The sequence below is a fragment of the Cibotium barometz genome, chromosome 36 (assembly GCF_041138505.1).
Source record: "Cibotium barometz isolate CiBa-2024 chromosome 36, ASM4113850v1, whole genome shotgun sequence".
NCBI classification, from domain to species: Eukaryota; Viridiplantae; Streptophyta; class Polypodiopsida; order Cyatheales; family Cibotiaceae; genus Cibotium; species Cibotium barometz.
This window is the reverse complement of record NC_141081.1, coordinates 41,695,881-41,767,969: the sequence shown is the minus strand read 5'-3', so window position 1 is coordinate 41,767,969 and position 72,089 is coordinate 41,695,881.

The window sequence follows — 72,089 nt, the reverse complement described above, 5'->3', positions numbered from 1 at the left end:
AACACATGGAAAATTATGCAAGCCTTATAAGCTAAAATGTACTAAGTTGTCTTTAAGAACAAGAAACAAAAACTCTTAGTTCTATCATATATTTATGTGATGCACAACAAACTCCTAAAATGGAGTATGCATGTTATAGAAATCGATCAACGTGGTTAAGTATTCTCTATACGTGAAAGCACGGGCCTTGAAACTATTAACATGACCTATAAATACCTATAAATAAGCAAGAGTGCATTGTTGCTTATGCATAAACTTCCAATGATAAACCTAATCTAAACATATTACTCCAACACCCAAGAACTAGGCTTAGTATGCAAAATGTTTTTTAGTCCCTAGTGAAGGGACTTCAACATCAACTTGATCACAAAAACAACCATCTATATTGTATTCCTTGACATCATGGAATGAGTCATGTCATGTTCACAACACACACACGTGGATGACTATTGATCTCGTACACACAAACATGAATGAGTCAAGCATGAATATCATGTTCACAACACACACACACACACACATACACACCTGGATGACTATTATCTCGTACAAACAAATGTGAATGAAGGCCATTTAAGCACTAGTAGAAATTATTGTTATTGGTTAGATGAATCAAGCATTATATGATGCTTCACAAAGACCACTTTCAACTTTTAAAACCTAGACAGATTATGGTGATTCTTCACTTGTTTTAGAAATGTATGGGGCATTGAGTGTGCACCAACTCTTCATCCCTACGCATGTGGTTTGATGTTGATAAATTAACCAGTCTCCCTATCATGCCCATAACCCTCTGTCCAGCCTTGGGGAATTTCCTGTCTAGTCTCTCAATCTTCAAGATGCTGCGAGCGCTGTGAAATGTGTACCAAACTCTCCATGGGATTGGATTGGATTGACATCAGAGTTAGGAGTTACAAGTGTAGATGGATCGATAATTGAACCTTATAACAAGGGTTGAGGTCACATGCATGAACATTGAAGACTTTTGTGGAGCCCCCAAGGTGGTGCAGAGCACCAGATGACTTCATAGCATCCTAAATATCAAACAACAGCGCGTGAAAGGGCCGAATGTTATGAATGGTTGCATTTTATTTTGTTTTTGGTGGGAAGCTTACACACTTAGAGGTGGTGGAGTGCCGGACGGTTGTATCGGTTACTGAATGGCGAGGGATTTCATTGAATGCGTGGATCAACGTTAGAGACGGGGTCCAAACACAATCCAATTATTTAACCCTTCTCCTATGTCTTGTGTGTTGGCGGATCCAACACAGGGACAAAAGCCTGCTTCTGAATGTATACCTTGGCGGGCTGTCTGGTTGTGTGCATGATTGTAAGCTATTATGAGGTGCAGGTGGTAATGGGTTCCCTCTTGAATCACAATATTGATCTTCTTTTCCACACATTTCTGTGCTAATTCTTTATGATAGTTCATGGGTTCCTGAAGCTCTCTCTCTCTCTCTCTCGCCCATGAGCAGGGAAGAAGCCACGGTGGAATCATCCTGCCAATCAGGCGGCTGAGATCAGCTGAGCTGGAAGATTATCCGCCAATCACGAGGCCTCCTTCCACAACGCTTCCTCCGGTGCATGGGGGCCCAGTGCCAAGCAGCAACTACAAGGAGATGAAGCAGCAACTCTGCAATATGGCTCGCCCTCCACATACACAAATCACCACCCATTCTCCTCCTCCTGTGACCTCGCCCCAAGGATTTCCATGTAACACTCCTCTTATTTCACTAGACCCATAGCATAGCTACACTCTTACAAGTGGTATAGACTGCGTTTACGCGGTGAAATTAGACATGACAATTGCTTTGTATTAATGTTGTGTGCATGTGCACTACTCATGTGTAAGCTTTTCATCTTACCAAACTAGGGAGTACATAAGCATTGTATGCTCCAAAATTTATATTGGGCATGATTCAAAGTACGAGTGAAGTTCAATGCAACCTATAATCCAAGGATAGTTGAAGGATATTTACATCTCAATTGAAGAATTGAGATGGGATTGTAGGAATCCAAAGCAGTTCTTCTTATTAGGAGCTTATTTCAATAAGAAATGAACACGCTTATTTCAAGAGCTCTTGTAGGTATCCAAACCAGTTCTTCTTAAGAGCTTATGATGCATAGTTCTTGCCTAATGATAAAATAGCTCTTGTTTTATGTTTTGCCTAGTAACTTAATGATATTTTCTAAAGAAAGTGTTTTCTAGGGCATATCTATTTACAAGTAAAGATAGTGTTTTCTAGGGCATATGATGCATAGTTCTTGCTTGATGATAAAATAATTATTGTACTCTTTCATTTGATGATGTTTTCTACGGATAGTGTTTTATAGGGCATATCTATTTGTAGGGCTATGAACCAAATCAAAAAGCACAATTTGATGATAGATCTCAAAGTGCAGCCAATGATCTTCCCAAAGCAATTTCTCATGGTCCCCTAAGTCCCCACTCAAAGGTCATGTCATCCCAAGAAACACTTTGATGCCTACTAATGTGCTTCAATAATATAGTGCAATAAAATTTTCATGTGTACCATGTCTATATCTTGCCATATATCCTTCATTCAAACAATGAATTTGTTGATGAAAAGTGTCCAAACTTGCCTAGATAAATGGTTCCACTTGAAAGGTGTGTCAGACAAGGATGTCCTTTCTCACCATTGATGTTTAACTTAGCTATGAAATTAGAATGTTCTTGGTGGTGATTGGAAGCATTCAAACTCCATGATGGAAATAGTTCTTAGAACAATTTACTAATGACACTACTTTAACCCTAGGAGAGCAAATATGGAAAAGTTTTTAGAATATTGACTTCTATCACTAATTTTTACACCATCTTAAGTTTGATGGTCAAAACAACTAAAACTACTATCTGAGAACTAGTAACTACCAAATCGAAGAGTAGTGTTAGGCCAAGGGCATTTAACATAGCCGAATTGTTAGAACCTTGTTGGCTAGCTAATGTGGTAATTGTTTCTCCAAAAAGTATCAGGAAGTGTAGTAAAAGGTATGTCTCTCATTTGAACCTAGTAGGAAAAGTCATTCTCCTTAACTAGATTTTAATGGCTAGTGTGGTCTATGTTTTGAGTTGTTGTTGAAGGTCACATGACTCACATCACATGACTAGTGTGGTCTGTGTGTTGAGTTGTTTTTGAAGGTCACATGACTCACATCTTAGAAACTTGGAAAGGGTGGTGTTAAGGGATGTATTTTGAAGGCAAGAAAAGAGTAGCCAAGATCAAAAGGAGACGTGTTGTTTTCCCAACGAAGCAATTGGTCTTGGTCATTTGGATATTAGAGCGTTAGCCAACTATTTGAGTGTTTATACCAATTAAAAGAGGCTTTAATGCTTAAAGATTTAGCCTATAAGCATGTAAGGATTAAAAAGGCTCTTCCACTTTTGAAGCTCATGTAAAGGGTTTGAACTTTGGAAATGTATTTAGAAGGTATGGGAAGGATGTATAGCTACAATACCCTAAATATTGATCGAGAAAACGAAGGCAATGCAAAACCCCAGCTGGGAATTTGAAATTTCACATAGAAAAATTACACTACAAAATACATATTATCGAGGATTAAATAAATATATATAGGACATACTAAAATGCTAAATAGCTCCTTGTGAATAAGCTAGCCTATGGGAATGATGCTAGTTTGATAGGACGAGGTTGATCAAGTATGAAGGCAACATCCCTAATGGAGAAAGTTTGTTGATGAATAATCATGTGTTGATTGTGTTACAAACCTAAGACATGTATGTAAACATAGTACATATGCGTGCATGAAAGAAATGGTTTGTGCTCCATCTCTCTTCTTTCAAAAACTTGACATGTGCAGTAAGGTTTAGCCTTGATGTGAACATCATAGCAATCCTCTGTTTTCTCTGAACCACTAGTGTTGCAGTCATAGTACTAGCTGCAGCAAGCCTTTTCTTGGATTCTTTTAATACCTTGTGCCTCCACTTTTTGCTTCTATTGCTAGAAGATGGAAGGGAATGGTCTACATGACACTTTGTTGTCTTAGTTCTACTAAAAACAGTGATAATGACATAGTTTTCAAGTTAAACCCTGCTTGATTAAGACTTTCCAGCTCCTTTTTTTTAACATTAATACCAAGATCAACAAGCCATTTGGATGGCGTCTCAGGTGGATGCTTGAAAAGTTTGTCCACACCCCATGTATGTTCTACATCGTGGTGATTACAAAACCACATCCATTAAGCTATTTGCTTTCCATCATATGTTCTTTTTGACAAAAAAAAAAGGGGCCACTAGTCCTGGAGACCTACTCTCCATCATGTTTGTGCACCTTCTTCTTTGTATCAACCTAGAACACTTTCTTTTGCAATGAGGCGGCATTCTCCTAATGGCCCACAATGTCATGTGCACATCTTCCTCGATAATTGTCTTTAGGTCTCTAGATTCGAGTGTCATTTGCACATCTGATTCTCTTCTAGCCTTTGTATTATCCTCATTGGATTCATCCAAACACACAACTATATCGTTTGGATGCAGGGATGGCTGGTTTGACAAGTTTGTGTCAAACCTAATTTTTCATGGACGTCTGCATGGCTTGCATTGCCTCGATTTCCTTACATACCCTCACCTGTGTGAGCTATTGTATGTGTTTGATCTCTTCTTTCTTTACACCGTTTCTTTATCACCATGACTAATGGCTCCTAAAACATAGGGGTACTTGCAACTACTCCTTGCACCGCACGAGCAACACAAGCAAGACTTGTTGTGCTTACCAAAACCAACTCTCTTTGAGAAAAGTATCCATAGGTGGTTGCAGGATCAGGGTGTCCAGTTTTGTCCACTCAGGCACCTTGTAAAGAGTAAAAAAACAGGCATTTATGTACCTTTAGTGGCCAATCTCTCCTAGCTAACGAAGGAATTTCCTTTCAAGTTCTTTTGTTGGAATGTCACATACAAAGTTGGGAATATAGTTGCATAATCTAATTAAGAATTAGATAGTTAAAAGTCCTCATTTCCTTAGGTACAAGCTCAATGTATACACCATGTCCCAAATTTGGGCTGGTTCCATAAAATGCTAATATCTTTCACATATAAACTCATATGAGATTTCCACTTTGCATCTTAGATCTTTACATAATATAGAGCTTAACTTGATTTTTTGAGAAATTTTTAAGCTATTTGTCTATTTTCTTTAAATATTTCAAGGTCTTTAAAGAGTTATAGTATATGCCACTTTTTGCACCCACAATAACTACCACTTAAAAATGCATAATCTTGTAGATCAAAAGAGTGGTAGATAGTGAGACATTGGTAGAATGTGGTGGTTAGTCAAAATTGCAAATCCAATGGTTTGATTTTTAATGATCTCTTTTCTAAAATTCTTCCAGGCTATCAGAAGGCCTGCAAATACTAATAATCTAATTAGTAAAATTACATTTTTGATGTAAATCACATAAAACCTATAGAGAGTAGTGTACTTGTATTGGTGCATCTATGGAAAAAAAATTAGATCACTCTAAGTATGGAAAGATCATTTTTTTATTATTTTATCATATTTTTGGTTAATTTTGATAAATTGGACTAGTTTATATTAATTTAAGTTATATTGGGGGTAAATTTGAGTGTATGTGTATTTTCTATTAGTTTCTTGATCTCATTTGAAGTACCTTTTTTCCCCAAATTTGTTGTCCAAGAATTGTCCCAGTCCAGCATAAACTGGACAAAACTGGACACCCTGATCTTGCAACAACCCCCATATCGGGTCCAATCCCATTATAGCGACTAGTCAAATATCCTAGTTATTTTGCACTTCAATATATGAATTGATCACATCAGAGATGCAAGCATCATACAATGAAATCTTCCTCTTTCCACCTTCTAGCTAGCCAACTAGCATGCACACTTTCAGAAAGATTTGTATTTGTAATGGCTGCCCACTCCCATGGACTTCTATTATCCTACAAGGAACAAAGATTAGTAATACTTTCTAAATTCCTTGAACATCTACCTAAGGAATTAATACCAAGGATGACATTATACATACATCCATGTGTAGGTAGCCCTAATGAGATATTATATCTTCCCACCATTTAAACCATTCTTCTAATGCTTTAATATTTTCCTTCTTCCTTTGTCTCACAAATAGCAATAACCATCAATCCCTTCAAGATATAGCAAAAGTATATGCATTAGTTACATTAAAACATGTTTAGAGAGAACATGAATTGTACCTCGTGTCATATACAAAACATGACATTGTTTCCCACCCATCAATTCTATGTGTATGATCGAAGTGCACCCATGCATTACACAAGTCCCCTTGTCCTGTTCAACGCATGCGATTCACAAGGTCTACCCCTGACCCTGGGCCTTTTGTGGAAATTTTGAAAAGAAAGCATTTCTCATGAGGGCCACCTTGACTAAGAAATCGATTGCCATGGAAAAACGGGAACATACACTTTCTTTTTTATTGGAGAATGTCATCAAATCCATATCCTATAATAAATGCCTCTTTATGTTTCTCACAGGCCACAATGCTCTTGAACCTACAATTAAGAGAAAAACAATGCATATGACATCCATTGTAATTTTATGTCACATTAGTCTTTTCTAATTAAGTTAAGAACAAAATGAAATTGCCTTTGATTTTGCACCAGTGGCATCATCTCTTCCAAGAGATTGCTAAGCTCGGTGTCTCCCATAGCACCATTGTTATCCAAAATAAGGGAGTCCAAAACTATTCAACGGGCCACAATCATTTGATTTTTTTTTTGGACCATTCCCTCTATCCACCCTCAAAAATGTCTGAACAAGTTTCCTTACCGTTTCAATAGGTGCTCTTGATGTCCCACTTTGGATCCCATGTTTGTGCTCTCCCACGTGCACCACCAAGCGTGTCATGCCTTCATCTTCAGGTAGCACATCGTAGATCATACATCTGCATGTTGCAATACAAGAAACAACTTTCTTACAATAATGACATGTTATTCTTATCCTCTCCTCTTCTGTCGGATGTCCTTTTCTTACTTTCTTGTTCAAATATCCATGAAAGTAGGAATCATTAAACTCCTTATTGTTCAAATAGTATTGACATGTCACCCTATGACTCTCTAGTGATCCTAAGCAATAGCTTAGACGAACAATACAATTTATAGACATGTTTGTTCTTTGTGGCCTTGTCCATTTAGTACCATCAAATCTTTTCTCCATGCCATCCATTGTTTTACATTGGTTGTATGGGAGCTCAAACAAAATGTCTCCATTATGCTCCCTTGGTAACTCAAAAATAGGATATGGTCCTTGTGATTTGTCAATCAATTTCCTTAAGTGGTGGGCACTTATAAACCCCAATATCCATGGCAAAACACTTTTGACCTGCTTGTTCTTTAGGTCATCTACCCTAATGTCTATATTCACATGTCTATCTTTATCCATCTTCTCAAAGCCCAAAACATCACCGTCTAACCCCTCAAGGAGGTCTCCTATTAGATCATCACTAGCATCAATGTCTGGTGTGCTCTCAAGGTTAACTATCTCTGTGTCCTCATTATCATTAAAACTCCCTCTGTCATTGCATAGGTCAACATCCTCTTCACACTATCAGCAACATATAGAGAGGTAATAGTGTGTACCATGACATAACTACTTAACAATGAAGCATCCAACAAGAAATATTGTAGGACCTCAATATCCCATTGAGAGGGTTTTTCCACTTTTGTAGTTTCACTACCAAATTGAATCATTGCATTCAATGTCACAAGCTTGTAATTTTGAGGTAATGGACTTTGCAAGAAATAGGCACTCAATAGGAGCTTATCCCCTCTCATCTAAACTTGCCAACTAAGGTTTTGTGCTCCAATAGTCCATGAGATTATAACCTCTACATTTTCCATTTCCACAGTTGCTTGTGAAATAATTCTTTTCTTAGGTTGCAAAAAGCAAGTAGACGTTAAATGAGGGGAAAGGTAACAGTAGGGGCCATGCTTGTTTCATTAAACAAGACACAACTACTTTACAAAAATCCGGGCATGTCTAATGATTTTCATGAGATCCTCTTGTTAGGAAGAATAAAACACTATGTCCAACTCCCGTCATTCTTTAAAAGAATTACTCTCTAGATGCAAATTTATTATTCACATCTCCATAAGTTTAAAGACATGCTACAAGCCAGGCCCAGAACCAATCAAATAAGGGCAGCTTTAAATGCAAGCCATTCAATCAAAATGATTTTATTAATCAAAAGATTTGTTTTTTTTGGAAAAAAGTTAATACTACTATTAGGTTTTAATATTATTGACATTGAAATTAGAAAATACTTACTTTGCTGTATAAATTTAATTAAATTAAATGAGAAATTATCTTCAGACTAAGGTTGTAAAGCCATGGTTTATGCTAAATGGTAAATGAAAAACAAGTGTTGTGCTCTCTCTTCTATTAGTTCATTTTGTAATTATTTGCATGTATAAGATTAAGCCTTATTTGAGCCACCAAAAATATAGTTTTGGTCTACAAATAACTAGACAACAACACCACAATAGTACATTGCACCATCATTTCTAATTCCACGATAAAGATTTTACAAGTTTTAAGTCCTCCAATAAAAATCATGTGAACAATTAAATATTCTATTTATTAGATATCATTGCAAGCCTAACCACCGTGGATTCTCTCATAGTTATCGTAGAAAATAGCTTTGAAATTTCAATGTCTATATTCCACTTTCTTACATGAAGAGTAAAGATAACTCTTAACACATGTTATTCTTTCCTCCTCAAGGTAATTTTCATACACCACACTCTTTGTTGTGGTATTCTCAAACAACCCCCCCACTCTCCAACTTTCGTGACTTAAAATACATTGTTAAGAGGAGGTCAAAGATTGTATTTTACACTTGTTGTTCAAGTCCCTTTCTACACCAAAAATCAGTTTGACATCTTTTAGACTTGTTCAATGCCATGGTAAAAATTCCAAGCATCATCTCCTTAAGAATTTAAACCCCTTAGACATTGTATTTTTGTTCAAGTCCACATAATGATGCCCATCCTTCTCAACCACGGTTTTGCATAAAGTCTCTTTTAGATTTTATACAAGGTACCACATCCCCTCTCTATGAGCTTTAAAAGATCTCGAATGAATCAAACACCATGAACTCGAATGAATTGTCTAGCTCTATGAGCTTTAATGAAAGCTCAAAGAGCACCCACGTGCGTGGGTGCTCAATGAGCTCATTTTCTATTGTGAAAATTTTCACTTATCTAAGGTTTGCCTAAAGTTTATTTTCCCCCATGTATTTTCAATATTGTTTATTTTCCCAATCTTCTCTACCTCTCAATGTGATTTTCAAGCTTTAATGAGTTCAAAGAGCACCTGCGCACATGCAAGTGCTCAATAAGCTCAAATTCATAAAGATCCATCTCTACACTGGTGGAAGAGGTGATCCCTCAAAGCAAGGTGGCTAGTGCTTGTTTACTAAACGAATATGGAGTGCTTTTTTTTACTAACTGGTGTTGGCCTCAGAAAAGGTCTTTGAATTAATAGCCCTTGTTCTAAAACAATTCAAAACACCCCACATGTAATTCAAAATGCCCCACATCTCTTTGAGCATTAATGAGCTTAAAGAGCACCGCCCAATGAGCTCATATTCATGCATTTCATTTTTGTGTAATCAAGTGCAGAATGTTGTTATTAAGATTAAGAATGCTCTATGGACTAGGGGTCTTGAATGAAAATCAAAAGGGATGTGGCTAATTGTATTTACTCACTCCTATAGGGGCAAGATTTTAGGGTGGGAAGTATTGTACATCCCTAGCATAAACATAGGCTTATGCTCTATGGAGGAAGAGCTAGAGAATTATGCTCAATGGGTTTATCCTTGGTATGGACATGGGTTTATGCTCTACGGGGGAGAGCTAGAGAATAATCTTGTATGTGTATGGATAAAAATATCTTCAAGTCCTATATAAGCAAGGGTTGGTCTCATAACTCAATGTGTATGGATAAAAATAGCACCAAGTGCTATATAAGCAAGGGGTGGATCATAAGTATTTGTGTATGTCTTGTGAGAGGCTTTTTTTATGTTCAACGATTGAAGCATTTTCTTCGTTCTTGAAAATTACTCTCAAAATTCTACAAGGTGCACAGTAAATTGCTTTGTTTAATTTTTTTGAATCATGTACATTTTATTCTTTGATACACGAGTGCATTCTTGGTATGATAATTTTTTGATGGAAAAGGTAGATAAGACAAGCATGGAAAATAATTAGCACCCACAAGACAAGACAACCTCTCTATGCTTTTTGAGAAGGGTTGTTTCCACTTATCCTTTTATTGATGAACCTGAGTAAAAAGCATTGGGTGACCTTTGCATTGATGTAATATGTAACTATAAGAATCGGTGTAATTGGTTTCTCATTGGTGACTACAAGAATTTATGTACATTTCTAAATTCTATGAAAATATTGTCTCTATTACACATGGGAATGTAAATGTCATCCACAATGTTATAAGTCTCTAAAGAATGTATGTATTCAATATTGAAGATAGGACACTTTGTCCTTGGTCGTGAGATTGGTATCACTTGTGAAGTTAGGTTGAGAAATGGTTTTGACAAGATGTGTGGGTAACATAAGAGGTTGCATTGAATGCCAATGCGATAGTAAGTCTAGTGGATGTATAAGATTTCAAGTTTAGGATGGTGCTTATTATTGGTCTAAGGTTATGTCATGAAATTGTTTGTGATTTTGTTTGAAATTGGCCTTATGCAGCATACATTGTTTGTTAATTTGGCTGGCAACAAGCGTGGAGCCAATAATACCAGTCAATCTAAGCATGTAAGAGGTCAGTGGTTTTGCTATATTAAATGATTGTTGAGTGTAAATTAGTAGGCATATGTTTATAGCAAAATTTTTAAATGGTTTCATGTTTTGATTACATGTGTAGGATGCGGCATGCAACTTAGATCTGGTCCCTCGAGTCATAGACATGCCTGTGACCAGGAGGCCTCCTCTAAGAGTAGTGTGGGTAGTCCATTTAAGAAGCAAAGGATGCCCTTAAGACGTGTGTTTGTTGATGATGAGGCATTTGAGGAAGCTTTAAATGTCCTTAACTATTGGGACTACTAGCTAGACACTGGTGGAAGGTAATCAAGATGGTGGGCACACAGGGACTCAAATTGAGGACAACATTGAGGCGCAACATGAGTGCATGACTAACAAACAAATATGGCATATCTAAACTTTTATAGATAGCTTTGCAAATTTATGGCAAATAAACAAATTTTGGTCATGCCTCCTATCACAATAGAGTGTACGGATCTTGGGGATGCAAACACAATGTTATATCCCACTCTACAAGAGAGGAGAATCACTCAATGGGAGTGTTTGGAGTGTCCATGGTGGATAGAGTATCCCCATAGGAGTGATTCCTAAAAAAGAACATGACTTACATATACAAGTGAGTATTGTTTAGCAAATATGTCTTTTTGATATGTATATCATTGTGACTAAGTAAAATTATATGTTTTGTGTAATTTACATAGATTTGTAAGGGTTTCTTGAGGAAATTTCTCCTACGACAGATGGAAGGGAGAAATACCCAATGCCAAAGAAGAGCAATGCAGAGGAGAGGGGGAGTGCAAGGAAGGGGAAGGAGAAGACCACAGTCAGAGAGGAGATGAAAATCCCACATTCATAGCTCTCGCCTCTCAAGAGGTGGATGCTATTAAAGAGGAGACAATAACAAAGAACAAGAGAGGAGGGATGCCGTCCAAGGGAGAGGCACACGATAGTCACCCACAATGCCATCAATGAATGCAAAAAACCCAAGGAAGAGTAGATTGTCTTCTTTTGTAGGAGAGTCATCCGTGGATCTAGCATTATCTAAGAGGCGACCGTCTACACGACAAAGAGGTATAGTTCCAATATATTCACTTCAATATATTTTTGAGACATAAGGTCTTGCATGTAGTCAATATTATACTTATTTACTTATGACCCAATTTAGGTTTTCAATATATCACTACGGTCCATGCATTACTTGTGGATGTGGAGGCCACTGATGACTTTGCTTGCAAAAGGTTTGCATACATGTATTTGAGCATGGTGGTCTATCTAAATTATTATTGTTTGTGATGATTTACAGTAAATTAATATGTCCAGTATTTGAGAATTGATGGAATCTCACAAGAACGACATGTATACCTATCATGGTGCATGATCTACGGGGGTTTCTCGGCTAGTCTTTGCCAATTTTCCCACCTCGCTACTAGTTTCCAGATATCTTGGCCAATGACAGAGAGTAAGTCATGTGACTACACAAACAAGCGTAATACTCTCTTATGTGATTTCAATTTAATTAATGTGGATAAAATATTTACTTTTTCCTCTCTTTTGCACCACACAAAATATTGTAGAGGGAATTGAGAGAGAGATTCCCGAATGGAATGTTTTCTACACGGCTCGTGAAGGGATTTGTGGACTTGGAAGAACAAGAGTTTCTTACAGACCAAGGGTTTCTACTTACTTTATGCCTTGCTCAACATTTTGGGAAGGTTTTAAGGTGTGCAAGAAAAGGTGGGTTGAAACTCCATCGTACATGGATTCTCATGTGCTACGGAGGATATATGTATCCCGACACTAGCAAGGAGGTCATTTTATGTTTAGTTATTTTGGTATGTTTGATGGTTTCTTCATTGAAGACAATCATCTTGAACTATGATCGTTTTGGTGGTGCGTAGGTAATTTACCTCACTGTAGGCTTGTTCTACCATGCCGGTGTGCCTATCCCTTGCTACAATAGAGAGGCGGGAGAGAAGGTGTCTCATTATATGTTTCGTGTAATGAGGAGTCTTCTTCAGGAGAGATGATGACATGTGGAGATATAGATTGTATGATGGTGGATGGAGTATCCATTCGGGGAGGTGTTGAACGCTCACGTGCTTTTTTTAGGTATGTGAAACAACTTTCTTTGTTAAGAATTTGCGAGAGAATATAGAAGCATACATGAAGATATGTGGGTTTTTTAATTCTTGGGGTTATTGTGCAGATGGTTGCTTCCACATTCACGATGGAGTCAGATTTGGTACTCGATATTTTTGCAAGTTGTGGAGGCCTTGGTTCAGCTAGTGCGGAGTTGTTTCGGCACTGCTTATGCTTAGAGTTGGAATCCTATGCATACAATGAGTGCTTGATGAAAGTGGTGTGTGGTCCACCTTTGGAGTCGTGCTCAAGAGAGATTGGATTTATCTTTATGAGTCTTTATTTCCTATGGATTATGTATGTGAGGGCTTTTAATGTTATGTTTTTTTGTGACTATGTCTTGCAACAAATCTCTATAGCTCTTTTTTGGGCATGTTGGTTGTGTTCTATTGCTATAAAATTAGGAATGTGTTGACTTACTGACACATTTATATGTCGTTTAGCTCTTCACTATTGTGTAGGTGAGGTTCTTTGTGGTAGTATGTCTGATTATAATTGCAATGCTTTGATATATGTGTTTTCTTCTTCATATGAATTTATAGTTTTTGTGGACACTAAAAAGTCCTATCAATGTGTCTAGACACCCATAAGTAGTTAATTTATGGTTATAATGAAAAATGGTTATGTGCCTAACAATGAGTACTATAAACTTAACCTTTGAATACTAAGGAAATTTCAAAAAAAAAGTTGGAAATTACATAAAATCTCGAAATGCAAAGCTCACAAAATAAACTTAACCTTTGAATACTAAGGAAATTTCAAAAAAAAAGCTGGAAATTACATAAAATCTCGAAATGCAAAGCTCACAAAATAATTGCACCCTGATAATGCATATGGATATAGTGTGGGGAGAACTTTGGGACTTCAAAAAATGTTAATGGAAGTCTTGGCCTAAGGATGAAAGGATAATTTGATCTCATAGAGTAGATAGACATCGATTCATGCAATAAGGATTAGATGCTAGTCTTAAAAAAAGAATTTTCTCAAGCCATGAAGGTAAATTTCTATGAATAATGAAGATGGGGAGAGGCATGGTCACAGTGTTTGAGAATCTAGTAGAGATATTGGAAAATAAATAAGGTTTGAGGCAATCCAAGAAAGTTTGGGTTTGGCATGTATGCAAAATTTTGAACATGGAACTCAACCCCAAGGTTAAATCTTTCAAATGGCTTCTAATTTGACTCCACATAAAGCACATGAATTCATTTTGGATAATTGGTGTGCATGGTTTTATGAGAGAATGGAATTATTATCCATTTGTTTATGAGAGAATGGAATTATTATCCATTTGTTTTGGCAATGTAAAATAGGTTGAAGATGGTGGGGTTGGATGGCTAGGGTGGTGGATGGGATGGTGCAAAGAATTTGTAATGGAAAATTTGTATATCTAGGGAAGCAAAGGAATAGTTAAGAGGTGGATATGATTTAAGCTTGGGGAAATTTGAATACTATGTTAGCATAGCTACATTCTATGGATAATCCACAATGATAATGTCTTTAATAGGCCCAATGCAAGAGGACTTATATTATAATTTATTAACATTTCAAAAAGAGAATATATACTTTATAGAAATAGATTCCAAAAATAGTGTTACATCATGTATTGGTAGAGCTTGACAAGAAATTTCAATGTTTAATCTGCCCCTTAGTTATTGTGATGAACGGCCATCATTAAGACAAGAACATGGGGGGAGACTTGAGGATCTCTAGGAGATTGACAGTTGGGAGGTCATGCATAATCAATCACTCTTAATCATCTCTCACGAAATCGTTGAGGCTAAAGATTTAAATTTGGAGTTACTATAACACATTGACACATTGAGCAACATGGAGAAATTCCTTCGATTATTAGCACCCATCATAGATTTTAGATGCATTCTTTGCCATATTTATGGTGCCATTGGTTGGATGAGAAGTTTGGGACCAAGAACACCTACATGCAGTAAGCATGCATGTAAGATTCCTCCCCCAACCCCTTTTTGATGTCCAGTATCTTCCCCTGTAATCAATCCCTCTTCAGAAATATAAAGACCTTGTTTCTAACTGTTTTAACCTAGAGAGAGAAAATATTCTAGAGAGAGAATATTCAGATTTTGAATATTTTTAGATAGAAAAATATCTCACCTTATTAAACTGAATTCCCCTGAAATAGAAATTCAGAAAGAATTTTCCAATGTGCAATTAGAATTAATTGGCAATAGGTATAAAGAACCTTAGTCTAAGGGTCTAGATTTTCAAAAAATTTTGGATTATGGTCCAATTAAGGTTCCTATGGAAACTATGAGCAATATTAAAAATATGAGATATTTTGGGTATAATCATTCCATTTTGACACATATGTAAGGAAGGGGAGTTCTTTAAAGGAGGTGCATATTTCACATGCTTGAATGAGTTTTAAACTCAAAAATAATGTGATATTTTTATCTCTCCTCTCTCTTGAACCAAACCAAATCAAAATGGAACCAAACCGGATCAAAAAGTAACCAAACTAGGTCTAAATCTAGTCCAAATTCAACCAAACTCACTTGAAAAATTCTAGAATCAGTTGTTTGGTTAGGAGCTCAATTTTTCCTATAAATAGAAGCCTCCCCTTGTTGAAAAAAATATAGTGTCTTATGCTTTGTTACTCTACTCCACCTAAGCCAAGAACTATGAATTCTTTAATAATTCACTAGTTTTTGACACTTCTCTCTTTCTTCAATTCCCATTGGTGGCTCCATCAACATACTAAACCAATTGATTGGTTGGGGGCCTCTAGCGTGAATAAAGAATCAAGCAAATTGTAAGGTAAGTATGGTGAATTTTGATCTTTTTTATAATTTCTCAATGTTTCTCTCTTCTCAACCCCTCTCAAGCTTGAGAAGCTTAATTGGTATGGTTTTTGAATGCTATTGAAGTTAATTGATTAATGATAGTAAAGAATTACATAAATTTTTATTTATGTTTAATTCTAATGGTTTTTTCTCTCTCACACTTAAGAAATAGTCATACTCATGACCCATTCTTAATCCAAGGAAGCTTTTCATAAAGCTTTTTCCTAATTCAAGATTAATCTATGCTTAAGAATAAATTAATGGTTTTTTTATCTATGCTTTTAGTTTATGATTATTTTTGATTTAATCCATTAAGGGTTAATGATCCTATTAGGGATCATTCTAATCATTCCCTTAAAGATAAGCCTTATCTTTTAAAATAATTGAGATTTATTAGTTATAGTAGCGGAGCTATGGCAAAATTTTATAAAAATTTACACAAAATAATTTCATTCAAAGCATGAAAAGAGGATTTCCTACCATATTCTAAGAATTATCATCCTAGATTAATTGAAAGAATTTCATAGTAATCATGGAAAAATTAAATTTTTATATTATGCATAAAAGATAAATATTTTATTATAAAAGTGTTACTTTTAGCATAATTGAAATTCATGCATAGAGGTATGCATAAAATATGAATATTTTATTATAAAAGTGTTACTTTTAGCATAATTGAATTTTATGCGTAGAGGTATACATAAGAGATGAATATTTTATTATAAAAGAGTTACTTTTAGCATAATTGAATTTCATGCATAGAGGTATGCATAAGAGATGAATATTTTATTATAAAAGAGTTACTTTTAGCATAATTAAAATTCATGCATAGAGGTATGCATAAGAGATGAATATTTTATTATAAAAGAGTTACTTGTAGCATAATTGAATTTCATGCATAGAGGTATGCATAAGAGATGAGTTAGGATGTGATAAGATGAGTTAAGAAGTGATAGGATGTGATGGGATGAGGTAAGAAGTGTATGTGATGGGATAAGATGTATATGGGTTGTGATAGGGTGAGAATATGGATGTAAATGTGGATGTGTATGTATGGATGTATGCATGTAGATGTGAGTGTGAATGTGGATGTATGGATGTAAATGAGGATGTCAATGTAGATGCATGGATGGGATGTGGATGTACGCATGTAGATGTGAATGTAAGCATATAGATGTGGATGTATGGATGTGAATGTGCATGTAGATGTGGATGTATGGATGAGGATGCATGAATGTGCATGTAGATGTGGATGTGAAAATAGATCCATGGATGTAGATGTGGATGTATGGATGTGGATGTGGATATATGTATGGATGTGAATATATGAGATGTGATGTGAAGGAATCTGAAGTGATGAGATGGAAAATGATGTGATGGGATGAGTACACATATAACTGGAATGTGGAATAAGCAATGTGGATTGATGAGGGATAATGTGGAAAAATGAGAGTTAATATAGAAACTGTATTTTGTGACTGTTTGTAAATGCTGTTTGTAAATGACTGTTTTATGTCAAGAATGCTGGGAAAGCATTTTGTCGGGAGGCCGACGCCGCTTCCGGTTTGGCAGGAGCCCTGGAGTGGGCGGGCGGGGACCTCACAGCTGGTATCAGAGCATGGCTATGGCCCAATACCATCGTCTTATGCGTCTCCCCGAGGAGATTTTTAATTCTTGAGCCGAGCTGCTCTATATACATATTGCAACTTTTATATAAAGAAAGAAATGTTTTCTGGAGAAAAATTCCCTGTTGTATAAGTGATTGTTTATGGAATGAACTATTAAAGAAAAATCTGTTATCAGACATATGTCATAGATCTCCAAACAGATCATTGTCTTGTTTAAGAAATTGTTTTCTAAACCTCTTAAGTCTTAGGATCTCGTGGATGATATCAAAATAAAAAATTAATAATGTATAATTTTTGGCAGAATCATGAGACGAGGAAACCGTGGCCATCAGCCAGACCCTCTCTCTAAAGATGATGAGCTTGACCCTGATGTTCGCAAGGCTCTTCATAGGACTCAACCAAGACCCTTTAAAGGAGAAGGGGAGAACCTAGGCGAGACTGTGGAGAAATGGGTGGAAGCCATGGAAGAATATTTTGACATCACAGGCTACAATGAGAGGAGCAAAATGGCTCTTGCTAGGCTACAATGAGAGGAGCAAAATGGCTGTTGCCAGGCTGAAAATATTGGAAACAGCCAGGGTGGCATGGAGGAACCACTGTGACACCAACCGTCTGGACATAAATACTTAGTCTTGGAATGACCTTAAAACCTATTTAAGAAAGAGATTTTGTCCCCCTGGATTTTTGGAAACCAAAATGAATGAATTCTTAGAGCTAAAGCAGGGGAGCAAAACCATCGAGGAATATCACCAGGCCTTTCCTCTTCTACTCAAATATTCACTACCTCTAGATGAAGAGAAACTCATGGCCAGGTTCATTCGGGGAATGAACAAACCCTTGGATACACTAATCAAAAATGCCAAGCTAGTGTCCATGGCAGAAGCTGTCAGAATGGCGAAGGACTTTGCCAAAACCTTCATTGTAAAAGTGCTGCCAAAGCCAGCTCCCTTATCCTTCAAGAGATTTCAGACACCGAGAAGTTCTTTCAACTTTTCGCCTCTAAAGAGACACCAAGGTCCTATCACAAAGCAATTTGTTGCATCAGCAAATTGCTTTGTGACGTCTGCATATCGTGTTGAAACATAGTCATGTTGATACTCACAATTTGTGGAATAGGTCATTTGAGCATGCCAATGCAGACAGAATCACTAAAATAATCACTAAAATAGGCTGTTTGTGAAAATCGACCTCCGATCCTCCAACTTCCTTCTCTGGAGCATCCGAAACTTGATGCAAAACATCAAGTTTTATGGTAGAGTTGATGTGTTGCATCAACTTTGATACAAAATATCAAGTTGTGTGGAAAATTTGATGTTTTGCATCAACTTGGATGTAAAACATCAACTTTTAGTGGGCTATTTTTCTTAACTTTGAAATATTTTTACATTTTTTATGAGAATTATTTTATTTTTATTACCAATAAATCTGTAAAAGCTCATTCCAAATAGTAGATAGTAGCCAATAAAATCTTAAAAAAATTTAAAAAAATATTATGAATCATAGAATCAAAGAAAAAATATGCCTAGGATAAGGTGATATAGATAGAATATACTTTTACAACTAAGGACCTGAAAAACACATATGGTCGCAACCTTTGACTACAAATTTAAGAGGAGGTCATTAAAAAAAATGCTGGTCTATGTACCCATGTAACCTTTGTATCATAAATAATATCGCTACAAAATAGATGCCAAAAATTCATGATAGCAGAAGAGCTAGATGAGATAATCCATGATGACCTCTAATCCACTGATTTTAATCCACATGACTGTAATCCATTGATTTTAATCCACATGACTGTAATCCATTGATTTTAATCCAGATATGCAAGGCTCCATGGATTTGGAAAACCACGAGTTAATTGATTCGTCAATCTTGATTTTTGTTCTACAATTCAATTTTAAAGCTGAAGAACTATAAGCAAATACATGTGGTGGGACCATCTATGTCGAGGAGGGGGGTGCATGTGAGCCTGGACTCTGCCATGCCTATGTAGTATGCTCTCCAGCATAGGGGACCTTGAATCTATGCTCTCCAGCATAGGGGACCTTGAATCTACCATCATCTCGTGAAAGCTCCAAGCTCTTCTCTACCACCATTCCAAAAGCCCTAAGTTCCTCTCTTTTTTCTTTATACATAAAGACAATGTTGTTGAGTGAAGATTGCATCTCTCAGCATCCTTCGCATGTCCTCCAAATAATTATAACCAGAGTTTATTCTACACTACCCTTAGACATACCATCTCTCAACATCCTTCCCATGCACTCTAAATAATTATAACTAGAGCTCATTCCTACACTACTCTTAGATATACCATCACCTACATTCATGATAATGGCTATCTAGATCAAACATCAACATATGCATGTTATGAATTTTTGCCAACACCACATGTACATGATATAGGCTACAATTTCTTCCCGCCACCCTTATCCATATTGCATAACAAGAATTTCCTTCATGAAAACAAATGCCTATATCAGTCGAAATTTACACCCATAGGCTATATGATGTCTTCCTCCAAAATTGTTCCGCCGAAAAAATATTTCAATTTTCTACTCTTTTAACATGCTTAGGTTTACTCAGAGCCTCCATAGTTACCATATTCTATATATATATTTGAATTGAAGTCTACCTTTTCACACCTATAAGTTGACCTCTTTAAACTCTTAGCATTAGTTGTATATCATGCCCACTATCTGCTTATAAATAATAGAGCAAATAATTATGTCATGCAAACTGTCAAGGTAAGTATATACTAAAGGCTTTGCTATTCGGGTCTAGAAATAGACTCAAGGATGTTTGTAGAACTTTTCATAAATTATGGAGCTTATGTTGTTATGTATTCTAATATTTTTTAAGCGCTTGTCAAATATTGTACATATTTATGCATAGTGGTAGAATTTGTCCCAAGAAAGTCCATTAAAAAAAGTGTTTTACATTCATGAAATTTATAAAATAAATTTTTTATTTGAAAAAGATTGATATTTCTTTAAGTTATGTAGACTCCTATGTCATTCTGTAAGTCAAGTTTATTTTTATGTCACAAACAGTAGCAATTTATAAATCTATGAAGGTCACACGTGTTCTCAATCTTGAAAAAAAAAAAGCAAAATTCATGTAAAATTTAAATTTATATATGGAATTATAGATGTGTTTTCAAAAAACTATGTTTTTAAGCCATTTTTGAGATTTCACACATTTTGGGAGGGAGTCTTTTTAGGTAACCCTCGTCAGTTACCTATTTTGCTCGCAACAGTGTTTTGTCCCTTACATTCAAGGAATAATGACAATCGTGCCATTCTCAAGGCCTCCCACCACCTTGAAGGCGGGAATAGCAACACTCCCATTCTCCCTTAGAATGGTAGTGGTGCCATTCTCAAGACATTCCATAACCTTGAAGGGGGGAATGGCATCACTACCATTGTCCCTTAAATTTAAGGAAAAAAGGGGGTGGTGCCTTACTCAAGGCCTCCCATCACCTTGATTGAAGAGGAGAATGACACTACTACCTTGAGAATGACACTACTACCTTGAGAATGGTAGTGATGCCATTCTACAGGCCTCACATCACCTTAATTGAAGGGGATAACGGCACCACTGCCATTCTCAAGGTCTCCCATTACCTTAAACAGGAGAATCGCACCACTACCATTATCAGCGCCTCCCATCTCGTCAACATGAAGGAGAGAATGGCACCACTACCATTCTCAAGGCCTCCCAACTCCTTGATTGAAAGGCCACTACCATTCTTAGTGCCTCCCATCACCTTAAAGGGGGAAATGGCACTACTGCCATTCTCAAGGCCTACCAATCACCTGGAAGGGAAGAATAGCATCACTGCCATTCTCCCTTACATTCAACTTAGAATGGAAGTGGTGCCATTCTCGAAGAACCCCATCACCTTGAAGTGGGGAATGACACCACTTTCTTTCTCCTTTACATTCAAGGAATAATGGCATTGGTGCCATTCTCAAGGCTTACCATCACCTTGATTAAACGGGAGAATGGCACCGCTGTCATTCTTAGGGTCTCTCATCACCTTAAAGGGTAGAATGGCAGTGGTCCCATTTTGAAGGCCTCCATTTCCACAACCTTGAAGGGAGGAATGTCACCAATGCCATTGTCCCTTACATTCAAGGAAGAATGAAAATCATTCCATTCTTAAGGCCTCCCACCACCTTCAAGGGGGGAATAGCACCACTCCCATTATCCCTTAAATACTAGGAATAATGATAGGGACACCATTCTATGGCAGTGATGCCATTCTCAAGGCCTCCCAACACCTTGATTGAAGTGGAGAATGGAACCAATACCATTCTCACTTGTATTCAAGGAAGAATGGTAGTGGTGCCATTCTTAAGGCCTGCCATCACCTTAAGGGGAGAATGGCACCCCTACTATCCTCTCTTACATTCAAGAAAGAATGGAAATGGTGCCATTCTCAAGATATCCCATCACCTTGAAGGGGGGAATGGCACCACTACCATTGTCCCTTTAATTCAAGGAAAAAATGCAGTGCTGCCTTACTCAAGGCCTCCCATCACCTTGATTGAAGGGGAGAATGACACCACTACCTTGAGAATGTAGTGATGCCATTCTCAAGGCCTCACATCACCTTGAGAATGTAGTGATGCCATTCTCAAGGCCTCACATCACCTTGATTGAAAGGGAGAATGGCACCATTTCCATTATCAAGGCCTCCCACACCTTAAACGGGAGAATGGCACCACTACCATTATCAAGGTCTCCCATCTTATCAAACGTGAAGGAGAGAATGATGCCACTACCATTCTCTCAAGGCCTCCCAACACCTTGATTGAAAGGCCACTGCCATTCTCACTGCCTCTCATCACCTTAAAGGGGAAAATGGCACCACTACCATTTTCAAGGCCTACCAATCACCGTGAAGGGGAGAATGGCACCACTGCCATTCTCCTTACATTCAAGTTAGAATGGAAGTGGTGCCATTCTCGAAGCATCCCATCACCTTGAAGGGGGGAATGAAACCACTCCTTTTCTCCTTTACATTCAAGGAATAATGGAATTATTGCCATTTGCAAGGCTTCCCATCACCTCTATTATTTAAGGGGAGAATGGCACCGCTGCCATTCTCACAGTCTCCTATCACCATAAAGGGGAGAATGGCAGTGGTGCCATTATCAAGGCCTCCATTCCCACAACCTTGAAGGGAGGAATGTCACTAGTGCCATTGTCCCTTACATTGAAGGAAGAATGGTAGTGGTTCCATTCTTAAGGCCTCACATCACCTTGATTGAAGGGGATAATGACACCATTTCCATTCTCATGACGGCCTCACATGTGCTGAATAGAGAGAATGACACCATTGCCATTCTTAGGGCCTTCCATCCCATGATCTTAAAGGGGATAATGGCACCATTGCCATTCTCCCTTACATTCAAGGAAGAATGGCGGTGGTGGCTGCCATTCTCAATGCCTCCCATCACCTCAAAGGGGAGAATGGCACTACTTCCATTCTCCCTTACATTCAATGAAGAATGGAAGTGGTGCCATTCTCAAGGAATCCCATCACCACCATGAAGGGGGCTAATGGCACCACTGCCTTTCTCTCTTAAATTCAAGGAAGAATACTACCATTATTAAGGCCTTCCATCCCATCACCTTGAAGGGAAGAATGGCATCATTTCCATTCTCCCTTAAATTCAACGATTAATGGCAGTGGTGCCATTATTAGGACCACCCATCACCTTAAAGGAGAGAATGACACGAAGAATGAGACCTTTACCATTCTCCCTTATGTTCTTTGAACAATGCCACTCGTGCCATTATTTAGGCTTCCCTTATTTTTTAAGGGGAGAATTACACCCTTGCCATTCCACCATACATTCAAGAATTAATGGCAGTGGTGCCATTCTCAAGGCCTCCCATCACCTTGAAGGGGAGAATGGCACCACTGCCATTCTCCCTTACATTCAAGGAAGAATGTCACCACTGTCATTCTTCCTAGAATATAAGGGAGAATGGTAGTGGTGCCATTCTCAAGGCCTCCCATCATCAGGGGAGAAAGGCACTATTACATTGCCATTCTTCCTAGAATATAAGGGAGAATGGTAGTGGTGCCATTATCAAGGCCTCCCATCATCAAGGGGAGAAAGGCACCATTACCATTCTACTTTACATTCAAATAAGAATGGCAGTGGTGCCATTCTCAAGGCCTCCCATCATCAGGGGAGAAAGGCACTATTACCATTGCCATTCTCCCTTACATTCAAGGAAGAATGTCACCACTGTCATTCTTCCTAGAATATAAGGGAGAATGGTAGTGGTGCCATTCTCAAGGCCTCCCATCATCAAGGGAGAAAGGCACTATTACCATTGCCATTCTTCCTAGAATATAAGGGAGAATGGTAGTGGTGCCATTCTCAAGGCCTCCCATCATCAAGGGGAGAAAGGCACCATTACCATTCTACTTTACATTCAAATAAGAATGGCAGTGGTGCCATTATATCAAGGCATCCCATCACCTTAAAGGGGGGGCATGACACCACCACCATTTTCCCATTCAAGGAAGAATGGAAGTGGTGATATTATCAAGCACAAGGCCTCCCATCACCTTGATTGAAGGGGATAATGACACCACTTCCTTGAGAATGGAAATAGTGCCATTCTCAAGGCCTTCCATAACCTCGATTGAAGGGGAGAATCACACCACTACCTTGAGAATGGCAGGGGTGCCATTCGTAAGGCCACCTATCACCTTGATTGAAGGCGAGAATGGAACCATTGCCATTCACAAGGCCTCCCTTCACTTTAAATAGGAGATAGGCATCACTACCATTTTTAAGACCTCCCATCTCATCACCTTAAAGGGTAGAATGGAACCACTACCTTTATCAACACCTCTCAACACCTCGATTCAAGGGGAGAATGCCACCACTACCATTCTCAGGGCCTCCCATTATCTTAAAGGGGGTGAATGATAGCACTACCATTCTCAAGGCTTGTTGTACCATCAACTTCAAGGGGAGAATGGAACCACTACCGCTATCCCTTACATTCAAGGAAAAATGGTAGTAGTGCCCTTATCAAGGCCTCCCAATCACCTTAAAGGGGATAATGGCACCACTTCCATTCTTACTTCCATTTAAGCAAGAAGGGCAGTGTGGTGTCATTCTCAAGGCATCCCATCACCTTGAAGGGGGAAATGACACCACTACCATTCTCCCTTACATTGAATTTCAGGAAAGAATGGCATTGGTGCCATTCATCGTAATAAGTATTCCCATCACCTTCATTTGAGAAGAGGAGAATGGCACCACTGCCATTCTCATGGTCTCCCATCACCTTAAAGGGGAGAGTGGAAGTGGTTCCATTCTACAAGCCTCCAATCCCATCACCTTGAAGGGGGGAATGGCACCAATGCCATTTCCCTTACATTCAAGGAAGAATGGGAGTAGTGCCATTCTCCAAGCCTACCACCACCTTAAAGGTGGGAATGCACCACTCCCATTCTCCCTTACATTAAAGAAAGAATGACAGTGATGCCATTCTATGGAAGTGATGCCATTATCAAGGCCTCCCATCACCTTGATTGAAGGAAAGAATGTCACCCCTACCATTCTTAGGACCTCCTATGTGCTGAAAGGGGAGAATGGCACCATTGCCATTCTCAAGGTCTCCCATCCCATCATCTTGAGGGGAGAATGGCACCACTACCATTCTCCCTTACCTTCAAGGAAGAATGGCATTGGCTACCATTATGAAGGCCTCTCATCACCTTGAAGAGGAGAATAGCACTACTGACATTCTCCCTTACCTTCAAGGAAGAATGGCATTGGCTACCATTATGAAGGCCTCTCATCACCTTGAAGAGGAGAATAGCACTACTGACATTCTCCCTTACATTCAAGGAATAATGGTAGTGGTGCCATCCTCAAGGCATCCCATAACCTTGAAGGGGGGGAATGGCACCACTACATTTCTCTCTTACATTCAAGGAAGAGTGGTAGTGTTTCCATTCTTAGGGAATCCCATCATTTTTATTAAATGGAAGAATAGCACTATTTTCATTCTCGGGGCTTTCCATCACTAATAAAGGGGAGAATAGTACTACTGCCATTCTCAAGGCCTTACATCGCATCACCTTGAAGGGGAGAATGGTGCCATTCTCAAGGCCTTCCATCGCATCACCTTGAAGGGGAGAATGGCACCACTGCCATTCTCCCTTATGCTCAAGGAAGAATGGTAGAGGTGAATGCATTAGGTATAGTTTTGGGTGGTGGCAATGGTAGGGTCTTTACTTCAGGCACCTTAATCTCCTTTTCATGCACTCTATAAGTGAGAATCCCTTCCAATTGTGCATGCACACTATCTTCTACCTTGAAAGAGTATTGGAATTCTTACAATTCCATAACCCACTTTGTGATTCTAGCGTTGAGAGACATTTGAGAAGACACCTAAGGAAACAAATTTTTTACAGTGAGAATTACAAAAGGTTTTGGTAACAAGTAGGATCTAAAGTTTCTCACCGCAAAGATGAGAGCAAGCATCATGAGTTCCGCTTCCGTGTAGCCTTTCTCCAAGACATTCATGACCCTACTAACAAAGTAGATGGGCCGCATCCTAGTACTGTGGGGATCTTGCTATAACAAAACTGCACCCAGTGTTTCCTTTCCAACACTAGAGCTAACGAAGAAAGTGTACTCCCAACAAGGAGGCATGAATGTTGGTAGCTCTGACAAAATGACTTTAATGTTACAAAAGTACTTCTCAAGCTCATTAGACCATGCAAACTCTACTTGTTGAGTCAATTTTTGCAAGGGGTGAAGTAACTCTGAGGCTTAGTGAATGAAACGTGACATGTACTTCACCTTTTGAATGAATGAGATGGCCTCCTTGAGACTCTTTGGAGATGGTAGATTTATAAGAGCCTTTGCCTTTGTAGGATCCACCTCAATGCCCTTGGAAGAAACCTTATGACCAAGCAAGATTACTTCATCCTCACCGATATGACATTTGTCGAGATTGAGTTGGCCCCCCATGTCATAGAGTTTCTTCAAGCCTTCTTCTACCCTCTGCACATGCAATGACTTAGAGCTATAGATGCAAAAATCATCTATGAACACTCTAATGGATTTCCCAAAGAATGCTTGAAACACCATGTTCATGAAACGTTGAAATGTCGCTGGAGCATTGGTCAAGCCAAATGGCATGACTCTGAAAGCATAACAACCCCAAGGAGTGATGAAGGTTGTTTTCAATTGATCCTCCAATTTGGAAGTAACCATAGTAGCCATCACATATCGTATACTTCTCATGACCTGCTACCTCATTTAGGATCTCATCTTGAAATGGTAGAGGAAAGTGGTCCCTTTTTGTTGCCTCGTTGAGTGGGCGATAGTCCACACACACCCTCCATTTGCCGTTCTTCTTGGGAGTGACCACGATGGGAGAGACCCATTCTAAATTTTCTACAAGATATATGAACCCCGCTACTAGAAGCTTCCTCACCTCTTTGAGTAGTGCTTGCTCCTTGATGACTCCTAGCCTTCGTAGCTTTTGTGCCTTAGGTTTGGCTTTTGGCTTTAGCTCGATCTTGTGTTGAATGGCCTCCACGCCACGCACATCTGTGTAATCTTTAGCAAAAAACCTAGGAAATTTCTTTAGTACACATTTAAACTCCTCTCCTTCCTCCGATGTAAGGTTTTTTGAGAGCATAGCATCAAACATTTCTTCATCATGCACAATTTGGTCTTCTTGAGAGCCTACCTCCTCCAAACCTTGACAGGGTGTCTCTTTGTCTTTTGCTCTGAATCTTACCCCCATGACTTCAATGGAAGACTCCTCTTCCGTAGTGCTACTGCCGCTTTCTTCCTCTGAGGTGTCATCGGTCCAATCCTCCTCTGTTTCACCTTGAGAAGATTCTTCATTTATCTCCTCTCGTCGTTGCTCCTTCATGTCAAAGATAATCTTCTTATGATTTTCATTCCTGCAAATTAACTTTCCATTTTCCCAATCGTGCAAAGCTTGCATTCTCATTAGCCATGGTCTACCTAGGATAAATGGATAACCACTTCCCTTGGTAGACATAACATAAAAATCAACAACCTTCTTAATGCCAAAAACTTCCACAAAAACATTCCTACAAATCCCAAGACACTTTGCTTTGCTACTTTTGTTTGCCATTTTCACCTTAATTTCAGGTGTTTCATGAATATGCATGCCTAGTCTTTGCATAAGGTCCTCTATCATAATGCAAATTTGTGCACCCCCATCTACTAGAACCTTCTTAACTAGCCTTCCCTTGATGTAGCAATCTAATATAGGTGTAATGTCCTCATCCATCTCAGCTTGTGAAATTTTTACAATAGGTACATTCTCTTTTGTTTTTCTCCTAGTGCTCACGGCCTTTGTTAATTCTCTCCTAACTTGTGGACATAAGGCTAGAAATTGAGGCCATGAGATATCAGGACCCTTACCTCTCATGTCGTCCAAAAGGTTGTATGGAGCCATACCATGTCCAAGGGGGAAATCTTGGAGGTTTATACGACGTCGTCTCCTCTTGACTTCCTTGCTTTCCTTCACTTTCTTTCCTCGTCCATGGTCACTTTGTGATGCCACACCCTCCTTTTCCTTCTCTTTTCCACGCCCTCGTTTGATACCATTTGCTTCAATGTCTACCTCCTTGGCCTTTGTTACCTCTACCACATGTACATTTGGGTCCGGCAAGGGCGGCATTCCTTCCACTCCTCGTGGAGGTGGTCTTGTTGCATTAGGCCTTTGCAAATTTAGCATCGGTTGTTGTTAACTAGTGCCTTCACCTGCAGCAATTCCAACATTGCAAGAGTCGCCTAGGTCGTGGCTCTCGTTCTTCAACCCTTTTGGCTTGGCCCTTCTATTCCACAGCTTGTGCAAAGTGGGTAGACAAGTTATTTAAAGACTCATTTAACTTTTCTATCACCTCAACTGTGACCTTAGGTAAGACTGTACCTCTTCCCTAGGCTTTGAATCATTAAAGATAAAGCCCCCCCTAGCATACACCTCATCTTTTGGAGTTTCTTGGTGGCCCTAGCCTCAGCAACATCAAATGTTGTGGGCTCTCCTGACTCTACTTGCAATTTTAGTGATGGGTACATCCCTGCAATAAATCTCTCCTTCTTCAAGATTTCTGTACCATCTCCAGGGTTAGGAAGACTACGCAACCAAAAAGTCCAAAGACGTAAGAATTCTTGCTTATAACTCAAGTAGTCCTCTAGATCCTTTTGCTTATGAGCAACTATTTCTTGCCATAGCTTGTGTGTTCAAAGGAGTGAAGTAATTGTCTCTAAAAAGTTGTATGATCCCCTTGTAATCTACTCGTGCATGTGCAGGTAGAGATTGAAACCAAGTGGAAGCATCTCTTCGTAGATTCAAACTGAGGCATTAATGGCTGCTACTTGCCTAGGTTCAAACATACGACGAATGACACACTGAAATGGCAACTTACTACAACAACTATGTGTATTTCTTGCCGAGCATAAGAAATTAGCCTACGGTATAAGTCTTCTTGATTCATAAAACTAAGCTAAAACAAGATGAAAATATGCACATCAAAGGAAATGGTGTAATCTACAATGGGAAGTATGACAGGATTAGGTGATGCTAAATCTCTCTTAGTTTTTCTGGACCAAAAAGAAGAACCATGCATTGTTGGTAGAAAATTTTTCTATCAATGCAAACATTCACTCTAATGGAGCGCACCCAATGAAACTGGTTGAATTGAATTCCAAGAGGATTAGGAGGAGGTGGATTATTCATGAAACATCAGACAAAAATACCAACTTTCCTTCTTAAAATATGATACCCAACAAGCACACGAGGAAATTTATGTGTTAAAGAGATCAATGTACCTTAAATACCCATTCAAAAATTGCTCGCTCCTCAGTGGGGGCACCAAAATTGAGGCACTCTGGGGCGGGCAACAAGAAGAGTGGCCTCTAAGCACTCCTCAAGGTTCCCGTGTTGCTCAATGGGCTTGGGGCACAACGCAACACAAACATAAGAACCCCAAAACTACACACTCAACAAGAAAAGGGGCAACAAGAAGAGCGGCCTCTAAGCACTCCTCAAGGCTCCCGTGTTGCTCAATGGGCTTGGGGCACAACGCAACACAAACATAAGAACCCCAAAACTACACACTCAACAAGAAAAGGGGCACCACCTAGTTATGTGTGTGAACTAGGACACCAAAGATCTTTCCTTGTAGCCAATCAATACAAGCTAACCATATACATCAATCAAAAGGCACACACACCCTCAACAAACACTCATAACATATGATATTGTGTGTGGAGGAGACTAGCATAACACAAATAGTAATAGATGCACACCAAACTTGGAGAAGAACTTAGAGAGACAATATAAGCTTGATTTTTTTGTCGGTATACACATGGTCTTAAGGTTACGGGATCACACAACCCTCTTACCATGGATTGAAAGGCAACAAATCAAAAACAGGCCCTCAAGCTGCCAAGCATAAAACCACACCACAAAATACAAGGATCGAATTTACCTTAAATCAAACATCGGACCGCCTTGCTAAATCAACTTTGGAGATGTAGGAGTCCAAGATTTTGTATCATGACAATATGGTTATTATGATAAAAAATAAAATAAACAAAGAAATCTAATTGTGAATAAAATATACAAAAATAATTGATATATGAAAAACTATTTAATGAAAATATATAAAAAATATTTAATAGTAAAAAATATATATACAAAAAATACTAAACTATGAAAGTCAAAAGGGAGAGAGACCCTCATTATTTTAGGATAGATGAGAGAATAAAAGATGAAATAGTCTAAGGGGAAAAGTGATTTAGATAGTAGGCTTTCTACACGGTGTGGGTAGAAATGTGAGGGCATAGGATTTACTTATGCATGGTGAAGTTGAAGCATATATACAATGATGGTTCAAAAGTATTATGAAGAAAAATAATAATAATAATAATAATAAATAAAATATACTTAGGTTTTATAATACACACACCTAATGAAGTATTTACATAATTAGAAAAAATAGGGACCCCTATATTTAGGCTCTTATATGAAATGAAATATTTACACAAAATGGACCGTAATAATTTTATAAAGTAGCTAGCAAAAACTTTTTTTTTAATAATATAAAAATATGTAGAAGATATGGGTAAAGTCGCTAACGCACACACGCCTATTTACAGTGAAAGGTATTTATGACAAAGAGATTATGTGGTTTTCCTTGGCCAAGGTAGCTCCTTGTGGTAATGTGGATAGTTAAAAAAACGACTATCACTGGGTATGGGAAATTTTCTCAGTTTTGATTTTCGGAATGACCACCAGTTTAGTCTCGTGCCCGGACATTCGAGGGCAAGGTCCTGAGTGAGAAACCCTCCCCCGCGTAAGAGGAAGCTACTTCCGCTGCTACCATCCGAGAATCCGATATGCATAGGGGGCAGTGGGATCTCACAATTCTCTGCTTTGAAGTGAAGTCCCCAAGCGATCCTTTGGTCACCAAGAGGAGAAGAGCAATCTTCAAGAGAGGTTGGAGAAGAGCAATCTTCAAGAGAGGTTGGAGAAGAGAGAAGCTCCAAGTGGCAAGAGGAGAAGAACAATCTTCAAGAGAGGTTGGAGATTGAGAAGCTCCAAGCTCCAAAGAGAAGAGGCAAAATAAAGGGATAATAGAAATATAATAATTTTGAGGATAATATTGGCATGATAATTCTCCAATATGAAAATACAAAGGAATGAGGGATTATTTATAGTTGAGGGAGGCCACTAACCAAGTCCAACTGGATTTTAGAGCCTTCCAGCTTTAGTTTGACCCAATTTGGACAAGATTTGGATCAGTTTGGCTTGGTTTTTGATCCAGTTTGCTCCAGGAGAGAGGAGAGATAAAAATATCACATTTTTTTGAATTGAAAAACCCAAGCAATGATGATGAAGAAGGCTCCTAGCTCAACCTTACTGAGGTGTCAAAAATTCATCATTTTACCTAAATATCTTATTTTTTTACTAATATACCGTTTCTCCTTGCCTTGACGCTGTCCCATTCTTGTGCTTATGTAGCCGGACGGCGGAAACGTTAGTAAGGCCTGAAGTTGGCCCATGGTATCCCTCATACCATTGGGAGAATGAGGTTCGCCGATTGAGGTGAGTGATTGTGATGCTACCTAGTTCTTCTGAGGGCCCATGCTAGTGCGTAGACATCCTTCTGAGGGGTGGGAGGATCGAGCGACGGAACAGCCTGAGAGGGGGATAGGCCGGCTTGAGTCCTCGCCAGCAGCAGCTGATGATGAGGTGTATGGTCCCGTAGGGTTTTGCCTAGCATGTAGAGGAGGCTGGAAGGTCGAATTCTAGATCATCGACAGTATAAGGAAAAGAATAAGAGAGACAATTTGGCTTGTATAAAATTGATTCATGTATAAACTTTTTTTTATAAATCTTGTCTTTGGCATTATTGTACTGTGAAAAAAGGCTGTTTTAACTTTGTGAAAAAGGCCTTAATTAAGGAACATGTTTATTTATGTCAAATAGTGTGGTAGGATTAATTAGAAAACAAATTGATGTGTGCGTAGGGTGGAAAGTGGGAGGCTGGAATTGCCCCGACGGCACCATCCTACGGACGGGTGGACCCGATTAGTCGGGTAGCTTTCCAACATATTAAGTGAAATCCCTACGTTAGACAAATAGGTTCTCGAGCAATTCTATTCTAGAAGACTAGGCCAGTGGCTGTGCCTTGCAGGGATGAGGAAAAAAGCGTTGTCTCTAGGAATCAAGACTAGTAGTTGCCCAAATTATGATCAATTACCCTATGGGTGATTTGATTTTTAGAAGACCATGCTCCCCTTGCAGGATAGAACTAGGTCTTACCTATGAATCGTATCCTTGAATTTCTGCATGGTCAAGGTGTCGATGAGTAGGACATTTTCTCCAAGATAAGACTTAATGGACTATCTTAAGTGTTTCCCCTATTTTGGAAGGGGGAACCTTATAAGTGGTATCAGAGCCGATCTTAGTTCTCAGGATTTTTTTTTCAAAGGTTAATTGTCAAGGGATTAAAACAAGTGATTATTATCATATGAGGATGAATCAATCATCTCTATTGGCCATAGAAGTGATTTGAATACCCTCACATATTGAGACAATCATCCTATGAAATTGTGCTTATATCTCACATATTGAGACAATCATCCTATGAAATTGGGGGTGCACACGCAAGATATTTGTACAATAAATTTGAGAAATATGATTGGGGAGGAAACCTTTTGAGGAAAAGCATAGGGTGATCAAATTAAGAAACTAGTGAGATTGAATGACTGGAAGGATAGACAGAAACTTTGTTTAGAGAAATTTTCAGGATATATCCCATTAACTTGCATATTATAAATTATTAAAATTATAACTCCATTAAGGTTTGAATAGTTGACATGTGAATGCCATGCATTGGATGCTTTACACTAGGACGATCATCCAAGATCTTGAATCCATCTTAGACAAACATGGGTCTAACTTCGGATGTGTAATTCCTAGAGGATCATGCTATTAGATGTGTTAATCCCAAGATACTAGACATTGTGTAATTTTTAGAAAACTAATCATCTCAGATGTGTTAATCCTGATAATCTTTGAATGTGTCAATCCCAAGGCACCAGATGTGTAATTCTCAAAAAATGAAGATCTCAAATATATTAATAAAGAATGTCTTATTGTTTGCAATCTCAAGTTGAAATGCAAAAATCTTTTGTGAAAAGGATTGTTTTCTTAAGAAGGTAACATGGATTCTAGTCCTATGGTTTAGTTGAGTAAATGGATTGTTATCTTGGTTAAATTAAGGTATAGGTACAACTTCTCCCTGCCTTGACGCTGCCCCGTTCTTGTGCTTGGGTAGCTAGATGCGACGAAGATGTTAGTAAGGCCCGGAGTTTGCCCATGGTATCCCTCATACCATTGGGAGAATGAGGTTCACCGATTGAGGCAAGTGATTGTGATGCTACCTAGTTCTGAGAGCCCAGGCTAGTGTGGTGAATTAGCCCACCCTAGTGCGTAGGCATCCCTCTAAGGGGGCAGGAGGATCAAGCAACAAAGCTTGAGAGGGTGACAAGCCACCTTGAGTCCTCGCCAATGGTCGACGATGAGGTGTATGGTCCCGTAGGATTTTGCCTAGCATGTAGAGACTGGAAGGCCAAATTCTAGATCATCGGTAGTATAAAGGAAAAGAATAAGAGAGCCGGTTTGGCTTGTATAAAATTGATTCATGTATAAATACATTTTCATAAATCTTGTCTTTGGCATTATTGTATTGTGAAAAACCTTGTGAAAAAGGCCTTAATTAAGGAACATGTTTATTTATGTCAAACACTGTGGTAGGATTAATTAGAAAACAAATTGACACGTGAGTAGGGTAGAAAGTGAGAGGATGGAATGCCCTGATGGCACCATCCTACGGATGGGTGGACCCAATTAGTCAGGTAGCTTTGCAACATATTAAGTAAAAGCCCTATGTTAGATAAATAGGTTCTCGGGTAATTCTATTCTAGAAGACTAGGCCAGTGGGGCTGTGCCTTGCATGGATGTGGAAAAAGGCGTTGTCTCTAGGAATCAAGACTAGTAGTTGCCCAAATTATGATCAATTACCCTATGGGTGATTTGATTTTTAGAAGACTATGCTCTCCCTGCAGAATAGAACTAGGTCTTACCTATGAATCGTATCCTTGAATCTCGGCATGGTCAAGGTGTCGATGAGTGGGAAATTTTCTCCAAGATAAGACTTAGTGGACTATCTTAAGTGTTTCCCCCGTTTTGGAAGGGGGGAACCTTACAGATGTTCACAACTGACGCAATCATCCCCATTCCCAAGACATGGTATGATGAAATGCTAACATTTTTTGTCATAGGTATGATGGAGAACAATCTTTCAAGAGATTAGTGGAAGCAAATTGTAGTCAGCCCAGCATTTCCAAGTCATAGCCAACCAGTTATACCAGAAGGGGATTGACCAAATCCTCCGAAGGCGTATCCCACCACATGATTAGAAGCTATCCTCAAAGAAGATCATCAAGGAAGTAGTGAAGGAAACTTTGTCAGAGAAGTCACGGGAAAGAAAATCCTCCAAGAAGGACTCTAGTGGTGGCCGACAGTTCTTGGTGATGCCTACAGATGGGCCAAGCAGTGTGACGTATTCCAACATCTCAGCCAACCAATAGCTAGAGACAGGATGCCGCACAACCAAATCCTTCCCCTGGAACCATTCCAAAAATGGGGCCTCAACTTTGTTGGCCCATTTAAGCTGACATTCCATTTCACCAATCACAAGTATATCCTAGTGGCCCACAGAGACTATAGCACCAAGTGGGTAGAAGCCCATGCTCTCTGAGATAACATAGCAAAGTGAACTACCAAGTTTCTCTACGAGATGATAATCACTTGTTTTGGATGCTCGATCAAGCTCATTAGTGACCAAGGTAAGCCCTTTGTCAATGATGTCATCAAAGAACTGGTCACCCAACATCTCATCATCCATAAGCGCTCCACAATGTACTATCCACAAGCCAACGGTCAATCCTAGTCGACCAACAAAATCCTCAAGTAGATCCTCACAAAGTTGGTCAATCAAAATTGCAATGACTGGGATGAAAAGCTATATTCAGCTTTATGGGCATTCTTCACAACCTACAAGATCTCGACCGGAATGACCCCGTTCAAACTAGTATCTGGCATAGAGGCAGTCGTACCAATGGAATTCCTAGTACCAAGTCTCAGCATAGAGGCAGTCGTACCAATGGAATTCCTAGTACCAAGTCTCCGCATTTCCATTGTAGAAAAGCTAAGCCCGGAAGAGTCCTTGTAGCATCGCCTGGACCAACTCCTTGCACTGGATGAAGCACGCTTCAAGAGTTTCTTCGTTTCACCATAGTCATCTAGAAGAGAAGGAAAAAGTGGGTTGATTGCCACTCCAAGTTTTTCATGTTCAAGGAAGAAGATCCAATAGTGTTATTTCAATTTCAAATGGGTCCGCATCTCGAAAACTGAAGCTCCGGTGGATAGGACCAGTGGAAAAATTATATGAAGACACCTTCTTACTCAGCACGATCAGCAAGGAGGAACGGTTCCAGAAGCCGGTCAACAGCTACTGCCACTGACCCTACCACATGCCGATGCCACCAAATCCCTTCATCAAGGAAATAGCCCCACTAATCCACTACTTGAGCATCCATCACCATGATGATGTCAACCCTCTACACTGTAACTCTTTTTAAATCACCACAAGATTTAAGTAATCCTTGTGTATCTATCTATACATGCAGCACCCCTTCTTGCTCTGCCTTCAATGACCTTCTACATTCTCTCTTGTCCACCACCTACTCTGCACCTAGCCATGAAAAATACCATATATATGTCGAAGGGCCAGCTGCTTACCCTAGAAAACCCAGCCACAATAGCCAAAATCAAAGAACCACCCATGTGTACACCCACACTCCAAAAATTCAATAGGCCCTCGTCCCTTCTTTTTATTTTGGGTATGCAAACCAAGGTTACCATTACCCTAAAAGGAAAGGTAGCACCTACGATGGCCTTCTAGGCCCTCGCAGGAGTTTCTATAGTGAAGGCCAATCATGTGGGGGCGGTAGTAAAGATCCTTACAACAAAGGGATAGGCTAAGGATAGCCAGAAAGGGCACCACCTTCTTTGCAAGACTAGAGATCAGAGGGTGGGATCCAAAGGCCCCCTTCTGGCTATGGAAATCTGCCACAAGGCAATCATCACTATGGTGGCTGCCAAGGTGGGGATGGTTTTCATAGCAATGAAGCGTGGGGGCAGCCATGGCTCTGGTGGTAGGAGAGGTTACTCTGAGGAGAGGGCAAAGAAGCCACCAACATCTTGGAAGCTGGAGGGCTCATATTCAAGGATCATGGGTAGCTCCTCCACCTCCCATGTTGGTATTGCTACCAAGTATAGCTGGGATATCACTAAAAGAGGCAGAGCCATCCTCACCTCATCCCAAAGAGAGCATTCCTTTGCACTCTGAAGACCCGATAGAACCAAATCTGGAGACACCTATCGACATGGAAAAGCTACAACTATTGGAATTGCTAAATGATTATGCCACGGTTGTCCAAAAGAACTATGGCCAGCTGCATAATCGGCTAATCACCATGATGATGTCCTACAAAGAGCAGCACCAAATCAACCAACCACAACAGCAACAAGATTCTCGCCCACAATAAGGAACTCAAGGCAAGCACACTAGGAAGAAGTTGACACTAATGTGGAATTTTTCTTCCAGAAGTCAATCCCTGGAATACATCTCGCGAAAGGCATTCTTGATCTTCCGCCTTCTGGACCCTTCCTTCCACATCAAAGGCCAAGATGTGCCTGCCACCAAGATTCAGGATCTAGCAACTAAAAGTGCTGAATCAGAGATCATCAATTACACCTCTACTAGCTGTAATCAGAACTCACCAAGAGGCTAAAAGGCATCTAACATTCCGGAAGACTGCAACTTTTTGGGTTCGAGTGGTTGGATTGGGAATTTGACCCACTAGGCATGCCAAGTGTTAGCCGTAGGGCTAGCCTATGTCACAAGTCAATGTCGTAGAGTCGGACAGTCGCATGTCAGCACCGCCAAGTGTTGGGGCCAGCCAAATGGTAGCTCAAGCAGGCAGTATAAAAAGATGGATCTGGAGCTTTATAAAGGCTGGCTACTAATTGTATCATATTTCTTTTGATTGAAATAAGCAAGACCATTCTTTTGTTCTCTCTTCTGTACATGCGTCTTACTGATGTGTCTTTGTGTATTTCATTTCCGTTTCATATGTTATGGTTGGAAGAGTTATCTCTTAATTCATCGTGTTCTTGCACTGTTCATTAGGCAACCAGTCCAATAGTTTTCGGTGGCCTGTGTGCTTTGTCTATTTTGTGTTGAGTTCCTATCCACGTGGTGTATGTTGTGTTCATAGCCAGAGACTCTCAGTAGGTTGCTAGGGAAAATAAGAGGTCATTTCCATTGCCAACATGTTTGGAGATAGAGGTCTAGCAAGAGTAAGATGGAATCTTTATTTCTCATCCAAAGTCTATAGGAGAAATTCTAAAGGCATTTGGCATGGGCTGAGTCAGTGGTTACACCCATGATGGAGGTTTGATGCGAATCTTTCTATTAAAGACACTTCTCCACTGGTGGATATGAATAAGTACAGGAAGTTGGTGGGAAATATGATCTTCCTATGCAATACACAACCTAACATCAGTTTTGCAATTGGTGTTCTTATTAGGTTCTTAAATTAGCCCTAAGATAACCATTGGAAAGCCAAAGCTGTAGGTGTTGAAATACATCAGAGGTACCATTAGGTACGACATCCCTTAAAAATCAAAAAATTCCTTGTTTGGATTGTATGACTTAGATTGGGTAGGAGATTGTGATAGTGAGAAATCTGTTTTTGGTTATTATTTTCTTATTGGGTCTAGAATAACATCTTACATCAGCAAAAGAAATAGCTTACAGTAACACTTTCTTCTATAGAGGCCGAGTACATCATGGTTTGCTTCATGTGAAGAAGTCTAGTTGATGAGGATCTTAGGAGACATGGGTTTTACTCAAAAGGGAGTGATAGTGTTACTATGCAACAATCAGAGTTGTATGGCTATCTCTAAGAACTCGGCGTTTCATACTCGCATGAAGCACATTGAGATACAATATCATTATGTGTGTGATCTAATTTAGAATGGAGAGGTGGATCTTGTCTACTACCAAAAAAACGATAAAGAATTATGCAGACATCTTCACAAGCGGCTCTCGAGAGAGATTTTTTAGAGCACAATCTTTGACAGAGGATCTTGGGGAGAGGTTTGCTAGAAAAAAAGCTCTATCAAGTTGGATGCATTCTTGTGAAAGCTATGTGACCACATTAGTGAGTGCTGGATAGCGAACCGAGGACACAAATATTCTTGGTCTGTTCTCGGGTGTTACGTTTAAGGGTTCAGACGGCCTCAAATGGCCGTGGGAGTTACATATTAATCCTATGGGCCTTTGTTGTAGTCTACTATGATCCTACTCAAATTATGTGGTCGGTTAGTCATTTTGGACCAAGTCATGGGTTGGTCAACGTGGCTGACATACATTCCTACCGACCCTAGGTACTATATCTAGACTAGTTTGGTCGTCGTTGAGTTCATTGTGTTCAAGAACTCTTCTAAGTAAGACATCCTCCATCTAGAGTCTATCTAGATCGCCATCAAAGCTCTATAACCAGAGCACACAAGGGGGCGGATGCCATCAAGTTTTTACAAGAAATAATATTAGTAGTAATATTTTTTATTCTCCATTTCTTTCTGCAATTTAGTGCTTTGTATTGTATTACTCTAGCTTTCACTATTGTGTATTCTTACAACTAGCTCTATTCACATGGGTGCCCATTGGTTAGATGAATCAGGCCTTATATGGTGCTTCACAAAGACCACTTTCAACTTTTAAAACCTAGACAGATTATGGTGATTCTTCACTTGTTTTAGAAATGTATGGGGCATGGAGTGTGCACCAACTCTTCATCCCTATGCATGTGGTTTGATGTTGATAAATTAACCAGTCTCCCTATCATGCCCATAACCCTCTATCCCTTGAATAGCCTTGGGGAATTTCCTATCCAGTCTCGCAATCTTCAAGATACTGCGAGCGTTGTGAAATGTGCACCAAACTCTCCATGGGATTGGATTGGATTGACATCAGAGTTAGGAGTTACAAGTGTAGATGGATCGATAATTGAACCTTATAACAAGGGTTGAGGTCACATGCATGAACATTGAAGACTTTTGTGGAGCCCCCAAGGTGGTGCAGAGCACAAGATGACTTCATAGCATCCTAAATATCAAACAACAGCGCGTGAAAGGGCCGAATGTTATGACTGGTTGCATTTTATTTTGTTTTTGGTGGGAAGCTTACACACTTAGAGGTGGTGTGGAGTGCCGGACGGTTGTATCGGTTACTGAATGGCGAGGGATTTCATTCAATGCGTGGATCAACGTTAGAGACGGGGTCCAAACACAATCCAATTATTTAACCCTTCTCCTATGTCTTGTGTGTTGGCGGATCCAACACAGGGACAAAAGCCTGCTTCTGAATGTATACCTTGGCGGGCTGTCTGGTTGTGTGCATGATTGTAAGCTATTATGAGGTGCAGGTGGTAATGGGTTCCCTCTTGAATCACAATATTGATCTTCTTTTCCACACATTTCTGTGCTAATTCTTTATGATAGTTCATGGGTTCCTAAAACTCTCTCTCTCTCTCTCTCTCTTGCCCATGAGCAGGGAAGAAGCCACAGTGGAATCATCCTGCCAATCAGGCGGCTGAGATCAGCTGAGCTGGAAGATTATCCGCCAATCACGAGGCCTCCTTCCACAACGCTTCCTCCGGTGCATGGGGGCCCAGTGCCAAGCAGCAACTACAAGGAGATGAAGCAGCAACTCTGCAATATGGCTCGCCCTCCACATACACAAATCACTACCCATGCTCCTCCTCCTGTGACCTCGCCCCAAGGATTTCCATGTAACACTCCTCTTATTTCACTAGACCCATAGCATAGCTACACTCTTACAAGTGGTATAGACTTCGTTTACGCGGTGAAATTAGACATGACAATTGCTTTGTATTAATGTTGTGTGCATGTGCACTACTCATGTGTAAGCTTTTCATCTTACCAAAACAACTAGGGAGTACATAAGCATTATATGCTCCAAAATTTATATTGGGCATGATTCAAAGTACGAGTGAAGTTCAATCCAACCTATAATCCAAGGATAGTTGAAGGATATTTACATCTCAATTGAAGAATTGAGATGGGATTGTAGGAATCCAAAGCAGTTCTTCTTAGGAGCTTATTTCAATAAGAAATGAACACGCTTATTTCAAGAGCTCTTGTGGGTATCCAAACCAGTTCTTCGTAAGAGCATATGATGCATAGTTCCTGCCTAATGATAAAATAGCTCTTGTTTTATGTTTTGCCTAGTAACTTAATGATATGTTCTAAAGAAAGTTTTTTCTAGGGCATATCTATTTACAAGTAAAGATAGTGTTTTCTAGGGCATATGATGCATAGTTCTTGCTTGATGATAAAATAATTATTCTACTCTTTCATTTGATGATGTTTTCTACAGATAGTGTTTCATAGGGCATATCTATTTGTAGGGCTATGAACCAAATCAAAAAGCACAATTTGATGATAGAGTGATGATAGATCTCAAAGTGCAGCCAATGATCTCCCCAAAGCAATTTGTCATGGTTCCCTAAGTCCCCACTCAAAGGTCAAGTCATCCCAAGAAACACTTTGATGCCTACTAATGTGCTTGAATAATATAGTGCAATAAAATTTTCATGTGTACCATGTCTATATCTTGCCATATATCCTTCATTCAAACAATGAACTTGTTGATGAAAAGTGTCCAAACTTGCCTAGATAAATGGTTCCACTTGAAAGGTGTGTCAGACAAGGATGTCCTTTCTCACCACCACTGATGTTTAACTTAGCTATGAAATTAGAATGTTCTTGGTTGGGATCTCCAAATGAGGAGGAAAGTGGTTTCGATGGAAGAATAATGATCTCTAAAAGAAAAAGTTTAGGGTCCTAATCCCTTTCTCTCCCCCGAATTACGAGAGTGAAATGAGTTGCTGCCTGCCTACATTCTTGCCTACATTACGAGAGTGAAATGAGTTGCTGCCTACTCTTGCCTACATTCTTCTTAATTGAATAAGGAGCTTGAATCATTAAGAAATATTAATCCAAGCATTTTCATATATGAGTGGCTACTTACTCTTTCCTACATTCTTCTTAATTAAATAAGGAGCTTGAATCATTAAGAAATATTAATCTAAGCATTTTCATATATTATGACGTACTAGAGGTGCAAGGATCAAGCACAGTCAGCAACCCATATCCTTGGGGACCAAAGATAGGCGTGATTGGAAGCATTCAAACTCCGTGATGGAAATAGTTCTTAGAACAATTTGCTAATGACACTACTTTAACCCTAGGAGCAAATATGGAAAAGTTTTTAGAATATTAGACTTCTATCACTAATTTTTACACCATCTTAAGTTTGATGGTCAAAACAACTAAAACTACTATCTAAGAACTAGTAACTACCAAATCGAAGAGTAGTGTTAGGCCAAGGGCATTTAGAGGGCAAAACATAGCCAAATTGTTAGAACCTTGTTGGCTAGCTAATGTGGTAATTGTTTCTCCAAAAAGTATCACGAAGTGTAGTAAAATGTATGTCTCTCATTTGAACCTAGTAGGAAACGTCATTCTCTTTAATTGGATTTTAATGGCTAGTGTGGTCTATGTTTTGAGTTGTTGTTGAAGGTCACATGACTCACATCACATGACTAGTGTGGTCTCTGTGTTGAGTTGTTTTGAAGGTCACATGATTCACATCTTAGAAACTTGGAAAGGGTGGCATTAAGGGATGTATTTTGAAGGCAAGAAAAGAGTAGCCAAGATCAAAAGGAGACGTGCAATTCATCCTCTTTGACCCTCTTGGAGTGCTTGAGATCTTTGTCAAAAACCTTTTCTGCTGCAATGAACTATTGTAGTCTCAGAGTAGTGCCCTACTCGGCCAGAGCCTCATAAAAATCTTCTGCTTTTTTTAGACTTTGTCCTTCGATCTGCGGAGCGGACTGATCCTCAGGAACCTCATCCTTGTGCAGAATGCTTAGTCGATATACGGCGAGTATCCGGACTATATCAACCTCAAATAGGCTGATCAAATTAGCATTTTTTTGGAGACACTCCTCCTCCTCGTCGAGGTCTAGCCCTTCCAACATGTTGACTCCTTCTTCGGCTATTTTTGGTCAGGATGGTTTCTCCACCTTCCGCCTACTGGTGACAAAGATCTTTACTTTCTTCTTTCCATGTTGGATAGTGATCATATCCGTGTTCCAATCTTTCTTGATCCATGCTTGCCAGAGCTAGGGTTTGTCGAGCAGCATTGGGTAAGCGCCTTTGATATCCTCGTTTCGAACACCACAATTGTAATTTGGCTCCAGATACCTCAAGTGTGACCTCGCAGATTAACTTGAGTGGTTGCACTCACCATTGATTTGCCATTTTGACAAACGACAAGCGACGTAGGCTCCCATCTGCTCAAGCAGAGCATGCGGCATGTTGCATTCGATAGAGTATTAAAACCACCATCCAGCAAAACTTCTACTATATCCACTCCGGCTAGCTTGACCTAGATCATTGGGATGGATTCATCATAGATAGGGGCTTCCCTTGGTGGGTTATCTACCTTCTCAATAAGCGACCTATCAAAACTGCTCCCTAAAACTTGGAACTAATGTGAGTAACTACTCCACCGACATGTGTATTGGCTACCCCGCTTTAGATCCCTTCTTCTTCCGGGCTCATCTCCGGGAAACTAAATTATGATTCCAATTGACTGTTTGGCTTGAGATTTTCCAGGTCCTTTTTTCGCAACGCCTTTCTTGTATGCTGCTCTTCCACCCAAGCAGATACTTCCATCTGGACTTTGTGTTGTTCCTGCCAAGTGATCCCTTTTTGCTTCCCCTCCTTATCCATGGTCAATCAGTTCATGTGTCACCTTTAGAGTCTCGGGTTGCATGGATCTAGTCACCGCCATGGCTAATGATTTGGCCTCTTGTGTGGTTAGCTCAGTTACTCCTTTCTCATCCAGAGCTTGGATCTCCACCGCATTTACTGCGGGTTGGTCGGATGTAGAAGCCTAGGCTCCCTCTATTTTTGCTTCATGCTTTCTCCATATTTCACACTCCAACTTCTAGTGGCCTTGGCCATGGCAATAAGGGCATGTGAAGGTAGCCTTGGGGCACCGGCCACTTCCCTTGGAGGAAAGTTTTCACGTGGGTGGAATTGGGGTCTGTGGTATGGGTCTAGAGGAGCCATTGGCTGGGTGGGTTGAAGTGCGGCCACCATGGGAGGTTGGATCGTCGGGGCAGAGGGGCTCTCTTGCCATTGTATTGGTAGGCTTTAATTGCATGTGTGGCCATCTTGGAGATGGTGCACCAAAGTTTATTCAAGCTACATTCCTAGGCTCCATGGCCATAATTGTGACACCCTGTACACCAAATTCTTGATCGGATGGTAGGAGTGGGATTCGCACCTTCACTAGTCAGCTAAGCCATGGATGCACAACCGATTCCTTGGTTGCCTTCCCTGCCTTCTTGCTCTTCGACCTAGCCTTGCAATCTTCCTCCTCCTCCTCCGATTCCTCACTGGCTATGGAACTATTGGAATCATCTTGTCTGAAGATGCGGATGATGAGGACTTCTTTGACTTCCTTCTACTCTTGGACTTTCCCTTGCTTTTGAGAGCGCCTACCAACACCCGCTCTACTTTGAGAGCTGAGTCTACAAGCTACTCCATGGTGATAGTAGCCAAGCTGGCACCAGTAATAGAGCATTTGACTTGCTTGTTGATTCCCTTCATGTGAAATAAGAATTGATAATTTCCTACACATGCAATTGGCTACATCTAGTCTGCAAAGAATTATCTGGAACTTTGTAGCATAATCCTCCACTGTTATGCTCTTCTGGTTCATCCTGCACAACTTATCCATCACATGCACGAATGTCTTTGTCTTCTCTGAATAAGTGTTGAATAAATGCATCACGGATGGCATCATAAGTGGGGAAATAGACATTCACCGAGCAAACCAAAGAGTGGCACTCTTCTGGAGTGTGGGGATAAAAGTGGCCTTTAATTTGAGGTGCTGGTCCACCTGGCTAGGTACATTAACACGCCAAGAAATGTCGAACATGAGGATGTGAGCATCTGCATTGTTCGAGGATTTCCCGAGGAATTTGGGATACTTCACAGTGATAGTTGGTTGCTGCATCATGTTTAGTAGTGGAGGGGATGGGGCTGCGGGGGTGGTGGTGGAGGTGGAGGTGGTATAAACAGTGGTGGTGAGATTAGGGTAGTAGGGGTAAGTGGTTCTTATTATTCTGAGTGGGATGTGGGTTTTTTTGGTTCAGATTTGCTAGTTCAGATTTGACGGGTTGGTCTTCAGGGTGGTGAACAAGAATTGCCGAGCTTGGTTTTGCTCCAAGTAATGCCTTTCACGTGCTGAAATGAGGGATGGGTTTAAAAACAAGGAGAAGAGATTTAAACACAACACCAATCAGGAAGCAAACGAAATGGCAACAAGAAGAAGTAGCAAAAGCATCCTGATTGCCAAAGTTTTGGCGAGGGAAATGACCGCTTATTTTCCCTAGCAACGTATTGAGAGTCTCTGACTATGCACACAGCATACACCAGGCGGATACAAATTTAACATAAAACATACACAGTGCACAGGGGCCACAAAAAACTACTGGACTGGTTGCCTAATGAATAGTGCAAGAACACGATGACTTAACAGATAACTCTACCAACCATAACATATGAAATGAAAATGAAATACACAAAGACACAGCAGGAAGATGCATGTACAGAAGAGAACAAAAGAATGGTCTTGCTTATTTCAATCAAGAGAAATATGATAGAATTGGCAACCAACCTTTACAAATATCTATATCCATATTTTTATACTGCCTTCTTATAGTATCCATCGGTTATGTGATTCCCTAGGTGATAAGATGTGCTGGCTGGGTGTTAAGGAAGCATCATTCTTGTAATAAAGTACTCTAGCTACCATTTGATTGGCCCTGACACTTGGCGGTGTTGACATGCAGATGTCCGATGCAACACTGGCCCGCGGCTTAGGCTAGCCTACGGCTAACAAAATAAAAATGCATAAGCCCAAGATTTATCATGTCAAACTCTAAACTTTGTTGAAATAACACACCAAAATATCATGTGACATTGGGGATAGGGCTTCCTAAATCAGCCATGGCTATCCCACCTGTGGTCACCCCTCTATCCTAAGTGAACTGTAATCATAACTAGAAGTCTAACATCTATCATCTTGGCTATCCCACTTGTGGTCACCCCTCTATCTTAAGTGAACTCTAATCATAACTAGAAGTCTAGCATCTATCATCATTGGCTAGCATTGTAAGCCACCATAAGTAAGACATACTGTCACTTGGATGGTCATCATAAACAGCTTTGTAAACAATAACTAGAGCTAGCATATTGACATCATAGTGGCCATGGATATTTTGTTGAGGGAGAGTGTTGAAATAATACACCAAAATACCATGTGACATTAAGGATGCGAGAATCTGGTCATTAGGTTTATAGGCAAACTTGGTGTGAACATTCTAGGTGTGAATAACCTCTTAGTTAGAGTCAAAAGATAGGGTTTAGTGCCTATAAAAGGGTATTATACTTGGTGGTTCATTCATATCTCATGCTCATTCATTCATAATAGAATCACCTTGTGTTGTGCCCAACTTGCTCTCTCTTTTCTTTCTTCTTATTCCTCATCAACCACAAGGAGAGATTTCATCCACTATAGATCCATGGTTGAACCAACAAACTTAACATCTCCTACTTTCATCAATATTGATCTTAATGCATAAAGTGATGCATAAAAAAATTTATTTTTATTATAAAAATGTTACTTTCACCAATATTGATTTTTATGCATAAAAAGATGTATAAAATAATTTGTTTAATATAAAAGTGTTACTTTCATCAATATTGATTTTTATGCATAAAGTGATGCATAAAAGAATTTATTTTTATTATAAAAGTGTAACTTTCATCAATATTGATTTTTACACATAAAGTGACGCATAAAAGAATTTATTTTTATTATAAAAGTGTTACTTTCATCAATATTGATTTTTACGCATAAAGTGATGCATAAATAAATTTATTTTTATTATAAAAGTGTTACTTTCATCAATATTGATTTTTACGCATAAAGTGATGCATAAGAGAATTTATTTTTATTATAAAAGTGTACTTTCACCAATATTGGTTTTTATGCATAAAGTGATGCATAAAAGAATTTTTTTTATTATAAAAGTGTGATTTTCATTAGATTTAAATTCTATGCATAGAAAGATGCATATTGGATTTTTTTTTATAAAAGTGTGATTTTCATTAGATTTAAATTCTATGCATAGAAAGATGCATATTGGATATTTTTTTATTATAAAAGTGTGATTAGATTTAAATTCTATGCATAGAAGATGCATATTGGATATTTTTTTATTATAAAAGTGTGATTTTTATTAGATTAAATTTTTATGCATAAATAGATGCATAAAAGGATTTTCTTTTATATAAAAGTGTTATTTCGATTGAACTGTGATTTTATGCATAAAAAGAGGCATAAGGAATTTTTATATCAAAACTAAAGTTCTCTTTGATTCTATGTTTAATTTCCATGAATAATCGATAAATGAATAAGTAAATACACTGTGAGAGAAAATTCTATCGTTTCATATTCACTCAGATGGTAATGAGAAAATTAAAAAAATCTATCGAAGTCAAAAATTTAGATAAATTGATTAATTTCTTCCTCATAGGAATTCGTGATTAGTTTAGAAATCAGTTCAGTGAATATTCAATGAATGAAATTAACTAAAATAGTGATTGAAATATCACCCCCTTTCGAGAAAGGTAATTCAGGAAGAACCTTACCAGACTCGAACCCGGAATCAGACTTTGCCAAGACCAAACTCCTTCGTCAGTTTCAAGGAAAGACGATGTGACTAGTTCAAGAAAAATACACTCAAATCACCCACCAAATCTGAAACTAAGTTGAGACCCTTTCATTTTGATCTAAGGATCAAGGTTACAGAATTCGAGGAATTCTATTTGGAATTTAGACCTGCGATCTAGAAGTCTTAGATACGGATTTAAGATATACTCATTGTATTCAAAAGAAGATCAAAATTGAAAACTTACATAGAAACCCTGTTTTCTTACACTTAAGGACTATCTTATGCCAGAATGCTGGAGGGAGCATTTGGTATATGTGTTTTTCTAAGGGAAGTTTGGTTGCAATAACTGGCAGGGAGTGTTTAAAGGACGGCTCACGCGGCAAAAACCTACCGAGGTCTTGACCAGCCTCGGTATGGTGAAAAATAGTGTGCTTCCGGTACGATGGGGGAGGGCCGACGAAGCGGTCCTTGAGTGAAGTGTCAGGACACCTAAGGAGGATCTTGGAGGGTTCTGACCAGGCGATGCACGGACTCGCGGTGCTTAGGACACTCATGCGTATGTCGTGGAAGATATATATGTATGATGACTAAAAAAATTATTGTAATCTGTTACTCAATCTCGTTGACCAACTGGTCTCGAGCGACGGAGAGTCAAGAGTGATACCAACTGACCAGCTGGTCTCGAGCAACAGAGAGTCTAGAGTGATACCAGTTTTTGAGAAACAAGGAACTGGATGGAAATTTTGAGTTATGATATCTGTAATCAATAATTGTTTGTTTAATGGATCATTTTATAAGTTCAAGTTTAAAGAGAAGTGTGTGCCATGATTAAAAAAATTATTGTAATCTGTTAACTGGATCTCGTTGTGCTGAATGACCAGCTAGTCTTGAGCGACGGAGAGTCCAGAGTGATACTAGTTTTTGAGAAACAAGAACTGGATGGAAATTTTGAGTTATGATATCTATAATCAATAATTGTTTGTTTAATGGATCATTTTATAAGTTCAAGTTTAAAGAGGAGTGTGTGCGTATCTGTTTTCTAAAGCTAAAGTTAAGAAAGGCATTCAATTATGGGTGGGTGAGTACTTGTCTGGTTCTACCAATTCCAATGGTTGGGCGGTGGCTAACCCATGGGCCGGATGGGCTTAGGCTGGAATCAGTAGAGTTTTAATAATAAAATTGTTTAATAGAAATACGCTTAGAATTTGAGTAGTTAAATAAAAATCTAAAGACTTCTCAAATGAATAGATCAACGGCTGTGCCTGATTCAATTAGGAAAAAAATGTTGATTTCTTCAAGTTAAGTTTGTAATAGTTTTCCTTCTATCTGGTTTTTTCAGATGAAGGTTAGTTTAGTCTCTTGACCCCGTTAGAAAATTCGTTAAGAAATTCAAAAAGGTGGAATCGTCCTCATTTTTTGAGCATGGGAAATTTTCCCTGTTTTGGTTTTCGGAATGACCACCAGCTTAGTCTCGTGCCCGGACATTTGAGGGCAAGGCCCCGAGTGGGAAACCCTACCCTGCGCAAGAGGGAGCTGCTTCCGCTGTCAGCAACCGAGAATTTGGTGTGCGGAGGGGGTAGTGGGATCTCACACTCTCTCTCTATGTGTCCAAGGCTACTACAAGTGCCCGTGACCTTGACTAAACTGCTCACACATACATCTACCACATGGCCTACATCATCGGTGGCTTAGAGGTGGTTTTACTATGTTGGGGCAGGTTACATTGGGTTGTGGGGTGTTTCTCTCTCTCTCTCTCTCTCTCTCTCTCTCTCTCTCAGAAAAGATGATTTGACTCCGCTTCCTTAGGAGCCTCCATGAAGTTTGTCGATGTCGTTCCTTCTCCACTGGGTTTGTTGTAGCAGTCTCTTGCCATGTGTCCTGGATTTCCACAGCTCTGTGACAAGTGAAGGTCCTTCCTTCTACTGTGCCTCTTCCTCGTCCTTGTCCTCGAGAGAATCCTCCTCGGGTGAAGAATGCTTTTTATTCTCCAGTTGTTGTTAGAGGAGCCATTTCTTCTCTTTGACCTTGGTCTCTTGCTCTAGTAGAGCTCCTTCTATCTCGTGGAGCTTCAATTCACGTACATTCTTTAATGTTGCTAAAATGTTTTCATATTCACCTTTGTCCACACTCTTCAGAAGCACTGCTAGTGCGTCATCATCTTCTACCTTTTTGCCAATGGCTGACAATTGTTGCTTAATGCTTTTATATTTGTTCAAGTGTGTGATTAAAGGTTCACTTTCCTTCATATCTTGTTTGTAGAATTGCATTAACAGATTATTCTTTGAATTTTTTGCTTGAGTGCCAAATAATTTTTTAAGTTCATCCCATGCATCTTTTGCCCATTGTATCCTTGTGATGTGATGAATGATTTCATCATTTAAATTGAGTGTGATAAGTCCTAATGCTTTCTCATTCCTGCTCTTCCACTCATTTTCCCCACTCACCTGTGGGCATTCATCTCTTCCTTCAACTAGCCCCCACAGATTTTTCCTCATGAGCAGATACATGGTTTTTGTTTGCCATATATGAAACTGCTCCCCATTAAATTTGGCTATCTCTTGTGCCGTGCTCATGATGATGTGAATGGGGTCTTATCTCTTGATCCAATTTCAAGATTCAAGGGCAGTCTCTACCCTTTTACAACTCAATTTGGTGTTTAGGTGATGATTACAACAGATTTATCAGCATAAATTCACCAAAAATTACATTAAACCAAGGGTAGCAAATCTAAACTCTATCAAACCATCTCCTAATTGCAATCTGAAGTTATAGGGATCTGTATCATATACCCAATGGTTAATTGGAACCCTCAATTGCACCAAAAATAGTGATTAGTGCTGATTAATCACTGATTAGCAAAATAATCCTCTATTTTGTGTGCACAAAACAAAGTATGTGGGGAGTCCAGATTTGGGGCCTTAGAGTTCAAATGAGCTCAACCCCTTTCAAGGCCATCAAAAGAAATTAGTCTCGTAGAGGATTAAGCCAAGAAACACAAGATTTGACCAAACATTGAATGCTTAATCTCAGTTTTACCAAAGTCATCTTGCAGATTTGATGGAGAGCTTGGATCTCACTGTAGACTTGATGAAATAAAAAACTGTCTTCACCAGCTTGTAGAGCACCCTTGAAAACCCCTAGGGCTAAGAGGAATTAGAGCAATGTCTTCTGTATAAGCGTAAATCTCCAGTTTTCTTCAGAAAAAGGTGCCAGCAAATTCATAAAAATCTACAATTGTAGAAGGCGGTTTGGTGATTCGTTTAGATGGGCTGAAGCACAAGGCTTGTGGCTATGTGTGGCTAAAGGCTTGAAGCCTATTGTTAAGCCTGGAGGGAGATCAAGCCCCTCCACCAGCTAAGGGTACAGAAGCTCTTTGAAAAAGAGGTAAAAAAACTTAATTATCTACTAATCCTAATTATCTAGGTGATTAGCAAGATAATGGGCTCATAATTTGATGGATTCTAGGCTAGGCTCTGATACCATGTTAAATTTGCAACAATGTGATGAGCTATGGTGGATCAAATGCTAGAATCAACATCATTAGAAAAGAGATTAGATGATAATGAGCAATTAATTGATAGCTTAATGTAGGCATGGATAATCAAAAACCAGCAAATTCTCATTAGGCCAATGCCTCAATTTATAGAGTTTACATCCAAGCATCTAATCCCACTGATCTCTCCTTGATTCACTCCACCTCTTTTGCTTAATTCTCTCCACCTCTTCCCAGAATATCTCCACACATCCTAAATCTTCTCATGCTACCCTTTATTCTCTCCTAGTAGATACTTCTCACCTTTTCACAGCTCCTCTCTCATTTATAGATTCTCTTTTACAGCCTCTTGCTAAGGGCTTATTCCCGCACACACCCTATTCACTTGTATATTTCAACACTAACAACATAGGGAAATTATTAGGGCACATCTACATTGTGGATTCCCCAATGATCCAACTCTCACCCTCATACACTGACACCCTGATCTCCTCATCCCCCTTATAGGAAACCAATTGGCCAACCATAAGCCTATAGGGTATAGGACAACCATAACCCAAGTTAGTCTCCACCACAAAGACTGCCCAAGAAAAAGGGAAGAAAAAGCTTTACAATGACACTCTAACCCCCATTCTACCATCGATAGTAGTTACCAATGATATACCCTCAACGTTGCCAAGTCCTCCACCTAAGGCTGCTGCCTCGGAGTATGCCGATTCCACCATCAACCTCTTCAGTTTCAAGTACTCCCTTGTCAAAAGCCTCTACATCCACCCAGGAATCGGATGTCCCCACCTTTCCATCACCTAATTGAAACCAACTCCTAACTTTGGAAAATTGGGCATGTAGTGAGTATAGAACCCACACAATGGGGTGCTCATAGCATAGCCTAAGGGTACAAAACCTGACTCAGGGTGCCCCCCCCAAAAAAAGAAGAAGTGCCACGACCATTTGCATCCCCCATTTGCCATGGTGACACCATTTAAAACTTCAAATTTTCCCCTACGACCGTTTCGAATATGCCACGGTCACACCAACATTCACTTAAAAAGCCACGGTCGTTCCAACTTTTGTTCAACTTGTCATGGCCATACCAGCCCACAAATGAAGTGCCATGGCCGTCAAGCCCAACTGTCAGAGCCATTTCAAAATTGCCACGGCCAAACCACACCAAATTTTGCTCAAACATCGCCACGTCCCTACCATTCCCCCAAATTAAGAGCCACACTCGTTCCATCCTCAACAAAACTTGGTACACCCGTTCCAAAAACTCCCACACCTATACCAAATCCAAACCCGGTTTCCACACCCATTTGTTGAAGATGCCATGTCCGTTCACTGGTAATGACATGCCCGTACCATTCAGATTGCCATGCCCGTACCATTCAGGTTGCCATGCCCATACCATTCAGGTTGCCACAGCCATGTCCTTTTGGAAAAGTATATATATGGGTCCCACCCACTCATTTCCTCATTTTAATCTCTCACTATATCCAAACTCTTACCAATTTTTCTCTCAAGCCTTCCTATGTTCACACCCTCTAACACTCATGGTGGATGACTCCTCCATGGAGGTCCTCCACCACCCTACTCTCATGGTGGATGACTCCTCCATGGAGGTCCTCCACCACCCTACTCTCAGGGAGAAGCAACCGGCTGGGGGACGCTTCGAGGAATATGCCCGCCCACCCCACACAGCTTTCACATCTGGGGGAGCCTCTCATCATGCAGGTGAGCGGCCACACTATACACTCCTTGATAAAGAACAACTATAAAGTTGAGCACAAGATCCTTTATTTTACAGGGCCATGCTACAGGGTAGTAGAAGCCGACCCCACGGTCGTAACACGTTTGGAGCAGCTAGGCAACGAGGCCTGCATACTATGGAGCCATGGGGGCCAAATTTATACAATTGCCTCACAGAAACATATAATGCCAACTTGAACATAGGTGAAGTGCTCAACGATGAGGGGTAGCCAAAGAGAGTGCATCTGAGCATGGATTTGATCCGAGATGCCCTATAGCGCCCCCGCCTGGACCAACCTTAACAAATGCCCCCAAGTTGTCCAAGGGCACTTACAAGGGGCGCAACCAACAAAGACAGAGTTGAGTGGGCCAATATCACACAAGAAGAGCTAGTCATGCCAGCAAGGGCCCTACAATAACCTTTGACCACTAGATGGACAGATAGGTTTAACAGATGCAGCATGTCCACTTTGGCCAGGGTGCACCAATGGTAGCCAGTAAATTGGGCTAAATATCTACACTAGGAGCTCCATGCTATTTGCTTCAATCCTTAGGGGAAGCTCACAGCAACCACTCTCCTCACAAAAGTTCTTTACCATGCTTCTGGGTGGCAGGAGCTTCCTCGAGCCATCTAGCTCAGTGGCCTAGATGCAATACCCATCTCCATGCCTTCCCCCGCCATCCTCTCCTCAACCACCACCCGCAAAGTGCCACCACCTAGAACCCAAGGGCAAGGAGCCAGTGCCCCCACTGCTCAGTTAAGGCCCTACACAAGAGGAGCAAGAAGTTGAGGATGCCAGATGAAAGTCTACTAAGAAGGATAGGCCAAAGGAGGATTTTTTTAATCAAAATATTTACGAAACCCTGTCCCCGGATAGCTTCACAAATTTCCCCGCTCACTTCACAAAAGCAGGCCCCTCCTCCCCTCACTCTTCTTATGTCAACACACTTGTGATCTCGATAGATTTCGTGAATTTTTCATTTACAAGCTGTGTGAATATAAAACGAAAGAATTTTCTCTCTTAAAGTATTTAATTATTCATTTACTCATATACTCACATAGAATTTAAACATAGACATTAAGAGAATTCAAATTTTGATTTAAAAATTCTTATGCATCTATTTATGCATGAAAATCAACTTCAATTGGAATAACACTTCAAATTTTGATTTAAAAATTCTTATGCATCTATTTATGCATGAAAATCAACTTCAATTGGAATAACACTTTTCTAAAAAGAAAATCCTTTTATGCATCTTTCTACGCAAAATCAATTTTGATAAACATTCTATATTCAATTTAAATTAGCCCCAATTAGATATAAATTAGCCCCAATTAGATATAAAGGACTCTAATCTACATAATTTTTAATTTCCAAGAGATAAACAATAAGAAAAGTTTAATCAATTTATTTGTTAATCATTCTAGGATAAAGAAAGGCTAAATTGTAAACAAGAGAAGGGGATGGCCTTTTCGTCAAGACAATAGCATCATAATTTAATTTAATCAACTAAAAAAAATAAAAAAAATCAGAAAACCATAGATTTGAAATGAAAAAGTAGAAATTTTAGTCTACATGGAGTTTGTAACCTTTCCTTTGGCTTGAGGGATTGAGGGTTCTACTCTTGTTTGGATCAAGAGTGGCCACCAATTACTTTGGAGAGGGTTAAGTCAAAAACAATTGAATTATCAAGAAAATTCAATGTAATTGGCTCTGGGTAGGAGTAGAGTAACAGTGCATAAAGAGTAGCCTACATGGAGTCTGTAAGCTTTCCTTTGGCTTGAGGGATTGAGGGTTCTACTCTTGTTTGGATCAAGAGTGGCACCAATTACTTTGGAGAGGATTAAGTCAAAAACAATTAAATTATCAAGAAAATTCAATGTTATTGACTCTAGGTAGGAGTAGAGTAACATTGTATAAACACTATTAAGCCTTTACAAAAGGGGGAGGCTTCTATTTATAGGAAAAAGTGAGCCTTTAACCAAGCAAACTAATTCTAGAATTTTCTAGATCAGTTTGGTCAATTTTTGACCATTTTTGGGTCAGTTTAGCTTACTTTTTGGATCCAGTTTTGAAATAGGAGAGAGGAAAGATAAAATATCTAATTTTATTGATTTAAAATTGGGAAGTAATGATGAGAAAAAGGCACCTACTTCATGAGGGTGGATCCCCACTATGAGGTCAAAAATCAGTTTTTTAACTATTTTCCTTGGTCCTTAGTCCACTCTTCATCTTATGTGAACATTTACTCATTTTTCTTTTTTTTGGGGGGAGGGTTTCTTTTATTTTTCAATTTATCTCCTCCCTACATTTGGATTAATCTTATTGGTCCATAGGAACCTTAATCCAAAATGTTCAAAAAATCTGGACCCTTAGGCTAAGGTCTTTTGTGCAGATTATAAATTATTCCTAATGCACCTTAGGATTTTCTTTTTGAACTTATGTTTCGGGGGAATTTATTTTAATAAGAAGGGATATTTTTCCATCCAAAAATATCTAAAAACTGAATTACCTCTCTCTAGAATATTTTCTCTCTCTAAGATAAAATAGTTAGAAACAAGATCTTTCATTATTCTGAAGAGGGGATTTATTACAGGGGAAGAGACTGGACATCTTGAGGGGATGGGGAGGAATCTTACATGCTCTCCCACTTGAAAAACGTGAGATGTCCTCATCTCGCAAAAACTGGGGGTAATCCCACAACAGTTCGGCTTCTTTCTCCCACGTGGCATCTTCAAAAGGATAGAACTTCTATTTGACCAATAATTCTCTCAGAATTCTGTTCCTAAGAACCTTCTCTTGAACATCAAGGATTTCTTCAGGTTGGAGTTCCATCTGCCCTTGGGTTGAAGAAGTTAAGAGTTCATTAAGCACATGATTCGGGTTCAGTACATACTTCTTAAGTAGGCTGACATGAAATACATTATGTACTTTGAGATGAGGAGGCAAAACAAGTTCATAGGCTACTTAGTCACCTATTTTCTTTGTAATCAGATATGGCCCACAGTATCTGGGGGATAACTTCTTGTACTTCCTAAGAGATAGAGAACTTCTTTTGGGACGTACTTGAATGAAGACCATATCTGCTTCTTCAAATTTTCTATCTGACCTCTTCTTATCTGCACACTACTTCTGTCTATCCTGGGCAACTTTTATATCTTTGCGGATTGACTGCATCTGCTGCTCCATGTCATCAAGCATCTGTGTGGACATCTTGACCCTAATCAATGGGTCGGACCAAGTTAATGGTGTTAGGCAGTCTTGTCCATACAGAGCTCTGAAAGGGCTCATCCCAATACTTCGGTGATACGAAGCATTGTAGGCAATCTCGACTAGGTGCAGATAGTTTAGCCATTTCTTGGGTTCCCTGCCATAGCATGACCGAAGTATATCTTCGATTACTTGGTTCACCCTTTTTGTTTGACCATCGGTCTCGGCGTGGTAAGCTATGCTGAGATCCAAGAAAGTTCCTACTGCTTTAAAAAATGCAGTCCAGAATCTTGACGTGAATTTGGGATCTCGATCACTTACTATTCTCCTGGGTTGGCCATGCAATATGAAGATTTCCTTGAGGAACACTCTCGCCACATCCACTGCAGTGTTGGTTCCTTTTACTGGAATCAGATGAGCAACTTTGGTTAGTCTGTCAACTACCACGAAGATGGAGTTGTAACCTGATTGCACTGAAGGTAGTCCAGTAATAAAATCCATACTGATACAATCCCACTTCATCTGCGGGATGTCTAATAGATGTAACTTCCCAGGCATTTTTACTCTCTCGGCTTTGACTTTCCGACATATCAGGCATTGACGTACATGATTAAGTACATATCAGGCATTGACGTACATGATTAAGTACATTCTTTTTTAGTACAGGCAAAAAGAAGCTTTTCTTAAAAGACATGTAGGTCTTGATGAGACCTGGATGTCCTGCTATAAGGCTATCATGGGCTTCATTCAGAATTTGACTCTTAGTTCCTTCATATTGGGAATGCATAGCCTGCTATTATAATACATAATTCCTTCATCCAGGCTGTACCCTTGAACTCGGTTCAAGTCCTGAGGAGTTTTGCTTTCCTGCATAAGTAGGGTAGAAACAGGGCCAAAGAATCTATCCTGCATGATCTTCTCTCTTGCTTCATTAATCAATGGATTTGACACCACTGTGATTGCAAGCAAGGAGGCTTTTCTGCTGAGGGCATATGCTACCACATTTTCTTTGCCTAGGTGTTACTTGATTTCAAAATCAAATTCCTGCAGTGTCTGCATTCACCTTCTTTGGCGCATGTTGAGATCCTTCTGAGTGAAGATCCACCGCCGTTGATGGCACGAAAGCAGTAAAGCTGTCTACGCCTTTATAGAATGCCACACTTCCACACACGCATGCAAACACACCAGAACACCATACCAGAGCGCATGAACAAGACTTATATTTTAGAAAGAACCTTCATCTTTACAGAGATGGATAACCCAAATATCCTCAGACACCAGCTTCATCAAGCACCCGCTCGCAATCAGCCCACTCCAGCTCCTGGTGGGTGGTCGCTCCAAATCCCTTCGCTCCTTGCTTCTCTGCAGTAGACCTCTTCGTTCTCTGCTCTGCACCTCAGCTGAAGACCACTCACACAAAAAACCAGCTCACTTGGATGATCCCTTTGCACTATCAGGCTTTATTCCCTCTCTCTTTGCTTCAGCTACCAGCCGCAGCAACTTGCTTCACTGCCAGTCGCTCGCCAACCTCTCTGTCGTCTCAGCCACTGCCCCATAAACTCTACTCTGTGGCAGCCCGCTTCTCTACCTTTTTCCTCAACACCAGCACCTAGGCGTCTCCCACACGCCAGCTAGTCTCACGCCAGCCCTCCAGCAGCCATGCCTGCGACCTCCACACTTGTTTCTCTGTCACCTCAACGGCGGTCTCTTTCTCCCACACGTCTGCTAGCCTCAGCTGCTCCTACCCAAGGCGGCCTTCTCTCCAGTCTCTAGTCGCCCCACCAGCCACACTCTGCATAGCCTGTAATTCAACCCTTGTCGTTTAACACCAGCAGAGCTGCTGCATCTTCAGCACACCAGCTTCATAAACTCTGCGGCTGCATATGCCCGAGAGCCTCTCGACTGCACACGCTCCCGGCTGCACACACATCAGAACCTCCCTCTTCTGCAACACCTGAGCGACCTTCTGCACAAGGCCGGCTCCTCTCCTCGTCCGCTCCTCTGCAGAATCACCTGCTTTCACCTCCCTCTGTACTCGGCCCCCCACGCCACAGAGGTCTCTCCTCCACACGGCAGCCCGTCACCAAGGCGTCCACAACTGGCGCCCTCCACACTCTTCGCTGTACTTAACAAGGCGACCACACACCTCTCTGCGCCTGTGGCTACAGCTAGCCACCCAAACCACACAGGGCTCTCCCGTCCTCGCGCTCCCCCAGCTTTTTGCAACAGAGGCCGTCTCACTTCCTTCCAGTTGCGCCGACTCACCAGCTTCGCCAGCTTCTGGACTGTGCGCTGGCAGCCACTCACTCTTCCGCGTGGTTACCTTATAGGTGGCCACATTGTTTTTTCATTTCTTTCCTTTTTCTTAAAACCTTATAGATGGCCACCATTGCTTTTCACACTCATGCCCAAGACAACCTTGGCCCCTTCACCTATTAATTGCCCTTCCTTCCATACACACTTCAATGCAGCTTCGAGTGCCCGTTCATTTCTTTGACGTGCCCACACATTCGATGCCAAGTAGCTGATATCTTCTCCAGCCGACCATGCTCTGGACAAGCTTGCTTCCAAAATTTCATCATTTCTCCTGCACGTACACTTCTATCAAAACCCATAGCCTGATTGCCGCATCCAGGATGCCCACACTGAGCCAATGGGTGCTCCCATGACTTTATCACAACACGAACAACACTCATGTACACATGTACAGGTTGAGTTTGAGGTTCCCAAAAAACTACACACATATTTAGCAACCCCCTTTTTTCTGCTGAGACATTTATGTCCAGCAGAGCTGCACAAACAGAAACCATTTATCCCCCTGGATCAAACAAAAACCTCGGTGCATCTACCTTCCAATTTTTCAAGCATTTTTCTCTGTCACACAACCATTGATACACCCTGTCATGACCTTCTCCTTTCAGCAACCCCCTAGGCTCTTCAAATATGGCCTCATCACCATATTCTGTTGCACTTCCTCCTCCATACCAGCTCACATAACCTTGTGGTGGAGACAACCACTCCTCACCTCTACTCCCCTCTGACACATTTGAGTCCCACTCATAAGCATATACCGAAACAACAAACATCTCATCATCAACTCCCATCTCACGGTCATCCAATCTCCAACCCACATCATTGGCTTCCAACCCTTCCTCTGGACTAACTGCCAGACTCGAACTATAACCAAACCACTCATCCATATGCTGAGCATCCACATGTGGTGTGTCCTTCATAAACCCACTTCCCTTCAGCCCATCAACATCACACATCAACTTCATGCACTGTAGACTCATCATTGTTACTTTCCTGTAGTTTCTCCAGCTTCAAGACCGTTGGCGATCCTTCAAGATTCTCCACATCTTGCACAGGCATCCCTACCAAGTCTAAGCTCCCCAAACTCCCAGGCAAAGCATCTTGGTCCCCCTGACCAACAACAATAGTCTCACATGCATCCTCACCATTCACAACCGACTCATTCTCTTGGGCATGACAAGGAATACACACCTTATGATTAGCATCCGCACCTGCGAAATCTATCACACCATCATCCGAAGTAGCATCCAGCTCACCATCAGTCACACCATCACTCCTTTCCTGCTGCACAACTGGCATGCAGGTAATCTTCTCCAAGGAAGCCAACTTCAATAGATCAGTGCATTATCAAGTACACTGGCCAGCTCACCATCCACACTCTCACAAGCTGCAATATCCAACTCATCACCTGGATCATCCATATGCACTCCATCCATAGTATCTTCACTAGTAACACCTTGATCATCACTCTCTACCTTGACTGGCTGAAGTACTGGCACCTGCAAGTCATTATTCTTCTCTGAATCAAAGAGGTCATCCAAGTCATATCCATACTCAAACACATCAGGCTCCTCAGCATCAGCATCACTTTCACAATCCACAGCACCATCAATAATTCTATTTTCCTCCTCCTCCTCATCTTCTAAAAGCCCTTCAGGGTTGATCCCAGAAACCTCATCCTTCTCCATTTCCAACAGGCTAATCTGTCCCATACCCTGCTCTGCAAATGTGACCTTATGGGCTTCACAAACATTGGGCTGAATTGCATCCTTCATCCGCATACTAGGGCCACTCACCCTATCACTCATTCCCAAAGACAATTGATATATGCCACCATTAGCTTTGGCTGGTCTCTCACATTGTGGACTCATATGACCCCACTCACCACAATTCCGGCATTGCACATCACATGGATACCCTCTCCCTCTTCCAATATCTGCTGAATTTCTTTCAAAACCAGATGATGCATCAGTCTTCCTTCCCATAGCACCTATGCCTCGTCCTCTTCCTACAGACTCTATCCAATTCACGCTTAAAGACTTCATGAGCTCCACTGCATCATGAACCTCCCTCTTTAAAGAATCCTCCTGTTTAGGAACAACAACAGCTTTTCTTCCAGGATGCATACTCTCAATCTGTGACACCTTCACAAACCTCTTTGGCTCTTCCTGCATTCCCATCTGCCTTAGACGCTTCACCTTCCACTCCTTCTCACGAGCAACTCTGACAGCCTCCTCAAAGCTATCCAGGTTCTTCAGTTCCACCTTCAAACGTATCGTTGGCTCCAGACTAGCCACAAATCGCTCCCTCTTTATCATCTGAGGGGGTACTTCAGGAATCAGAGCCTCACACCATAGACTCCACAGTCTACCAAACTCAATCAGATACTGATCCACATCCTGACCATCCTTCTGCTGAATGTTACACAACTCCTTCCATACTTCATTTGGACTCTTCACATAGACAAACTGTGCCAAAAATGCAGCTCTGACTACACGGTACTCAGGATCCTGCTGATGAACATTCCTGTGTGTAGTCACAAACATCTGTAGCCATGCTTTTGCATCACCCTGCAAGCAATAAGTCAAAATCTGAGAAAGGATCTCCGGGGTTGCCCTGTATTTCATCAAGGCTGTAAACTCCATCTTCTCTAGAAACCTGACTGCACTCTCCTGTGGCAATCCCCAATATTCCGGAAAATCCTGAGCCATTTCCCAAATCTCTCTTCACACAGCCCTTTTTCTCTTTCACAAACCAGAGGAAATCTGTGGAGGCACCAAAAAGTGATGGCACGGAAGCGGTAAAGCTGTCTACGCCTTTATAGAATGCCACACTTCCACACACGCATGCAAACACACCAGAACACCAGACCAGAGAGCATGAACAAGACTTATATTTCAGAAAGAACCTTCATCTTTACAGAGATGGATAACCCAAATATCCTCAGACACCAGCTTCATCAAGCACCCGCTCGCAATCAGCCCACTCCAGCTCCTGGTCGCTCCAAATCCCTTCGCTCCTTGCTTCTCTGCAGCAGACCTCTTCGTTCTCTGCTCTGCACCTGAGCTGAAGACCACTCACACAAAAAACCAGCTCACTTGGATGATCCCTTTGCACTATCAGGATTTATTCCCTCTCTTTTTGCTTCAGCTACCAGCCCCGCAGCAACTTGCTTCACTGCCAGTCGCCAACCTCTCTGTCGTCTCAGCCACTGCCCCATAAACTCTGCTCTGTGGCCCGCTTCTCTACCTTTTTCCTCAACACCAGCACCTAGGCATCTCCCACACGCCAGCTAGTCTCACGCCAGCCCTCCAACAGCCATGCCTGCGACCTCCACACTTGTTTCTCTATCACCTCAACGGTGGTCTCTTTCTCCCACGCGTTTGCTAGCCTCAACTGCTCCTACCCAAGGCGGCCTTCTCTCCAGTCTCCAGTCGCCCCACCAGCCACACTCTGCATAGCCTGTAATTCAGCCCTTGTCGTTTAACACCAGCAGCAGCTGTTGCATCTTCAGCACACCAGCTTCATAAACTCTGCGGCTGCATATGTCCGAGAGCCTCTCCACTGCACACGCTCCCGGCTGCACACACATCAGAACCTCCCTCTTCTGCAACACCTGAGCGACCTTCTGCACAAGGCCGGCTCCTCTCCTCATCCGCTCCTCTGCAGAATCACCTGCTTTCACCTCCCTCTCTACTCGGCCCCCCCACGCCACAGAGGTCTCTCCTCCACACGGCAGCCCGTCACCAAGGCGTCCACAACTGGCGCCCTCCACACTCTTCGCTGTACTTCACAAGGCGACCACACACCTCTCTGTGCCTGTGGCTACAGCTAGCCACCCAAACCACACGGGGCTCTCTCGTCCTCGCGCTCCCCTAGCTTTTTGCAATAGAGGCCGTCTCACTTCCTTCCAGTTGCGCCGACTCACCAGCTTCACCAGCTTCTGGACTGTGCGCTGGCAGCCACTCACTCTTCCGCGTGGTTTACCTTATAGGTGGCCACATTGTTTTTTCATTTCTTTCCTTTTTCTTAAAACCTTATAGATGGCCACCATTGCTTTTCACACTCATGCCCAAGACAACCTTGGCCCCTTCGTGCCCACACATTCGATGCCAAGTAGCTGATATCTTCTCCAGCCGACCATGCTCCGGACAAGCTTGCTTCCAAAATTTCATCATTTCTCCTGCACGTACACTTCTATCAAAACCCATAGCCTGATTGCCGCATCCACGACGCCCACACTGAGCCAATGGGTGCTCCCATGACTTTATCACAACACGAACAACACTCATGTACACATGTACAGGCTGAGTTTGAGGTTCCCAAAAAACTACACACACCGTCGTGTAAAGCTGGGGACCTCCCTTGTGAAGAGCAGAGAAAGAGAGCGGGTAGCTGCTCTGTAGGCGTGCAGAGAAGGCCGCCAGAGTGTGAGGGTCAAGGAGGGCCGCCTTGCAGAGGCGTGGTGAGAGACCAGAGGGAGGCTGCCTTTGAAGTGTTGGCACAACAGAGGGTGCAGCTGGATGTGCAGTTGCAGGTGCAGCTGGATGGAAGCAAAGGGGACAGGCAGTCGGTGGCTGGTGTGGGCCGCTAGGTGAAGCCGGAAGTGGAAGCATAGGTAGGTGCTAGAGATAGGGCTGTGGACAAGTGATTGTGCAGAGAAGGCCGCCAGAGTGTGAGGGTCAAGGAGGGCCGCCTTGCAGAGGCATGGTGAGAGACCAGGGGGAGGCTGCCTTTGAAGTGTTGGCACAACAGAGGGTGCAGCTGGATGTGCAGTTTTGCAGGTGCAACTGGATGGAAGCAAAGGGGACAGGCAGCTGGTGGTTGGTGTGGGCCGCTAGGTGAAGCCGGAAGTGGAAGCACAGGTAGGTGCTGGAGACAGGGCTGTGGACAAGTGATCGTGCAGAGGCTGGTGGGGCTGATAGCATGTCAAAGACAGAGACAAGGGACAGGTGGTGCTTGGGTTTGTTGCGAGGCTGGCAGAGGATCAGCACAAAGAGAGAGAGAGAGAGGAGATGTTGGTGTAGCTGCTGTTGGTGACACATGCAGAAGTGATGGGCTGCAGAGAGTTGAGGGTTAGCTGGTGGGGCGCCCTCTGAAGAGTGAGAGTGGCCGGGTTCTTTCTGGTGTGGTTGGCACAGCAGGCAGGCGAGAGGTTCACGGTGATTGGGGATATGGTGTATCCTTGGCAGTGACAGGTCTGAGTGTTTTGTAAGTTATGTGAGTAAGGCTTCTGTGTCGGGAGAAGCTTGTATGATGTGTTGATTGGGAATAAATGCTAGGTGTTTGCTTTGTCTATGGTGTCCCTGTTTTGTGCTGTCTTTCTGGCATGGGTGGTGTGGTGAACTGAGAGAAGTGTTCCAGCCGGTGGTGGCTGGTGGTGCCCCCGTTCGTATGTGTGTTTCCAAGTTTGGGAGGTGAAGGGCTATAGAGGCAGTGGTCTTTCTTTCTTTTTTTCACCTCACATTCTTCTGGTGCCCCCACTCAGGATAGCTATGGTGTTGTTCTTTGCCTAGAAGGGCGTATGTCCCACTGAGGAGAGCTCAGGGATTGTTACAGGTTTGTCATGATGTGGTCTTATCCGGAATTTCATGGCAGGAAGGGTGAGGATGTGTGTGACTTTTTGGAGCAAATGGAGTTGGCATGCATTAGCAATCATGTGACAGATGAAGAGCAGGTTTTGAAGCTGATAAAGATTTTCTTGAAGGGAGATGCCCGAAGCTGGCTTAAGGATTTTGAAGCACAGGATGCAGCATGTGAGCTACATGGTGTTTTGACCCTAGACAGGTTGAAAGAAGGTCTTTTGGGGCATTTTCAGCAAGCAGAGGATTCTAGTGTGCTTTGGCAGGCGTTGAGCATCTTGAAGCAGGTTCGTGGACAATCACTAGATGATTTTGTGCAGGTATTTACATGTTTGTGGGGTAAGTGGTGTATGACATTGAAGCAGGAAGTTCCTCCTATGTTTTTGAAAAAGAGCTTGTTTATTGATGGTTTGCTACCTCATTTAAAGGTCAGGGTTGAGTTGAAGAGTCCCAAGTCATTTGATGATGCAGTTAGGGTTGCTAGGGAAAAGGAAGGCAAGATTTTGAAGCAGATGGAGATGGGTATTTATCCGTATGAAGGTGTTGTGTCTGCAAGGGATAAGCATGTGAATTTGGTTGAGGTGGATAAGAGTTCTATGCAAAGTTTGATTAGACAGGAGCCTCAAAGGCCTATACAGGTGCAAAGGGGGATGTTTTATGTGCCTTCTGATTTTTTTCCAAAGTCTTTAAAGCAGGTGAAGGTGGATGAGAAGCAGGTGAAGGAGCAAAGAAAAGATGAGAAGTTGCTAGTGGATTCTTCTTTGGATTTGGACGTCGTAGCTGTACATGACAGTGATTTGAAAGGCTCTATTGAAGATCATTTGCATTTGGATCTGGATGACATGCATGCACATGGAAGCAAAGGCGATGATATCTTGGGATTGGCTAATGATAAGAAGGAAGAGGAGTTGGATACAGAATGCTTGGAGGATGATTCTTTGCCAGATTCTGCAAGGGAGGAGGATGGGGTAGAGACTTGTGATGAAGTGAAGATGGTTTGCGATGCGGATGCGGAGAGTGTGGAGGAAGATCCTATTATCCTGGATTTTCTTGGACAGCTTGATGGTGATATGGTACCTGCGATGATGAATGATGTGGATGTTCTTCCATTTGATGCATTATGTGCTAGGGAGTCTTTCGACAATGATACCAAGGGGGTTGGCAACACTCAAGAAGGTATGCATGTAGATTTGGCTGATGAAGAGCGTTGTGAGGAGAGTATTGTGCCTGAGGATGATATATGGGAAGTTGCTAGCCTTGATGAACAGGAGCCAGAGATAGACATGGATGCAAACATGGTCGAGAGTGTAACAAAGGCTTCTATACGTGTTGCTGAGATGGTAAAGGCAAAGTGCATGGATGACAAGGATTCTGAACCAGTTAAGCTATATGGTTGTGAAGAGATGCCTATTGTACAAGAGCTGGAAGTGTTTGTGGACACTGCTGTTGGAAAGGATCTGGATTTTTGTGTGGATAAAGGTCAAGATGCTGGAACCTGGCCTTCACTGGTGTTGATAAATGGGATGCTAGATGCTGTAATGCCACAGGTTTTGAAGACGAGGAGGTTTGTTGTGGGTGAAGTGGACGGAAATGATTTTGTAGCACATATGGTTGATGTTTGGTATGCAGTGATGAAGCCATGGTGTTTCAAAGATATTGGGGAATGGGATGGTCAGTTAGAGCTGTTTCCTTTTGATCCTCGTGGATGACTACTGGAATTGTCTTTTGCTGCTGAGAATGCTCTAGCAGATGGGGGGGTTGGCAAAGTATGTCAGGCGTTTTTCTAAAAGATATTTTGGGCTTGTGTACATACGTGTGCATGGAAAGTGTGAAGAGTTTGGCTTTGAATGCGTTGCCAGGTGTACAGGGTGGACGGTTTTGTGTTGAGCTTGCTGTAGGCCTGTCTGGAATGAGGTTTGCAGGGGATGATATCAGCTGCTTGGTAGCTTGTTTGTGTGCGCGTCCCAAGTACAGTGGGTATTGGAAAGTTGCATCTCGAAGAGGTACGGAAGCATGGGCATTTAAGGTTGAAGGGACAATATTGCCTTGGACATTGGTGTGAAAGCATTGACGGTGGCCATCACATTGGGCTTTAAACAATAGAAAAAAATATAATAATATTAACGTGGCCCGCTACCTGGCTGTTTGCCTAGATGCCAACGTGCTGCCAGCGCAGACGTTCAGGAAGCTCCAGAAGGTTGGCGAAGCAATGTGTGGGAGAGCGTGGAGAGTCGGCGCAGCGGCGGCAGAGAAAAAGCAATGGAGGTCGCTGTTTTGTTTTGGGGGCTCTCGGGCGTGTGCAGCCGTAAGCGCGTGCAGAGGAAGATGGACTGGTGAGCTGCAGCCAGGCGGACAGAGCCAACTAAAGTGGTGTGGCTTGCCTAAGGGCCGTCGTGTAAAGCTGGGGACCTCCCTTGTGAAAAGCAGAGAAAGAAAGCGGGTAGCTGCTGTGCTATAGGCGTGCAGAGAAGGCCGCCAGAGTGTGAGGGTCAAGGAGGGCCGCCTTGCTTGGCACAACAGAGGGTGCAGCTGGATGTGCAGGTGCAGCTGGATGCAAGCAAAGGGGACAGGCAGCCGGTGGTTGGTGTGGGCCGCTAGGTGAAGCCGGAAGTGGAAGCACAGGTAGGTGCTGGAGACAGGGCTGTGGACAAGTGATCGTGCAGAGGCTGGTGGGGCTGATAGTACATCAAAGACAGAGACAAGGGACAGGTGGTGCTTGGGTTTGTTGCAGAGGATCAGCACAAGAGAGAGAGAGAGAGAGAGAGAGAGAGAGAGAGAGAGAGAGAGAGAGAGAGAGAGAGAGAGAGAGAGAGAGAGAGATGTTGGTGTAGCTGCTGTTGGCGACACATGCAGAAGTGATGGGCTGCAGAGAGTTGAGGGTTAGCTGGTGGGGCGCCCTCTGAAGAGTGAGAGTGGTCGGGTTCTTTCTGGTGTGGTTGGCACAGCAGGCAGGCGAGAGGTTCGCAGTGATTGGGGATGTGGTGTATCCTTGGCAGTGACAGGTCTGAGTGTTTTGTAAGTTGTGTGAGTAAGGCTTCTGTGTCGAGAGAAGCTTGTATGATGTGTTGATTGGGAATAAATGCTGGGTGTTTGCTTTGTCTATGGTGTCCCTGTTTTGTGCTGTCTTTCTGGCGTGGGTGGTGTGGTGAACTGAGAGAAGTGTTCCAGCCGGTGGCTGGTGGTGCCCCCGTTCGTGTGTGTGTTTCCAAGTTTGGGAGGTGAAGGGCTATAGAGGCAGTGGTCTTTCTTTCTTTTTTTCACCTCACAACAGCCATTCTAGAGACTGGCATAGTTATAGCGCCAGCTCATTTAGTTGGGTTCACACTATAGAGAACCTAAGTATGTATTTGGTTGAGTACCTTTTCATATGGTGTGTACTCTTATCTTTGTATAAGGTGTGTTGAGTGTTGTGTGAAGAAGAAGATTTTCAGCCTCTCACCTTGTGTGTTCTCTTTTAGGGTTTTGTGAGTGTGTGTGTGCTTGCAAGAGCTCAAGCTCTCTTCTCCCCTGCATCTTTTCATGGTATCAGAGCCTGGTTCATGCTAAGGGCTGAGTTGCAAGCAAGAGAAGCATAGGAAGTGATACGAGGATAAGAGCTTCATCTACTCTTCCCTGTTTGTGTTGGCGACTACACCCTTGTCGGGAGCTCTACGGGAGGCATCGGCAAACGATCTCTGATTGAGGAGCTTTCTTCGCGTGCAGGAGTAAATCTATAGGGCAACTATTCTGTCATATTGGACTATCAGACAGCATTTTTTCAGGAAAAAACGTGTTTCAGGCGCGGTAGGGCCTCCGTTTCTTAAAAAGCAGGCGATTTCAAGCAATGCGGGTAAGTCATCGATTCTCTGCAGAACTTTGCTTTAAGAACTGTAGGAAAATAGATTGGTTGTACGCAGACATTGTGTGTGCTGCAAGGAGGTCAACAGTTGCCATTGGGTGTATGTATGCACATTGAGGTCATTGGTTATGACATTTGAGTGTAGTACAGTACCGCTCTGCAGAGCAGAAAATATAGCAGTTTGTGTAGGACAAACTAGAGTACTGCTTCTGGTAAATTTGTGTGTCTGGCAAGATAAGACCGTATTAGGTAAAGTGGGAAAATCCCATTCCCACATTGAAAATTTTAATGCATTTAATCTAAAATCTATCTTTTTCAACCTATAAAAATTTTAAAAATGGTTTGCTTTATCAAGTGATGCTAGATCGGACCTGCAAATAGAAAGGTTTCAAGATTTTTTAGATCCACCACTTGTATATTTTACAATTGAAGAGGATTTTTAAATCCACCACTTGGCCATTCTACAGTCCATAAGAACCCAAGATCAGATTCTACCATTTGGTCAATCTAGACCCCTAATTAAAAACAATGGTACAAAAGATTGTATATTGAGAGTCCCCTTAGAGTGGGATGCACTCTTCGATTTAAGACTTCATTGTAATGAACAAGAATTTTAAAAATTGACATGGTGAAGGTATCCTTATATCCACAACCACTACAAATTAACATTATTGAGGATAGAAAGAGTCTCCTTGGAGTAGGATGCACTTTGTCAAAATTACGATTATAAGATTTCATTTTGATGAAGCTTATTCTACTAAAGAAATAATAAAACTTTTGCATTAACAACCAAAAGATAAAAGGATAAAAGGAGTCCCCTTAAAGTAGGATGCACTTTGTGGATGCATAAGAGGAGTTGTTCCACGGGAACACTCATGGGAACACGAATTATGAAAGGAGGCTGGAAGCAATTAATGCGAGAAAGCGGGACTGTAGCCATGGGAACATAAAGACGCACATAATTTTTCCATATTTTTGTGCCGAAGTGCAATGTAAATCATTTTAGGCCAATGTGGAACACCATATTAGATAATTTGGGAAAAATCCCATTCCCATTTGAAAAATGGGATCATGGTGAACCTATCCAAGCTTTTGTCAAAACCCCATCATGTGACATATCATTGGAAAGATCTTGAAGAGTAGGATCTAAATCTATAATGTTCGACAAATTTGGAGTTAATATGCTCAAGATATGGCCAAAACTATGTTGAAAAGGTAATTCCCAAAGTGTGAGATTTTTTCCAAATTATCTAATATTGTCTTGTGGGTTCTAAATGAGAGTTCTAAGTGTATTAAGCAAGGCTCACTTATGGGGTTGTCCGCCCATGTGTGAAAGAGGCATAGGGTTAGGGTTAGTGACATCTTTATAAAAGAGATGTTAGCTAGAGAAAGGGGACGTTTTTGGCCATTCTCATAAGGTATTGAGTGAAGCTCTTGAGCTCTCAAGCTATGGCAACTCTCTAACTCTCTCTATTGTACTCTAATGAGCATCAAGCTCCAATGAGTATAGCTCCACTTCTTTCTCTAAAATCTGTTTTAGCATCATTGAAGTAGATTAATCTATGATTAGTTGAATGCTTCTTTCTTCTCTTGTGTATGCTGCATGCTTGTAGTGTGTGTGTGTGTAGTCTCCATTGATGCAAGCTCTTGCCCACTCCATTGGCAATGAGTTATTCATGGATAGACTCTCTCTATGAGCTTGTGGGTTTGTGAATGTTACATTCTATGCTTGCTTAAGCTTGTGGGTTAGTAGATGCAGGCTTATGGATTTGCTGGCATTAGGGAAAGCTAAGATTTGATTAATGTTTGAATGGGATTAAGAGATTGCCATGCATTGCTTGTTCTCTTGAATAGTGTAGTGGGTTTAAGGGATTGAGAGATTGATTGAGGTGTTGAATGGTTGAATCGTCAAGTGGTGGTTCGTGTATGTGAGCTCTCCCGCAAGGGATAAGCCTTCATGCACTAATCGGGTCGAGTCCTCGGATTGACATTGTGTTTCTCAACACATTTGTTGATCCGTAGTACTCTATGAGCACTATATTGCACGATAGAGAGAACCGCTCTTCAATGGTGCCGCTGCCGGGGAAAGAGTGCCTACATTAGTTGAGCACCATACACACACTACCACTCCTTGTTAAGATCCAATCGGTTGCAAAACTGTTGGATAGGAGAGCAGGCTTTGGGACTAATTTTGGTACTTATTTAAGACTAATCTGTTGTTAAATTCTCTTTATTTTTCTTGCAATTTGAGTGCGATTGGCTAGCTACGCTTCTCCCTTGAGGTCAGGACAAGGATTCAACACACGGAAGGGATTGGAGGTAGGCGCTAAACCTGCCAATTTCAATTTGTGTGCGAAAGAGAGAGGCCTATTTTTGCATTTTTGTCATTCTGTTTGAGGATAATTTTTGCTGTTTGAGGTTAATTTATACAGTTTCAAATTTTTGCATGTTCGTTTTATTTTCTGTTCTTAGCGTAGTTTAGTTTTCTTCATCTTTAATTTTGTGCATTTTAGTTCTCTGTTAAACCTGCACCTGTAGAGAAACTGATATCTGTACACACACATGAAGACTGAACATTTCGAATTCGCTGCAAATCTCACAGCTGCACATGCATTGAATTCGTTGCAAATCTCATAACTGCACACGCATTGAGTTCACTGCACACGCACTTCAAAAAAGAGAAAAAAATAATAATAATAAAAGAAGGCAGCTGTGCGTGAATAGCGCACCGTGCGGAGAGACCCACACACCGCACCATAAAGACCGCCACCGCACCGGATAAGGGGGTGCCAAAAAAAAAAAGAAAGAAAGAAAGAAAGAAAGAAAGGTCCAATCACCATTGCTTATATTTAGGAGTAGGGTTGCCACTTAGGAATAACTTAAACACTTGTAGGACATTGAGACTGAGGTCATAACCTGCGGTGTACAAGCACACTTGCCTTTGCATAGCACTATCTACCACTTAGTCTCACTTTGACTAGTCTTTACTCACTTCTTTTAGCACTCTTTAAAACTCTAATCGGCTTTTCACTTGCATGCTCACGTGTGAGATTATCATTTGCTGGTTTTTTTTTCAATAAAAGGCTTTACTTGTCTTCCATTGTTTTTTGCAGCTTTTGTTTCTACTACGCCCAAGGACGTGCGCTATTTAGGAAGGGGGGAATGTTCCACGGGAACACTCAAGGGAACACGGATTATGGAAGGAGGCCGGAAGCAATTAATGTGAGAGAGCGGGACTGTAGCCATGGGAACATAAAGACACACATAATTTTTCCATATTTTTGTGCCGAAGTGCAATGTAAATCGTTGTAGGCCAATGTGGGTTCTAAATGAGAGTTCTAAGTGTATTAAGCAAGGCTCACTTATGGGGTTGTCCGCCCATGTGTGAAAGAGGCCTAGGGTTAGGGTTAGTGACATCTCTATAAAAGAGATGTTAGCTAAAGAAAGGGGACATATTTGGCCATTCTCATAAGCTATTGAGTGAAGCTCTTGAGCTCTCAAGCTATGGAAACTCTCTAACTCTCTCTATTGTACTCTAATGAGCATCAAGCTCCAATGAGTATAGCCAAGGATTTCATATTCACGTGATCACAGCCTTTTTTCTTGTGATCACAGCTATTATTCACAAATCTCAATGTTCACAAAATTCACAGTTCTCAAATCCTAGAGGGTGGGATGACCTGGTAACCCACAATTGGCCCGCCGGGCCCGCCGGGCGCGCAGAAGCCCGCCGGGCCCGCCGGGCGCGCAGAAGCCCGGCGGGCCCGCCTCCCGGCCCGGCGGGCTATATTGTAGTATAAAAGGGTGGTCCAGGGGGTCACTGTTCACAGAATCTTCCTTGTACTTGGTGTCAGTGGTGCTAGTGTGATCAATTTGAGGTAATTTTTAAGTTGAAAGTGTTGGTGTCATTTAATTTTTTGCATACGCTTAAGTTTAACGTTGTTTGTGATGCATGTGCATGTGTCGTTAAATGTTAAGAGGCCCGCTGCAGATGGCCGAGCGATTGGCTAGGTCTGCTGATGTGCACTCTTAATATTTAACTTATGTAGAAGTTTTCGTTGTGGCACGGTATCTGCAAATGGTCGGTTTACTGACTAGGTTTGCAGTTACCAAGTTACAATGCGGCTTTGTTTTTGTTAAATGCTTTGAGAGCCCGCTGCAGATGGCCGGTTTACTGTCTAGGTCTGCTGATGTGCGCTCGTAGCATTTGACATGTGTGATGCTTTGCTACTTAGTACGGTATCTGCAGATGGTCGGTTTACTGACTAGGTCTGCTGACACCAAGCTATGTGGTGAAGTTTGTTTTTGTTATTTGGTTTGATAGTCATCTGCAGATGGTCGGTATACTGACTAGGTCTGCTGACGATGTGTCAAAGCATTTAACTTGTGCCATAGTTTTCATCTTAATGCGATATCTGCAGATGGTCGGTATACTGACTAGGTCTGCTGACGTCAAGTTAAGTCGTAAACTTGTGTTTTGTGTTTGTTTTTGACGATGAATGTGATTATTTAGTTTGCATGACATGAGTCATAAGTGTGTTGGATGTAGAAATCTCTTAGTTAGCTTACAAATAGCATTTTTTGTGGTTATAAATGTTGCAACTATTTGTCAATTATATTGTGCAGATTGATGGCGACGCTTGCACTTACTCCTGAAATTAAGAAATCAATTCGTATCAAACTAATACTCTCTAAATTGACACTAACATGTTTGATATCCAGTTGTTGCAAGACGGATTACTTTGGAGTGTCTCAAAACTAACATGATTTCGTATTCTAAGTTTAACATGACATGACTAAAAACCATACTCTCTAAATTGATCACCAACATGTTTGATATCCAGTTGTTGCAAGACGGATTACATTGGAGTGTGTCAAAACTAACATGATTTCGTATTCTAAGTTTAACATGACATGACTAAAAA